General features: G+C 40.5%; 1 protein-coding gene and 1 long non-coding RNA gene across 4 annotated transcripts; both read left to right on the top strand.

Moving 5' to 3' along the window:
- The first annotated feature begins 36,161 nt into the window (after positions 1 to 36,161).
- Positions 36,162 to 38,287, top strand: LOC134497367 (uncharacterized). The gene is made up of 2 exons (XR_010067906.1): positions 36,162 to 36,225; positions 38,164 to 38,287. It is a non-coding gene; the product is annotated as an uncharacterized LOC134497367 (long non-coding RNA).
- Positions 38,288 to 43,101: 4,814 nt separating this feature from the next.
- LOC134495513 (uncharacterized) lies at positions 43,102 to 52,012 on the top strand. 3 transcript variants are annotated; one of them, XM_063301008.1, is made up of 9 exons: positions 43,104 to 43,287; positions 43,840 to 43,931; positions 44,433 to 44,507; positions 46,476 to 46,766; positions 47,906 to 47,971; positions 48,232 to 48,315; positions 49,053 to 49,113; positions 51,395 to 51,426; positions 51,739 to 52,012. In XM_063301008.1, the coding sequence occupies exons 2-9, from the start codon at positions 43,910 to 43,912 to the stop codon at positions 51,792 to 51,794; spliced, it is 687 nt and encodes a 228-aa protein (XP_063157078.1). In that variant the 5' UTR covers positions 43,104 to 43,287; positions 43,840 to 43,909; the 3' UTR covers positions 51,795 to 52,012. The 3 variants fall into 3 exon arrangements, with proteins under 3 accessions (XP_063157079.1, XP_063157078.1, XP_063157080.1); XM_063301009.1 differs by lacking the exon at positions 49,053 to 49,113 and having other exon boundaries at positions 43,102 to 43,287; XM_063301010.1 differs by lacking the exon at positions 47,906 to 47,971 and having other exon boundaries at positions 43,105 to 43,287.
- Positions 52,013 to 72,089: the final 20,077 nt, after the last annotated feature.

Raw genomic sequence — 72,089 nt, 5'->3', positions numbered from 1 at the left:
GAAGAGGAGAGAGAACACCGCTATGTGAAGGGACAATGCGTCCAATGTGGGAAGGACGGTCATCGAGCAGCGGCGTGCCCAAAAGGAAAGACCGAAGAACGTCCGGGAAAGTCATCGGGGAAATCTCCCTCTTTACCCAGGAAAATGAAGGCGGCTTTAGCTGAGACTGAAGTGGAGGAAATTCCTTACTTTGGGGATGAGCGGGAGCCCGATATACTCCAGCCGGCAGGAAACGCCAGCCTCCTGCTTTAAAGGGCGCCTCTTGGCAGGTGGTAGAGAAAGGGTGCGACCATATTTCGGTGAGTGGCAACTATCCCACACTGACAGTGAAAGTGAAGCTAGGGTCCAGCACAAGAACTGTTGAAGTGTGGGTTTGATCGATTCAGGGTGTTCGCGCTGCTTGATGCACCCTGATGTGGTGACTGCTTTGGAGTTACCCAGTTTTCCACTAAAACGCCCAATGATTTTTACCCAGCTCGATGGTTCTACAGCAGGGGGGAAGCCAGTCATCCATTCCACGGGCATGGTGGCGTTGCAAATGGGCAGCCACCGTGAGGGGCTGCCGTTTGTAGTGCTGCCTGTGGGGGGTCCTTTAGTCATTCTGGGGATTCCTTGGTTGGTCCAGCAAAACCCATATATAAATTGGGTGCACAGGACTTTGACTTTTGGGGATGGTTTCTATCAAGCCCCTGGGGAGGACGACGCTCCGCAGGCAGCAGTGGGGAGGGCAGCGGCAGCAACCCCGCTTTTCACTGCCACCCCACTGGAAGGCTTGCCGGAGCAATACCAGAGTTTTGCAGATGTGTTTGGTGAGAATGAGGTGGACCAACGCCCACCTCATCGAAAAACTGACTGTGCAATAGAGTTGGTCCCTGATGCACAACTGCCCAAGACAAAAATCTATGCCATGACACAAAAGGAACTGGTGGCACTGCGAGAGTTTGTGGACAAAAACCTGGCCAGGGGCTTTATTGAACCAGCAAATTCACCAGTGGGTGCCCCCGTTTTGTTTCGAGTGAAGAAGGATGGGACATTGAGACTTTGTACAGATTACCGTGGATTAAATGCGGTTTCGATATTAAACAAATATCCTTTGCCAATAAGAAAAGACATGTTAGCACATCTGGCCAAGGGGAAGATCTTCTCTAAGCTGGATTTGAGGGAAGCATATTTCCGTATCCGTATACGGGAGGGGGATGAATGGAAGACTGCTTTCAATTGTCCTCTGGGCTCTTTTCAGTAGAAGGTTTTGCCTTTTGGATTGGCGGGGGCACCTGGGGTGTTTATGCAATTGATCAATGAAGTGTTACATGAGCATTTGTTCAAAGGGGTACTGGTTTATTTGGATGATGTTTTGATTTATACTGAAACAGTGGAGGAACATGAATGCTTGGTGAAGCAAGTACTTAGCAAACTGAGAAAGGCTGAGCTTTATGCTAAACTGTCTAAGTGTGAATTTCATAAGACTCAGCTTGACTATTTGGGGTTCAGGATTTCAGACAAGGGTATTGAAATGGGCCCTGCGAAGATTCAAGCTATTTTGGAGTGGGAGCGCCCAAGCACTCGCAGGCAGCTCCAGAGTTTTCTTGGCTTTTCCAACTATTATCGCCAGTTCATTCAGGGGTTCACAGAAATTGCATTGCCTCTCACTGATTTATTACGTATGAATGGGCTGGGGGACACACGGAAGGTGAAGAACTCGGGAGCATTGCTCAATTGGACACCTGAATGCCAGTTGGCTTTCGACAAACTCAAAAGCCTGTTCACTGCTGAACCTATCCTGCAACACCCTGATCCCACTAGACCCTTTGTGGTTCAAGTGGATGCTTCCGATTTCTCAATTGGAGCACTCTTGCTGCAGGTGGATGCTGCGGGCTGCCTGAAGCCCTGCATGTATTTGTCCTGCAAATTTTCTGAGACGGAAAGACGATGGCATGTTTGGGAAAAAGAGGCTTTTGCAGTCAAGGCTGCTTTGGACGCTTGGCACCACCTCTTAGAGGGGGCCAAATGTCCTTTTGAGGTTTTGACTGACCATAAGAATTTGGAAGCACTCAGCATGCCCTGTAAACTCAGTCCTAAGCAGATCCGCTGGGCTCAATTTTTCAGTCACTTTGATTTTAAATTGAAGTTCATTCCGGGCAAGAAAATCTTCGTGGCTGATGCGCTTTCCCTTCTGCCCCAGGATTCGGTCCAGGCACCTGACATTGTGGGTACACTGTGGACAGAACCCCAGTTGGAATTGCAAGCTGTCACTCGCAGTCAGACTCGTGTGCAGCTGCCCTCAGCTTCAGTTTCACCGGCTGGGGGAAGACCGGCGGTTCCTTCGCAATTGCAACAAAAGTTTCTCTCAGAACTGAAATCTGACACTTGGTTGCAAGTGAATAGAGACAGTGTTACATTTCACAGAGGCTTTGCTTGGAAGCAGAACCACCTCTATGTCCCTGACAATTTGCGAAGGGAGATTTTGAGTAGGTCTCATGATGATAAAGTGGCTGGTCATTTTGGCTTCGTGAAAACTTTACACCTGGTATGCTGCCAATTTTGGTGACCTACATTGAGATGTGATGTCAAAGAATATGTTGTTTTGTGTTCTGTCTGTGCCATGTCTAAACGGAAGGGGGGGAAACTGCAAGGGTTGCTGCAGCCTGTGGCCAGTCCCTCCTGCCCTTGGGAGGAGATCTCCATGGATTTTATTGTTGAACTGCCTCCTAGTCAGAGAAAGACTGTGATTTGGGTGGTGAAGGACTACTTTTCCAAACAAGCCCATTTCATTCCATGTGCCTCCATTCTGTCTGTTCAGCAATTAGCCTGTCTATTCCTAGTCCACATCTACAGGATTCACGGGAGCCACTCCCGTTTGGTCACAGATCCTGGAGCACAGTTTACTTCTCAGTTTTGGATGGCATTTTTAAAGCTGGTGGGCACTAAGCAAGCATTGTCCACTGCGTCGCATCTGGAGACAGACGGATCTACAGAGGCTCTTAATTCTACCCTTGAACAATTTTTGCGGGCATTTGTCAACTATCAGCAAGACAATTGGTTTGATCTCATGCCTTTTGCTGAAGTGGCTTACAACAATGCCGTCCATCAGAGCACAGGGCACACCCCTTTCCGTACTGTGTTTGGCAGGGATTTTGTTCCCATTCCTGATTTACCTCAACCCACAACACCGCGCTGTTCTGCTTCTGATTGGGCTGTGCACCTGGGTGATTCCTGGCCAGTTATTCAACAAGTGTTGGCAGATGCCCAGTCTGCTTACAAACTGCATGCTGATAAGAGACGAGCCCTTCAACCTTTTTTTTTGAAGTTGGTGATAAGGTCTACCTTTCTGCCAAGTTCATTAAGTCTCCTCAGCCCTTGAAAAAAATGGCTCCTAAATTTGTTGGTCCTTTTTCCATTGTGGGAGTTGTGAACCCTGTCATGTTTAAATTGGATTTGCCTCACAATCTTAGACGTTTACATCCTGTTTTTCATTGCAGCTTGCTCAAGCCTGTCAACCACTCCAATTGGTGGCATCTGCAACCTACACCTCTTGCACCAATTATGATCGACAGACAGCAACATTTTGAGGTGAAAGAGGTCCTTGATTCTTGCAGGCTTCATGGCACTCTGCAGTACCTCATTCAGTGGAAGCATTTCCCCCACCCTGAGTGGGTGGCTGCACGTGATGTTCAATCTCCTGTTTTAGTTAGATGCTTTCATCTAGCTTATCCTATGAAACCTGCTCCTTAGTATTTTTTTTTTTGGGGGGGGGCGGTATGTCATGTTCACCATTCCAATGTTATAGCACCTGGGGGGGGGGAGTTTGCAACGGCAGGGCAAGGGGAGGGATTACATTTGAGGCGAGGGTTTTTAGTTTGTATTTGGCGCACTTTTACTCATTCTCAGCTTTCTCTGTATTTGTATACTATTCTTCTAATAAATCAGATATCATTAGGTACCTGCTTGTGAGTCTGAGTCTATTAGGATAGGCAATCATTACAGATTGGAGCTTATTTGACAGTACTAGCTGTGAAACCATTTGGAAGAAAATTTGAGTCATAAATCAAGAATTCATTTGCTATAAGTTGGTCAAGGAAATATATAAAAAAAGGATGTAATAATGAACTGCTTATCTATTGAACATTTCCAGCTACATGGAAATGTATCTAGTAGTACATGGTGTGAATCCATTAAGAAGTTGAAATGATGTGCTGCAAGGTGCTTTATCAACTTCAAAGTCATGTGGGGGAAAAGCCCAGGAAAAGGAGCTTTTGGTCCCACTGAAGGCATTTTTAAAATAATTCATAAAAGCCAGTGGAAAAAGGGTTTACCACATAGGAGGAATGCCCTCCAGCCTTTCCTGTATTAATTACAAACTCACAATTTCTAGTCCTGAAGCCAACCTGACAATCAATGATGATAATAAAAGCCCAGCTATTATTGAATGCAGTTAATTGTTTAGCTCTTTCTATCATTAGAATAAAAATGCAAGTTTACAAGATCATATGCCTGCTTTGAGTATGTCTATTTATTAATCCTTCAGCAAAGGATTGTTACCTTGTCGTGGTGCTGGAGCTTGAGCACCTCAATGATGCCATGAGCTAAATTATGAAGGGCCACCCAAGACGGGAAGGTCATGACAGAGAGGTCAGACTAAATGCGATCCCTTGGGAAGGTAAAGGCAACCCACCCCAGTATTCTTGCCATGAAAACTAAATGGATCAGTACAACCAGAGATATGTCGGTATACCATCGGAAGATGAGACCCCCAGGTCAGAGGATGGTCAAAATGCTACTGGGGAGGAACAGAGGATGAGTTCAACTAGCCCCAGACATGATGACACAGCTAGCTCAAAGCCGAAAGGATGGCTAGCAGCTGACGGTGCTGGTGGTGAACAGCGAATCCGATGTTCTAAGGATCAACACACCATTGGAACCTGGAATGTAAGATCTATGAGCCAGGGCAAATTGGATGTGGTTATTGGTGAGATGTCAAGATTAAAGATAGACATTTTTGGCATCAGTGAACTGAAATGGACTGGAATGGGCCACTTCACATCAAATGACCACCAGTCTACTACTGTGGACAAGAGGACCACAGAAGAAATGGAGTAGCCTTCATAATTAATAGTAAAGTGGCTAAAGCAGTACTTGGATACAATCCAAAAAACGACAGAATGATCTCAATTCGAATTCAGGGCAAGCCATCTAACATCACAGTGATTCAAAAATACGCCCCAACCACAAATGCTGAAGAAGCTGAAGTAGAGCAGTTCTATGAGGATCTGCAGCACCTACTGGACAACAAACCTAAAAGAGATGTTATTTTCATCACGGGAGACTGGAATGCTAAGGTGGGCAGTCAAATGACACCTGGAATTACAGGTAAGTATGGCCTGGGAGAACAAAACAAAGCAGGACATAGGCTGATAGAATTTTGCCAAGACAATTCACTCTGCATAACAAACACTCTCTTCCAACAACCTAAGAGACGGCTTTATACATGGACTTCACCAGATGGACAACACCGAAATCAGATTGACTACATCCTTTGCAGCCAAAGGTGGCGGACATCTGTACAGTCGGTAAAAACAAGACCTGGAGCTGACTGTAGTTCGGATCACAAACTTCTTCTTGCACAATTTAGGATCAGACTAAAGAGATTAGGGAAGACCCACAGATCAGCTAGATATGAGCTCACTAATATTCCTAAGGAATATGCAGTGGAGGTGAAGAATAGATTTAAGGAATTGGACTTAGTAGATAGGGTCCCAGAAGAACTATGGACAGAAGTTCGCAGCATTGTTCAGGAGGCAGCAACAAAATACATCCCAAAGAAAGAGAAAACCAAGAAGGCAAAATGGCTGTCTGCTGAGACTCTAGAAGTAGCCCAAGAAAGAAGGAAAGCAAAAGGCAACAGTGATAGGGGGAGATATGCCCAATTAAATGCAAAATTCCAGAGGTTAGCCAGAAGAGATAAGGAATTATTTTTAAACAAGCAATGCACGGAAGTGGAAGGAGACAATAGAATAGGAAGGACAAGAGACCTCTTCCATAAAATTAGAAACATTGGAGGTAAATTCCAGGCCAAAATGGGTATGATCAAAAACAAAGATGGCAAGGATCTAACAGAAGAAGAAGAGATCAAGAAAAGGTGGCAAGAATATACAGAAGACCTGTATAGGAAGGATAACAATATCGGGGATAGCTTTGACGGTGTGGTCAGTGAGCTAGAGCCAGACATCCTGAAGAGTGAGGTTGAGTGGGCCTTAAGAAGCATTGCTAATAAGAAGGCAGCAGGAGATGATGGCATCCCAGCTGAACTGTTCAAAATCTTACAAGATGATGCTGTCAAGGTAATGCATGCTATATGCCAGCAAATTTGGAAAACACAAGAATGGCCATCAGATTGGAAAAAATCAACTTATATCCCCATACCAAAAAAGGGAAACACTAAAGAATGTTCAAACTATTGAACATTGGCAGTCATTTCACATGCCAGTAAGGTAATGCTCAAGTTCCTGCAAGGTAGACTTCAGCAATTCATGGAGTGAGAATTGCCAGATTTACAAGCTGGGTTTAGAAAAGGCAGAGGAACTAGAGACCAAATTGCCAATAACCGCTGGATAATGGAAAAAGCCAGGGAGTTTCAGAAAAGATCTATTTCTCTTTTTATTGAGTATTCTAAAGCCTTTGACTGTGTGGACCATAACAAATTGTGGCAAGTTCTTAGTGCTATGGGGATACCAAGTCATCTTGTATGCCTCCTGAAGAATCTGTATAACGACCAAGTAGCAACAGTAAGAACAGACCATGGAACAACGGACTGGTTTAAGATTGGGAAAGGGGTATGGCAGGGCTGTATACTCTCACCCTACCTATTCAACTTGTATGCAGAACACATCATACGACAAGCTGGGCTTGAGGAATCAAAGGCTGGAGTTAAAATCTCTGGAAGAAACATTAACAATCTCAGATATGCAGATGATACCACTTTGATGGCTGAAAGTGAAGAGGAACTGAGGAGCCTTATGATGAAGGTGAAAGAAGAAAGTTCAAAAGCTGGCTTGCAGCTAAACCTCAAAAAAACCAAGATTATGGCAACCAGCTTGATTGATCACTGGCAAATAGAGGGAGAAAATGTAGAAGCAGTGAAAGACTTTGTATTCCTAGGTGCGAAGATTACTGCAGATGCTGACTGCAGTCAGGAAATCATTAGACGCTTAATCCTTGGGAGAAGAGCAATGACAAGTCTCGATAAAATAGTTAAGAGCAGAGACATCACACTGACAACAAAAGTCCGCATAGTTGAAGCAATGGTTTTCCCCGTAGTAACATATGGCTGCGAGAGCTGGACCATAAGGAAGGCTGAGCGAAGGAAGATTGATGCTTTTGAACTGTGGTGTTGGAGGAAAATTCTGAGAGTGCCTTGGACTGCAAGAAGATCAAACCAGTCCATCCTCCAGGAAATAAAGCCAGACTGCTCCCTTGAGGGAATGATATTCAAAACAAAACTGAAATACTTTGGCCACACAATGAGAAGACAGGACACCCTGGAGAAGATGCTGATGCTAGGAAGAGTGGAGGGCAAAAGGAAGAGGGGCCGACCAAGGGCAAGGTGGATGGATGATATTCTAGAGGTGACGGACTTGTCCCTGGGGGAGCTGGGGGTGTCGACGACTGACAGAAAGCTCTGGCGTGGGCTGGTCCATGAAGTCACGAAGAGTCGGAAGCGACTAAATGAATAAACAACAAATTTATTAATCAATCAATTAATTAACACTTCATTTTAATATGATCAGTGTATTAATTTTCATTGAACTTGCAGATTCTCTTATTGAAGCAATATTCAAGGCTAGTCTGAACTATGGGGGACTTCAAGTCTCAAAGAGGTCAAGTTAAGGACATTAGGCGTCCTTACATCTTTGATCTTTCTCATAATTTTAATTCTCCTTCATAAGCTCTGCTTCAACAGTAGAAATTATTTTCTAAAAACCCATTGGAATAACACAACATTGGCCCAATCATTTACTATTAAGCCCTTAACTTGAACCTTGAAAGATACTTGTTAAAGTATAATAAATAGGTATTTTAACAAATAGCATTGTCTCCCTTGTCTTTTGATTAAGAATTTGCTCAGTTTCTAGTTATATAAAAATCTAGGTAATTTACACTTCCCAAACTAAAATGCTGGTATCTTTTATTTTTTTACATTTTGTAATGCAGTTTGATGAAGAAGACAGAGAAGGAGAAAGAGAACAAATAAGAAAAAAATATATTAAATATATAGAAAATGGCTATTAGAAAAATATTCTGAAGAAACTATATGCACAGAAATATGTATTACTGAAAAATAAACTATAGAATAGCATATTAAGGAAAACTGCTTCCTAAAAATTGTATATCAGACAAACCTGCCTACAGAATATGAATATTATAAAAATGAGCTAAAATTCATACAATTTCTACAACTTAAAAAAATCAGACTGATGTGGATTAAGATGTGGGAAAGATAAGAAACTAAAATTGAAGATTCATTTCGCTCTACATGATAATTACCTGTAGAGTTATAGAGTCCCATTTCTCTGGTATCAATGCTTTTACAAAGACTGCAGTGAGTTGCAAATACAACACCTTTAATGACATCAGTGTAATGAAATTCAAATACTTAAACAAATAAATGTAAGGGCATCAGAATTATCACAATGATATATTCATAAATTCTTTAACTCAGTGTTATTTTCCCAGATTGGAGAAGGCTGATCTAGACCTTTGCTTTTATTAAAATGTCTTCAAGTGCCTTGCAATAGTATACGTAATATTGCAGACAATGTCATAAATTGTAACAAAATGCATGTAATGTTCAAGAGCAGCATTCATAAATGCTATCTATAGAACCAGCTAGAGAAAGGAACAGGTAAATTCCTTCTTTAAATAATCAATAGACATAAAATGCAATATTAAGTTAAACAGTTACAATATTACACTTTTGAATTTTACTTACAGTATATAATTACATGAATGAAGCACTGTCCACTATAAATACGAACAACTAAATCATTCTGAGAAAAACACTGCATTCAAAACCTAAAAAACTCTATCAAATCAAACTGAAAAAAATGTTGTTCTTGTTATAATTATTTGCTTTATTAAAACATTATGTTTCTTTTTATTGGAAAGGTTTTTACTGGAAAGGTAAGTAGACTTTAGATAGATGGTTAATTAATGACAGGATTTATTACTTTACCTTACTTCTGATCAAGGTTCATTGTGTTTTCTAATTTAGTTTCATTTTTCCAGTAGCTAGCAGTGGTTTTTAATATATCAACATCAATTATATTTTAAAATACCATTCTTATTTTATTTAGGTAAAAGGGATGTAAATATTGCACAGGTCTAGTAATTTAGTATATATTGGTTTTTTAAAAAGGAAGGAATAAATAGGGAAGCTATTCACATGTATAGCTCAGAGAATTTTTCTGGTCACTATGGCAAAAGCCTGATCTGAGTTCAGTTAAGAAGCAATGGGAAGAAATGCACTGACCCAGTTTGTTATGGATATTCAGGGCCGCAACTGGGGGGGGGGGGCAACCGGGGCACGTGCCCTGGGCGCCATGCTGGGGGGGGTGCCAAAATGAGTGCTGGGGGGTGCCAAAATAGGCATGGAATCCATGTTTGCCTGGGGTGACAGAGACCCTAGTTGCAGCCCTGTGGATATTGGGATATCTACTGGGCTCACTTCCATCCTAGCCCAATGCCGAAGAGCCAGGTCTTCACAACAACAACAGTAAATCTTTATTACTGTCAAAGACCAGCATAATGTTTTCTTGTTCCAACCACTCCTGGAATTCCCATTGTAGATGTCTTGCATAGAGTTTGCTGATTGTGTAGAGGAGGCTGATCAGTCTGTAATTTGAAGGGATATACATATGGACAACGATCGCAAGCCCCCAATCCTTGGGGACTCGGCCATAAGTGTCAATGCAGGTAAAAAGTGAGGCCAAATTGGAGATCCAAACATCCACATTGTTTTTGATGGCCTCTGAAGGGATTAGGTCTTCTCCTGAGGCCTTCCCTAGTTTTACTTGAGCAACAAGATTCTTGACTTCTGTCACTCTCACTGGTGCCCACATTGGCAGATTTTCTATAGTTTGGCTAGGGTGTCCCCTTCCAACAGAGGTGTCCATGTAGAGTTCCTGAAAGTGTGCCTCCCAGGTCCCTGGGGGGATGTGACAGTGCACCATGGATGGACCATTGCTTTGGGAGCTTTGGATTTGACTGCTTGAATAAGCCGTGTCCAGTTGTTTTTCATGGCTTCCTTTTTCTTGCATGCCAGCAGTCACTTCTAGTATCTCTTCTGCTAGAGGTGGTCCTGTGAAGCTGTTGGTATAGTGTTGGATATATAAGCCTGGTAAGTGGTAGCAAGTGGTTTTTTGGCATTAACGCAGTCCTTGTCATACCATAGCTTGGAGTGGTGCTGTTGTTGCTTCAAGGATGCAGTGTTGCTATGGGTTAAATGCTGATGGAGCTCTTCGGTAAGGGTGTTATAGTTCTCCAGGAGTGCATCAGGAGACTCAGCTGATGTCAGGGCAGACCGAAGGCTCGGTTGGTGATCTGAGGCCAGTAGCTCAGTTATCATTTGATTTAGATGGGAGGTCCACTTGGCTGGGCAGTAAGTTCTTCCTGCTGGTATTAGAAAGGGTTGGTAACAGTCCTCAGTGTGTGTTTCTTGAGTGAAGGCATTTAATTGGAGCAGGATTGGGAAATGATCGCTGTCAAATTCAGGCATGACTTTTAAGGTTTTGGCATAAGGAAGAAGGTCCTTATAGTCAATAGCACTCATTCTGGAGCAGATAGGTAAGTGAATTCAGTTGGATGGTCACCTTCAAGGGCACCATTTAAGATATGAAGGTTTAGCCTGAAGGCTAATCTGGAAGTGTAGCCTCATCTGCTTCCAAATCTGAGGGTCTTCTCCTGACTCTGTGGAAGCCTGGCTTACAGAAGAAACAGCTTCTCTTTCTTCTGGACAAGTGAAAGGAAGCTCCCCTACCAAAGAGTTGGGATCCTTGCATGCCGGTGATCCACATTTTGCTGCCCATGCAGCATTGATTCTCCTGGTCTCTCTGCCAGAACCACAAGCCCCCCACCCCCTCACAAGAACAGAGGCTTGATGGACAAACAGGTGGCAGAGAAGGGAGAGCAGGAACTTGATAGTACTCCACTCCCCCACCCGCCCCAAGCCACAGAGGGAGCCACAATTACACCCATCTCAATAAGCAGGTCTTCACAGTCCTCCAGAAGGCTACTGGGAGGGAAGCCCTCCCAATTTCAGTAGAGAGGCTGTTCCAAAGGTTGGGGCAGCCACAGAGAAGGCACCTCCCCAAGGCGCCAGCAAATGCCAACATTTACAGGAAGGGACCTGGAGCATGACCATCCTATCTGACTTGGTGGGATGGGCAGATACACTCAGGGAGAGGCAGTCCTGTAAATATAGAATATAGTATGCTGATAAATAAACCAGAATTGAATATGGTTCACCATATTAAGGTATTCCTAAACCAATTAATAATGGAATTCAATATAACAATTACACACCTTGGTTTGACAGAGTCCCAGGAGTTTGGCATCTGAGAACAAGTCACAATTAACCTCATTTTATAGCAAATCTTCACATGTAAGTGTAGATAAATGTTATCATGATAAACCTTCCAGAAGTGGATCATGACTGGTCACTATCCCCCTTGGAAGATTTCCTGGGTCTCAAAGATGCCAAATGTTCATGAATGGTGTAAATATGCCTCTAACAATCCTAACGCTATTAACAGTTGAAGGGGTGCTGCAAACGATCTTTAAACTAGGCTTTGAGGAAAATATAAGCTTAGAAACCTCAATTTAAAAGGAAAGGAGTTCTGCAAACTGAACTTTTTTTAAAATTTAATTTTTATCCCGCCTTTATTATTTTTACAAATAACTCAGGCGGGGAACATACTTAATACTCCTTCCTCCTCCTATTTTCCCCACAACAACAACCCTGTGAGGTGAGTTGGCTGAGAGAGAGAGACTGGCCCGAGGTCACCCAGCCAGCTTTCATGCCTAAGGCGGGACTAGAACTCACAGACTCCTGGTCTCTAGCCCAGCATCTATTTAAATCAGATCCAAGTTACTTCATGGAAGAGTAGTGACAGCGGGTGGCAAGGTTAAAGTGGAGGCATATTATTTTCCTCACCATCACTGGCCCTCCGTTATCCAGAAAAATGGAACTGGAACTATGACAGTTATTTCAAGGTGACTTCATAATTGGAGAAACTATTGGGAAAAGTACAGTTCCCATCACTGGATGCATTCTGTTGTCCTCACTGAAAAAAATGGTTGAAGGGTACAGATATAGTAGAAATGCTTATTCTTTTCTCTCCCTCTCCCTCTCTTTTGTTGCTAATGAAAGCCTCATTCCTCTCTTTCATTCCTTAAGATGTAATTTCTTATGTTTCAGTTAACAAATTAAATGCATATATATTGATCTGATTTTTTAAACATTTGCTATGGACTGAGTTGTGTGCCCTTTTTAAAGGCAGTTAGAGGTGCAGCATCTATACATTAAGCAATCTTGTAAATGCACTTGGCTGGCAAACCAGAGAGAAAGGAAATGCTGTACTAAATGAAGGCATGTGAAAATAGTTCTGTACAACTTAAGATCTCTTTAGCTTTCTGGTGTAGGTTAAGCAGAAAAGGGTCTTGCTAAAACACCGCAGCTGTGTTTTGCCCAAGTCTGTATATCGAATATGTTATGTGACTGAAAAATCAAATGCGTAAGGTAAGAATAATCCACAAAGGCTATAAATAAACCTATTTCATGTAAACAAGGTTTGTGGTATTTGAAGGTAAACATTAAACCGAATCTTTACTGACTTAGAAGCAATTGCAGAAAAGGCAAGCTGAGAATATTCCACTTAGATTATTTAAAGATTCTAAAATAGTAAAGTAAAATAATAATAATAATAATAATAATAATAATAATAATAATAATAATAATAATTCAAATTTTGCTACCACCCATCTCCCCCAAAAGAGGGACTCCGGGCGGTTTACAATAAAATTAAAACTATGATAATATACATATGGCAAAGCAAAATGCTAACTTCCAGTATTATCCACTTGACAGGATCACATCTGAGTACCCAAAGGTCCCATTGGAATGGGATGAACATCCTGGCAATTGAGTTATTTTTCTGATTAATGGATGTTTTGTATCTAGATTTGCTCATGGCACTAGCCATTTTGTGACTTTAATCAACACACACTGTTAAATTTCTAAAAATGCTTCCAGCCCAAAACATTACTTACTTCTCTTAAACTAATGGGAGGCTGCATCTTTTTGAAGAGACTGATTATCTTGTCCCTTAAAATTGTCTGCAAGATGTTATTCCCTCTGATGCAAAGTGCTTCGTAGACCTTATTCTGAAGAAGAGAAGAAAATAAATTCTTACCCTGAACTTCTTCAAATTCTTGCTGTTGTTACTGCTGTGAGAGACTCCTCTAAAAAACTCCATGAGACAGCACATGTGTGATGTTGCATACAGGTAGTCCTCATTTAGTGACTGCCTCATTTAGTGACTGTTTGCAGTTATGACAGTGATGAAAAAGTAACTTTTTGACCAATCCTTGCCTTTACAATCTTCATAGGTCCATAAAGCAAAGGAAAGCTGAAGTAAGATCATAAGCACAGCACAGTCACGGTTTCACTTAGTGACCACTTTGCTTAATGACTGGCTTGCCAGTCCCAATTGTGGTTGCTAAACGAGGACTACCTATATTTCCTTTTGTCTGTAAGTGAAAAGTGCAAGAACCACATTACATTGCTTTCTAGAGCAAGTGTAATGCCAGGCTGAGGGGCCCTTGACCTGAAGGGAAGCCCACAGACATTCTAGGCAATGAGGATCCTAGGCAGAACTCTGTTCTTTGTCATCTCTGAATTCTTTTACAAGTTAAAGGAATGCTAGGGAGAAAAGACACAGTGTTGTGTGGCGCAGAGTGGTAGGCGGCAGTATTGCGGCTGAAACTCTCCCCACGAACTGAGTTCAATCCCTGGAGAAGCTGGATTCTCTCTCGGGTAGCCGGCTCAGGTTGACTCAGCCTTTCATCCTTCCGAGGTCGGTAAAATGAGGACCCGGCTTGCTGGGGGAAAGTTAATGACGACTGGGGAAGGCAATGGCAAACCACCCCACTATAGTCTGCCAAGAAAACATCACGAAAGCGGCATCCCCCCAAAGGACCAGACATGACTCGGTGCTTGCACAAGGGGCCTTTCACCTTTCACACAGGGAGAAAAGAAGGCAGTGCCTGTTGCAGCTGCAGAGAGAATAAGGGAAGGGAGACTGAAAGGTTTCAGAAGTTTAACTTGTAAAATGGTGTTGCATTCAATATGGGGACCATATTTTTTTTCTTACTTTGAAGTAGTTACAGAAAACTTTCAGATTTGGACAACAAAAAGTTCTTTCTTAGATCTGTTTTTGTATTAGACATTGCATCATCTCCTTGATTCTGTGAGTTGCTTTGATTGATTGAGTGATTTATCTAATTTATCCCCGCCCATCTCCTCCCGTCGGAGGCCTCTGGGTGGTTTACAACAAGCAATTAAAACCATCACAATAATACAAAAAGTAAAATACAGTAAAAATTCCTAGGCAAATGGCAAGAGGCAGGAAAGGAGAAGATTTTTCACAAATTATTCCTGCATCTGTTTCTTGCCTGGCCTATTGTTAATGGAATGACTTGCTGTGTGTAAGGGACAAAGGAAACTTTCTATTTCTCCCTCTCATTCTTCCTATCACTGAAGTTATAGTTACACAGAAATGAGGCTTTTGTGGTTTGTATTTCTCAATGCGCTCGTTTTTTACTTCAGATATAATGAATATCCACTAGCATTCCCTGATAGCTGGTTAAGCCAGTCCTCTGCATCCAAGACAATTATACAGTATTATGAGCTTTTCACCTTTTGAATAGTGTGTTCTGCAACTTAATTGCTCAGTATTCTTTCAGCACCCTGCTTATGTTTAGCAACACATCTTTTAATAAGGGCTCCTGCTGATTTAATACAGTAGCTCCAACATCTACATGTAAGTTTCCATATTTTTCTATCTTTTCATTCACAACAATCCAATTCTATCTTTTAAAAAGGTTCACACTAAAGTCACATGTTTTTTTTTATCTGCTGCCTTTTGTGCTGACATACTTTTTCTTAGCAATTTGGTTAACATAATTCTGCAAACATTTTCGTTAATAAAATGAGTTTTGAATATTCTTTTCCTGAATATATTATTTCTAGACATTTCTCTGATGTCGGTCTTCTTGCTTTATAAATTTGTGAACTGCACTGGAAAGTTTGGAGAGATTTCAGTTTCAGAGAACAGTGCAAATTGAATGAAATGGAATGCCAGTCTGGATGCTTGTGAGTAACACTGTGGGTTAATGAATAAATGTAGGAAGGAAAATGGGTTGAGAAGTGTTTCTGCCTGGCTGCAGCTACCTTTCCCAACTTCACTCCCTCACAGGGTAATCAATTAATCAGATTGTATTAATGGTCATAGATTAGAATTCTGTATGAAACATCAAACAACTCATTGTATAATACATTTAAAATATTAAAAGAAGAAATGTATAGTTAATTGCCTTCTAATACAAAAACAAGCATTCAGTACTTAATTATACCCCATAGTTTCCTTAGAGTGATCATCACTGAACAGTATTTTGCTACTTTTTTATCTCTCTAAAGATCTATTGGCTAGTAGGAAAAATGTATTCTCTTCCATAGAGGAGCTGGAAGGATTTATAAGAAGGGGTAATATGATTGGTACAATGGACAATTCAGTAGAACATGTGATGTAGATTCAACAACACCCTCCATGAAGAGACAGATTTTGCCCTGGAAGGAAAGGTTGTTATAGCTTCATTCCAAAATCCTGGATGGTAAGGCTGATCAGAGTAAGTGCTCTTCTGTGAGTAAGCTATATAAATACATAGGGCTAGAAAAAAGGCTCATTTGTTCCAAATGTTTGTTATAGTGATTAGAAATTCTGCTCCTGTCCTTCTGTAAGCCTAGATCTAGGATAGATTATTTAACCTCTTGTAATACCCTCTCAGACTCTAGTATTATCAAAGATTGAGCTGGGAATTCCCAATGGGTCAAGCTGGAAGCTATTTTTTTTTTCCAAGTAGAATCAAACTTGTTGACAGGGATCCACTGGGTTAAATATCTCTTCCCAAAAAATAATTTTAGCCAGTATGTCATGCAAGTCTCTGTCAAAAAATGAGCCAGCTCCAACTTCAAATTTGCATTGGAAACCTGGAAGTGCTGGAGATAAATATAGTGATTTGGAGATACCTTCCTGAAAAAACCCTGATCTGTTGAACTGTAGTGATTATTGTATACTGATTGCCTGAATCTTTTCTGCATTTCAAGTAGACGATCATGATGGGATGGGGAAAATTCTCAGGGACATTTGGAAACTATTCAAATTCTTAATTTCTATCAGTAGACCACTGTTTCTGCAGAGATGTAAGAAAATACACAGTCCAAACTTACTCAGAAATATATACAGTCCAAATCTCATCAGGACCTGGATCAGTGACCAGGACTAAAAAGTGTACCACAGATTACTATCTGCTACTCCTATATAGAAATCTGATCCATTCTATACACTTGTATCTGCATTGACCCAAAAGAATTTGAGGTAGGATGGTTAGGCTTTTACCACAGTGAAATCCCAACCTGCTCCAGATAATTGTAGTACCTTTGATTCGAACCTCCAATGCCCTTTCTCTCATTTTGAGCATGGGAACAGAAAGCAGGGTAAGTCAGTGCTAACAGAATCTCAGTTCTGTCTTCTGTCTATTCTGAACTTAGCAGTTTAAGTACTTTCTCTTTTGGATACTGCCTGTTTGTTTTTGTTTTTTTAGCTACCTTTCTTTCCAGTTGGATGTTATGGCTGCAACTATGCCTTTCTGGGGAAAGGAGAGAAAAAGCTTTTGGGGTGTTAGGGGAAAAAAATGGTCAGCAAAGAAAAGTACACAGCCTGCCCAAGCTAGGGTATAACTGTACTTGGCTGAACACAACACAAATGTCTGCATAGGTCAGATATCAGTGAGCAGTTCTGCAGGGGAGTGAAGAAACTGTAACCCTTCCCACTCCTCTATTTGATTGGGAGGGATTCTGATACAGGGGAAGGCCAGGAGCAAAGTATTAAAATAAAACAAAGTACTAAAGTCCTAAATTAAGTAGAGTGATCTACTTTGATTTTCAGAAACTAACCTACTCAGCTATCATACGAATGAATAGGCTTAGCATCAGCATTAGGTTGAAGGTAGGGTGATCTCATCCACCCTGGAGCCTCAGTTGCTTTCCGAGGATGTCAAGCTCTGATGCTAATGTACTGTAGATCTTGGGTCTAAGAATTAGCTACAGCAAACAACTCTTCCTCCTCTGAGTGAGCCTGAGTGAAATTTTATTCCTGTTTCACTTTTTCTTCCCTCAGTCCTCCTGCCCCGCCATTTTGTGCTCAAAAGTGTTCTGTTATTATTGGACCTCAAGAGTGATTGTGAATAGCATCTTATCTCAAGCTGATACTTCTTGTTATGAGAGACAGGGTCCTGCTAGTTTCAAAATGTGCAGCTTGGGCTAACATATGCATAATAAAATTCAGGGAAATCTGATGTATAAATGCATTTCATCAGTTTGTGAAGCATGGATCAGATTGGATAGTTTCAAAATGCTGACCAAATTAAATCTGCATTCATCACTCTGTACAGAATTAATAACATCAATATAACTTAATGAGCCCTTACTTAATAAACATTGAAGCTGATGGATAATTCCATGTAAGTTTTCGTGTTTCTTATGCTATCCCAAAGTTAAAAGAAGAGAGCACCTGAGATGTCGATGTGGCCACAAAGTGGCAGACTCTGTGACTACTGAAAATAATGTTGTTGTTGTTGTTGATTTCCTTTGTTGCATTCCTTCAAGAGCCCAAGGGAAACACAGTGACTCTGGGTGGCTTACAGAATGAAAACCAGTAAAACAAGAAAAAACTAATAAACCTCCGCACCCAATGCTTAAGATCCAAAAAGAACAATTAAGGTTAATTAATGAAGTTATAGGCTCAGATAAGAAACATCTTGTCATGGTAAAGGGAGAGGAAATTATTTGTTCTCCTAGAGAAAACAGGCTGACCCAATGAGAGTATCTGTTGTTTCGTCTCTTGCTTGCTGTTTCCACTCCTAAAGTCCATAGTGCTCAGGAAGCTAAAAGGTGGAAAGAATCAATGTTGACTATAGGGGAGGCTTACTTTCTTTGTTAGGACAGCAAAAGCAGAAGGAGAAAATGTAAATAATCAGGACTATAACCCTAAATCCTAAAATTGTGTGTGTGTTGTGGGGGGTTATAAAAACTGTAATTTTCTTCCTAGGATAATAGAAAATTATCAGTGTGAGACAGGACTTCTCTATCCAAGCCAGCCATTCTTCTGGTCAAAGACTTGCTGAGAATTCATTGGAATCTGCATATCCATGAACCCTGGACCACTTTCCCACCACTATCATGTGACTCAAATGATGAAATGCACACCTCAATGTTGTTATATACTTTATATGACTTAAGTAACTCAGCATGCAGTGCTAAAGCCTGGGTTTGTGTTGTACTGCCACAATGCATGTTTTGTCATTTTTGCCTCATCACAGTTTGTACTAGACACCTGTGATATATTCCATGACTGAAAAAGGCACACTGTGGCTTCCACTTGAGAATGGAATAAAACGAGCAGAGAGAAGTAGGACTTTCCAAATGCATACTGTTTGATGGTTTTGATGGAGGATCATTTGCTTAGACACAAAATGAAGCGTGCTGGCATGTCAACATTACTGGTGACCATAGAAATCAATAGTGCTTTTCAGAGAAACATTAGCAGGGGCCAAGAGATCATTCTTATGTGCTTCCCAATGTCTTGGTCATAGTCAATTGTGTGGAACGTCTACCCTGATCTCTCTAAGAGATTCACCAGGAGTATTTGGCAATTTGAATGGCTATAAGTGTGTTGCTGAACATGGACAAGTTGACAGCAACTTGCTGACCATATTTAAGAGAAATGTTAATCTCACAAAGCAGATACAATATAACTACTTATTAAAATATTACACTTTACATGGGTTCCAAGTGCAAGTCTTGTGAACAATTTACATGTAAATCTGCTATACCATCTTGTTTTTTTTTCTTGACACTCAAAAGTTTTGTATCAAGAGCCATGGATTTGCATCTCCTTGGCTACTGATTTTTATTGATCTGTGTTTCTGAAACTGTTTACACAGAGTGTTTTTTATCTTCTGCCTCCAAACATTTCTTCTTCAAGAAACACTGTGTCTGGAGAGGGCCGGCTGGGCTTTTCTTCACTGTGATTGGCCAAAGACTCTCATACCATGGCGATTGGCTCTTAGGCTGAGAAGCAGTGATTGGCCCAGGGTCACCCAGCTGGCTTTCGTGCCTAAAGTGGGACTAGAACTCACAGTCTCCTGGTTTCTAGCCCAGCAGTTTAACCACCAAACTGGCTCTATTTACAATTGCAAACTGCAAGATAACAAACTTCCCAGTCTAACTCCAGTTAGATCATTATTTCCCACTTTTGCCCAATACCTGCTAGACACTTCATCCTCCCTAATATGTACAGTGACCATATTTTCTTGAGAACAATAAAGGACAACCCTGAAAAAGGGGCAAATCTGAAAGAGGTTCATAAGGGTGCCAAATTTAAGTGTTTATGTTTATAACTTTGCTTGAGTGTACTCAATTGCCTGTTTCCTTCTTTGACCCATTGTTTCTGATTTACCTCTCCACTGCCCGAGGAACCAATAACAATATTTTCAGTTGTTTGAAATCTCAATTGTAAGAAAATATCAGGACCGAAAGTCAGTTAAGTAGGCTATGAAGTTATAAGAAGCAAATACGAAGAAGGATTTCTGCAATCAGACTGTGCATTAAGTGGTGCTATTTTTACGGTAAAAGTCAAACTACCAAAATAAAGGACAAGAGTGAATTTTTGAAAAATAAAACAATAATAAAGGACGTTTGGTCCCAGTACTAATATGTAACCTCATCTTGCTGATGCCTAAACTAAGCAACTCCAGCAGTGGGGTGTGGAGAGAAAGGTTGACGGGTTCTAGAATTTGTCCAGTGAAAGCAACCCTTTTGTGAGTCAATTCCATGGAATTTCCTCCCCCCTACTAAAGTACTTTGGCTCACTGTGGCTGGTCCAGGAGGAATCTTTCTGATGCTGTAAATATTTGGATTTCATTAATAATCTTTTATAAACTATAAATAACAATATTTTATTAACTGCAATTACCTATGTGGTTGCTGGAAGTGAAAAAGGACTTGAGGGCACGTAATCAGACAATCAGTTATCCTGGTGTATCCCCCTGTGTACACCTTCTTCAACAGCTGATTCGAAAATGTCAAAGCAGGCAATAACTTTGCTATGCTATACTTTCCAGATTTTCGTGCTGCATTTGGTAACTAAAAAACCTGCACACAAAAATACGTGTTTTAAGGAAAGACATAACGAACAATATTCAAATTATAGAAAAGAAGGAACACAAGTGTCTTCTTTAAAAAAAAGAAATCCTTCTAGGCATAGCTACCAAAAAATGTACTTTGAAATAAATTTGAATAAGACAGCAAACACATTTCTGTGAGGACTCTTAATGGAGCTAAGCTTTCTGAAACATATCTATACCATGAACATTATCAGCTGAATCCTATCAGTTCTTTAAATGGACATTGCAATCACCCATCAATGATATCGTACAAAATTATTTCAATCGCGATATTTATTTCTGAACTAAAACCAAATAAACTGATGAGGCTTTATCCGATAGACTGACAAACAAGAAAGCAGAAACACTCAGGAAACTGACAGTACAGTGCAGTAACGATCAGTTTGTGTATCTGAAAAGTGGCCAAATCAATCATTAATCATTGAAAAATCAAAGATTAAGAACATGTGTTAACTAAAACTGCAGAAAAAAGAATATTTAGTAAACTAAGGCTTTATGATCCTTGTTCCATGACTGCCAATAATATTGTATAATTCCATGCATAATTTATAACTCCCCCCAACAGACACACACACACACACACACAAATGGCATGTTTTCCTTGCAAATTATCTGAGCATTTTGTATGAAAATACACAAAACAAAGTTTCATCATGCTCCAAATGGATTAAGGCAGGGATCAACAATATACACACATTTTATTACACACATGAAATTTCAAAAGAGTATTGTGGGCATTCTTACAAAATGGCAGCCCTAGAGGTACAGTCTGGAGCAAATAGTCATTTCACAAATAATCCACAAGAAAAGTATCTTACCATGAATGTGAAGCCCAGTGAGTGAAGTGGAGGATACCAAACACGCAACCAGCCTTGACTTTCAGATTGGCTTCAGGCTTGGAGATTGCGGGTCTGTAATAAATGAGGGAAAAGCTGGGTCCATGCACATAGGTATTAAACCTGTTGTTCCTTTGGCTTTTAGCAATTATTTTAAAAAGACTTCAAGTAGGAGACTAACAGCTCCTTGTCCTGAGCTTCCTCCCCCTTGATTCATAGTCTGACAGCAGGTTGATCATACATATTGTGGAACATGGGAACAAGAAACTTGTGCTTCAAGTTATATTTTTTCCTTATGCCTCAAGTTAAATTTTCTTCCTAAAGGTTTTGCACCTGGTGTGATGAAAGAAGTGTCCATCTAGCTGAAAATACTAGCTGGAAAAAAAGTTGTTCACTATATCACCTCCTCAGCTTTGCTTTTTTGATGGAATATACAAAAGTCAATTCAGTGATTAAGCAATGCCTTTGTGATACTGCAAATAGACTAGCATTTTTCCATACTATAGTAAGTATTTTGCTAGTATAGTGTGTATATCTGATGACTAGGTTATTTTTTCCCTTTTAAGAATGGGAGAAGTATACTTTGCAAGAAAAAAAACCCTCCATATTATAATCAACAGTAATTATGTTGTTTCAATATACTAGAAACTGTAGGTGTGCCTCACACAGTTAATAATTTACATCTTTATCGCTTTCATTTCATTTCTGGTCAAAGTTCTTTCATCAATATATTTTTTAGATTTATTTTTCCTTGTAGCACAGTTTCAAATTTCCCTGGATTCTTGAAGAAATGCAACAAAAGGAACAACAACAACAACAACTGCTTTCTTTTCAGTAGTCACAGAGCGAGCATCTTTGTGGCCACATCAAAATCTCAGGTATTTTCTTCTTTTAAGTTTTGAATGATAGAAGCAATGAGAAAATTTGTATGGAATTATCCATCAAGTTCAACCTAGCATTTTGTAGCTACTGTCTTCATCTGCCTTTATGATTGCAGAAAGCCCAATGTATCTGTCCTAGGGAAAAAAAACTGTGAAACAAAATCCCATAGAAGACCACCCTCATTCAGAAAGAGAGGTACTAGTTACCCATTAAAACAGCCCCCTTTCCTTCTGTGTTCACCAACTCAGAAAATGCAAGCTATATTTATGATATGCATCTGTTTTGCAGCTCAAAAGGAAAGTCAGATAAAATGGGCTGTGGCTGTTGTAAGGAAGGACCTAAGACCTTAGGTAAGTAATCTTTTTTTTTTTAGAAATATACCCTTTAATGTAACACAAATATGGATGCAAATTATACTCAGCTGGGAAAGAAGATAATTTTTTAAATCACAGGGAAAAGTCTTTTTTGATTCAGGAAATACACTAAACCAAAAAAATTAAGTATGCATACATTCAGCTATACTTAAGTATCTAGAATAGGGTTTCTCAACCATGCTTCTGTGGAACCCTAGGGTTCCATGAGAGGTCACTAGGGGTTCCCTGGGAGTTCAAGATTTATTTAAAGAATTATTTCAAATTTGGGCAACTTCGCATTAAAGAGGTAAGTTTCATTCTTTAGTTTAATTTAAGAACACTGTTCATGCATATATACAGGCCTACAAAAGAAAAAAATAAAATAATTTTGCAACTTCTAGCCTATATTTGAGCCTGAATGTGCAGGGGTCCCCAAGGCCTGAAAAATATTTCAAGGGTTCCTTCAGGGTAAAAAGGTTGAGAAAGGCTGATCTAAAAAGTTCATCTCGATTTTGAAGAAATAGGATGAATGTTCTTCCCGGGAAGTACATAAGAGCTATCTATTTTCTGAAATGATGATAAAGAAATAATATTACATATATGACTTGAAATATACTTTGCTTGCTTGCTTATAATTAATCTGTTTGTCATAAAACTTAGGATAACTAATAAATGCATGAATCAGTAGTTTCTAAAAACAAAGACTAACGTGTGTCCTAATTAAATCTAGAGCAAACTAAAATATTAGCAAGTACTTAAAATTTCACTTACACAATTCTTAGCCTCTATCATCAATAAAACAGATCTAATTTGGTAGTAAATTGTTAAAATATGCAAGCTTGCCTTTGTTGTTTATTCGTTTAGTCGCTTCCAACTCTTGGTGACTTCATGGACCAGCCCACGCCAGAGCTTCCTGTTGGTCGTCAACACCCCCAGCTCCCCCAGGGACGAGTCCGTCACCTCTAGAATATCATCCATCCATCTTGCCCTTGGTCAGCCCCACTTCCTTTTGCCCTCCACTCTCCCTAGCACCAGCATCTTCTCCAGGGTGTCCTGTCTTCTCATTGTGTGGCCAAAGTATTTCAGTTTGGCCTTGAATATCATTCCCTCAAGTGAGCAGTCTGGCTTGATTTCCTGGAGGATGGACTGGTTTGATCTTCTGGCAGTCCAAGGCACTCTCAGAATTTTCCTCCAACACCACAGTTCAAAAGCATCGATCTTCCTTCTCTCAGCCTTCCTTATGGTCCAGCTCTCGCAGCCATATGTTACTACAGGGAACACCATTGCTTTAACTATGCGGACCTTTGTTGTCAGTGTGATGTCTCTGCTCTTAACTATTTTATCGAGACTTGTCATTGCTCTTCTCCCAAGGATTAAGCGTCTAATGATTTCCTGACTGCAGTCAGCATCTGCAGTAATCTTCGCACCTAGAAATACAAAGTCTTTCACTGCTTCTACATGTTCTCCCTCTATTTGCCAGTTATCAATCAAGCTGGTTGCCATAATCTTCGGTTTTTTTGAGGTTTAGCTGCAAGCCAGCTTTTGCCCTTTCTTCTTTCACCTTCATCATAATGCTCCTCAGTTCCTCTTCGCTTTCAGCCATCAAAGTAGTATCATCTGCATGTCTGAGATTGTTAATGTTTCTTCCAGCGATTATAACAGCCTTGGATTCCTAAGCCCAGCATGTCGCATGATGTGTTCTGCGTACAAGTTGAATAGGTAGGGTGAGAGTATACAGCCCTGCCGTACTCCTTTCCCAATCTTATTCCAGTCCGTTGTTCCGTGGTCTGTTCTTACTGTTGCTACTTGGTCACTATACAGATTCTTCAGGAGGCATACAAGATGACTTGGTATCCCCATTCCGCTAAGAACTTGCCACAATTTGTTATGGTCCACACAGTCGAAAGCTTTAGAATAGTCACTAAAACAGAAATACATGTTTTTCTGAATCTCCCTGGCTTTTTCCATTATCCAGAAGATATTGGCAATTTGGTCCCAAGTTTGTCTGCTTTTTCTAAACCCAGCTTGTACATCTGGCAATTCTCGCTCCATGAATTGCTGAAGTCTACCTTGCAGGATCTTGAGCATTACCTTACTGGCATGTGAAATGAGTGCCACTGTTCGATAGTTTGAACATTCTTGAGTGTTTCCCTTTTTTGGTATGAGGATATAAGTTGATTTTTTCCAGTCTGATGTCCATTCTTGTGTTTTCCAAATTTGCTGGCATATTGCATGCATTACCCTGACAGCATCATCTTGCAAGATTTTGAACAGTTCAGCCGGGATGCCGTCATCTCCTGCTACCTTGTTGTTAGCAATGCTTCTTAAGGCCCATTCAACCTGACTCTTCAGGATGTCTGGCTCTAGCTCACTGACCACACCGGCAAAGCTATCCCCGATATTGTTATCCTTCCTATACAGGTCTTCTGTATATTCTTGCCACCTTTTCTTGTTCTCTTCTTCTTCTGTTAGGTCCTTGCCATCTTTGTTTTTGATCATACCCATTTTGGCCTTGAATTTACCTCCCATGTTTCTAATTTTCTGGAAGACGTCTCTTGTCCTTCCTATTCTATTGTCTTCTTCCACTTCCGTCATTGCTTGTTTAAAAATAATTCCTTATCTCTTCTGGCTAACCTCTGGAATTTTGCATTTAATTGGGCATATCTCCCCCTATCACTGTTGCCTTTTGCTTTCCTTCTTTCTTGGGCTACTTCTAGTGTCCAAGCAGACAGCCATTTTGCCTTCTTGGTTTTCTCTTTCTTTGGGATGTATTTTGTTGCCACCTCCTGAACAATGTTGTGAACTTCTGTCCATAGTTCTTCCGGGAACCTATCTACTAAGTCCAGTCCCTTAAATCTATTCTTCACCTCCACTGCATATTCCTTAGGAATATTAGTGAGCTCATATCTAGCTGATCTGTGGGTCTTCCCTAATCTCTTTAGTCTGATCCTAAATAGTGCAATAAGAAGTTCATGATCTGAACTACAGTCAGCTCCTGGTCTTGTTTTTACAGACTGTAGAGAGGTCCGCCAGCTTTGGCTGCAAAGGATGTAGTCAATCTGATTTCGGTGTTGTCCACCTGGTGAAGTCCATGTATAAAGCCGTCTCTTAGGTTGTTGGAAGAGAGTGTTTGTTATGCAGAGTGAGTTGTCTTGGCAAAATTCTATCAGCCTATGTCCTGCTTCATTTTGTTCCCCCAGGCCATGCTTACCTGTAATTCCAGGTGTCAACTGACTGCCCACCTTAGCATTCCAGTCTCCCGTGATGAAAATAACATCTCTTCTAGGCGTGTTGTCCAGTAGGTGCTGCAGATCCTCATAGAACTGCTCTACTTCAGCTTCTTTAGCATTTGTGGTTGGGGCGTATATTTGGATCACTGTGATGTTAGATGGCTTGCCCTGAATTTGAATTGAGATCATTCTATCGTTTTTTGGATTGTATCCAAGCACTGCTTTAGCCACTTTACGATTAATTATGAAGGCTACTCCATTTCTTCTGTGGTCCTCTTGTCCACAGTAGTAGATCTGGTGGTCATTTGATGTGAAGTGGCCCATTCCAGTCCATTTCAGTTCACTGACGCCAAAAATGTCTGTCTTTAATCCTAACATCTCGCCAATAACCACATCCAATTTGCCCTAGCTCATAGATCTTACATTCCAGGTTCCAATGGTGTGTTGATCGTTAGAACATCAGATTCGCCGTTTACCACCAGCATCATCGGCCACTAGCCGTCCTTTCAGCTTTGAGCTAGCTGCGTCATCACATCTGGGGCTAGTTGAACTCATCCTCTGTTCCTCCCCAGTAGCATTTTGACCATCTTCCGACCTGGGGGTCTCATCTTCCGATGGTATACCGACATATCTCTGGTTGTACTGATCCATTTAGTTTTCATGGCAAGAATACTGGGGTGGGTTGCCATTACCTTCCCCAGGGATCGCATTTAGTCTGACCTCTCTGTCATGACCTTGCTGTCTTGGATGGCCCTTCGCAGTTTAGCTCATGGCATCATTGAGGTGCTCAAGCTCCAGCACCACGACATTGTAACGATCCTTTGCTGAAGTCAGGCTTGCCTACTTGTAATAATACTGAAGCTAAGCTGTAACTGAACTCAGAGTCCCTCTTTGGGGGGAGATGGGCGGTAGTATAAATTTGAGTAATAAATAAATAAGCTGCCTTTTTCATTCTCCACATGGAAAGTGAAAGAATGCTGGCTTGATACTAGAATGTTCAAAGCAAGAGGACACTGTAGATCACAGGGAATTCTGAGCACCTATTTTTGATGGAGTCCATATCTGGAATGTGTCCTTGTAGTTGAACACAGCATGTGCACAGTCAATAATGGAAAATAAATTCCTCAATACACTCTAGTAGTTCCAAACTATTGGCATTTATTTATTTATTATTATTTTTAAAAAAATGTTTAGTCCTTTCAATGGGTAAATGTATGTATCTTATCTGTATATAATTTTAATTTGTCTTCTTGGTTGGATAGTTTAATTCATGAATTTTTATTTTGTTGTTGTATCTTCTTGGCCAATGTTCTAATGCCAACTTAAATAAAGATGGAGACAGGGAACAAAGTTATTCTGACCCCTTTATTACACTACAGTTTTGTGAGAAAAATCCATTTACAATTATTTTATCTGCATGTTCTTTATAAATACTCCCATTTACGAAAATTCGGACCACAATTTATCTTTTTTAAAGTCATAAATAGGAAAGGTCATTTCAAATTATCAGTTTGATAGCCAGTTTCTTATTTGTTTCTTAATTATATTATCAATGATTTATATTATCAATAGCATTCAAAATATATCAGATATTATCCGTCATGTACTGTATCTCTTTGGAACAAATCTGATCTGGTCAGAATGTATTGATGGATGGTTAGAAGATCATTCACTCTCTCTGCAAGTATAGCATATAGTTTTACATCCAATAATAAAATTAGTCTATAGAATTCCTGTAGAGCTGGATCACTTCCTTAAAGCATCCTGTCGTGAAGAAGAAAGTGCCTGATATGGTTCAATCTCATTCATTACCCAAGCTAATGGTTTGATCAAAATTAAAACTAATAATACGTTTTGAGGTTGTATCCATTTTTAATGATCATTGTAGATATCTGTAAATTAATACTGATTTGTAGAATATTTTAAAATCAATTTACTCCCTCATGTGTTCATTCTGAGACTACTTAGTGAAGGTTTGTTAGGGCTGGTCAGTGGAAGAATTCTCTTTTGTCACTGAAAATAGTAGCACAAGAAACTTTGGATGACAGGGACCTTACTGGAACTGGAAAGAAGGGTTCATGGAAGCCATGTGCATTTGCACAGGGCTTTTAATGTCACTTTGGGTAGAAATTTGTTAATTCCCAAAACTTGATTCATTAGTCATTAATGCAGGATCATTAGGATGTTTGGAGGTTTTTAGTGTATATTTCTATCCACCAAATAACCAATATTCTCCTAAAGGATTATAAAATTATTCCAATTCCTAAATAAATAAATAAATGTTTTATAAAAAATAAAGCAAAGTGCAATTGATAAATAATACAGACAACATATCATATCTGGTGTTCCAGATAATGTGCACTTAAAATCAAGATTAATATAAAATTATAGAAAACCACATAGAAGAAATAAATCATACCAAGAAGTCCCTATTCAAATCGATTTTGGACCTGTACATAAGTTATGTTCAGAAACAAGAAACCCCCAAATCATTTAGCTTATGTGTCCTCAGTTTCTTCCATTTCTGTCTTCTAGGTAGTAGTTCCCCAGCGTATCCTTTCTGGATTGGCTTCTTTGTTGTCCTAACAGTCAGGAAACACGCTGAGATGAGGATAAGGTCTCTATGTTTATTGCTACTAATAAGACAGATAATCCTAACAAACTGAAGAAGCGTGGGAAAAACCCAGACAGATAAACCCCAAAAGCTAAGGCAGGTCTGATCCATGTCTCTTTGAATGGCTGCTTAATTCCTCAGTACTACGCATGCGTTTTGCCACCTGGATAGGGGCCCCCTCCTGCTCTCCATCAGTACTCACGACATTTGTGTTGGCTTTCCTGTTTGGAATTGGATGCATCAATTGTAAAAAGAAAGATAAAGGTACAGTACATCCATGAAATTACAGATTATCTTTTGCTCAAGGAGAACCAGGACTCTGTTTTCTTCCATGTTATGAATGGTAAAAGCCTTGCTGCTTACCTGAAGGCTTCAAGGCATGTTTGTGGGGAACATAAAAATCAGGAAAGGGCACATTGCAGATGGTGAGATTGCTGTGCTACATGGAACTTTATGTGCAAAGAACATTAGATGAACTCTAGGAAACTGCTAAAACCAGTTTAGATCTACTAGTGTAAACTAATGGTGACCAATTAGGAAAGAAAACAATTCAAGCAAAGGCATTAAGTTCATTGTTTCAGGAAGGAACCGCAAACAATAAAGTCTAAAATGATGCATAGGAAACCTCTCAGGTTTCACCCCATTAAAGAAATCAACTTTGCTTTTCAATTTCATCTACTCCTGACAAGGAAATGTTGGCAGTCTCCTTTTTTAAAAAAAGAATCAAAATATGAATATGCTCCACCAAAAATATTGATCTGGGATTTTCTTTTATGAAAATGTAAACTATATGGCATCTTCACATGTGTTATTACTACCTCTGAAAAGTTGGTTGAATTTTGCCACACTGAAAATCGAAAACAATCTGTTCCTTTTGAGCAATAATCAATGGGATATAAGAAAATTTAAAACTGCAAATTTAGGTCTACACATGGGGCTCCAGTGGAATTGAGAAGCCTCTGAATCAATCAAACAGGAAGCAAGCTGTGTTTGGAGGTGCATCACTCCTCTGAACTACTTCTGCCATCCTTTCTAGCTGTAGAGCACAGAGGATCTTACTCTCACATTTCATATGTAATTGCTGCATGCAATTAAGTATAAACAACAATATACAGTATGTCTTCTAAATAAATAGGAATGAACCTTGGAGAATGTTCATCAAAACACAAGCCCAGTGGAGTCTATATTTATCTTGATGTATTCCTAAGTGCTTTCCAAGCTTTCATTCCTGATGGGAAGCAGAGGAACTGCGGGTTAAACCACTGAGCTGCTGAGCTTGCTGATCGGAAGGTCAGCAGTTTGAATCTGCGTGGTGGGGTGAGCTCGCATTGCTAGTACCTATTAATCTAATCATATTGGCATGTTTTTGAACTGCTAGGTTTCGAACCGCTTTGGCGGGAAGGTAATGGCATCACGTGTAGTCATGCCAGCCACATGGCCATGGAAGTGTCTACGGACAAACGCCAGCTCATCGGCTTTGAAACGGAGATGAACACAGCCCCCTAGAGTCTTAATTCTTAAGGTTAATGCTTAATTCTTAAGGTTGTTGTACTATAAAAGTTACATTTATTACTTAATAACCAGAACTGTTTTTGTGTTTATATTGTAGAGTCTTTACAGAGAGAACATCGTAAGTCTTTTAATGATTTGTGTTTTTAATCTAGTAGTTTAAAGTGACAATGATGGAAGCAGGAATCAGTCTGAAAGAGCCTGAATGAACAAAGACCTTGACGAGAGTGAAGAGTTTTATCAACTCTCCTCTGATCCCTGCAGTTCCCAGTTAGAATAGGCCATTCTGATCCTATTTGTTGAAAAAAATGATTCTGTTTGATTCTTTCTTGGTATGGAAATACCAAGCTCGATTCAAAGAAAAGAACATGCAAGATGGCTGATGGAATATGATTCTCATGTCTCCTCCATCTCCTGGCAGCCCCTCATTGTCATTAATGTCCCTAAACTCAACGGAAGATTAGGATGATACAAGATTTGAAGCGTAGCAAGCAGGGACAGGTAACCGTTTACAAGGGGAAAACTGATCCTCATATTTGGGGGAGCTGCTCTTTATATTTTGGGTCTAAGGGAACCAAGGGTTGAAGCAGAAAGGTAATGAATCTCGATAAGCAAAGCCTTTTTACATGTCTGGGTGGGACTAAGTGATTCTTATTTTCTGGGTTTTTTTGGAGAATGAGTTGGGGTTCCTCTTTGGTAATTGTGTTCTGCCTGTATACATTCTCTGTGTTTTCTTCCTCAAAATGGTGCAAAACTGACAGTTATAGTTTTCAGGTATGTTCTTGGGGCACATGACAGGAGACCACGGGTAGGGTTACCAGACTTCTGGCAAAAGAAGGACATGTCCTCCTTTTTGTCCTCATGCCCTCCATCTGGCAGGCACAGGCTTAAAATCAAAAATTATCTGGCTTTTTGAGTATCCAACCAGCTGCCTTCTCCCCAGTGCAGTGCTTCTCTAATAAGTGCTAAACACAGGTTAACAAGCTCAGCTCTCCGACCTTAATTAGTTCATTGGTATCCTCTGGCCAGCTTGCCCTGTTGACTGAAATTCACAATTCCTTAATCATTTGCACACTGAAGGCATTTGACTCCTAACCAGCTCTAGCGCATTCGTGAAATTAAAAACCAGTCTTTTTGAGGTCGGAAAAGTAATTTCATATATATGTAGGCCTTCGTACATTTTTTGGGTTTTTTCAGATTTTCACTGTGATTTTGGTTGCAGATGCCAAGAGAGTTAGTGTGTCCTCCTTTTCCCCTTATTTTTCTTCCTTTCCAATTGTCCGTGTCCTCCTTTGCCTGTTCATATATCTGGTAACCCGAACCATGGGCACAAAGCCACAGATCACTCACTCCTGACTCAGGGTGTTCTAATTAACAATATAATATAAATAACTTTCAAGAATTGAGAATTTGTTTCCAGTGGAGGAGGCAGGAGACGTGTGGTCATTGGAGGAGGCATCGGATTTAACCAGCACTCAGTTCTGCTTAGTCTGACATGATAGTTGGTGTCAGGACTGGGTTAAGTGCTCCAAATGCATAAAAGTGTGAGAGCCTTGGCAACAACACAGCCATGACTTTAAGTCCAGGTATTCTGCCAACTTTGGTAATAATCGGAACAGCCCACCCCATCCTTACTTCATTTTAATTGTAAAATCAGATGTATGGCAAAATGGGAAGGTCGCTTATCTGGAAATGCCCCAATTTATTTAAGACTGGCCACAATGTTCAAGTATTAATTTATTCTTCTCTCCATTGAAAAATACATTTTCCTTCAATTTCAGAGAAACTAAAAGAAGAAAAAGGTGAGTAATAAAACGTGTTTTATCAAGCACTGTAAATAATGCAAACCACCTCAGGTTCTACATCCAATATGCACTCCTCTTTTTTTTTTTTTTTAAGAGCCAGTTTGATGTAGCTCTTACAGCATTTGATTAGCAGTTGGGAGACTTTGAGTTTTAGCTTGACTTAGGCACAAAAGCTGGCTGGGTGGTACTTGGCCATTGTCCATCTGTCAGCCATTGGTGACTGCCTTCTTTTCCCTATCTGTGATATTAAAATAGGTCACAGTAGCAGTGAAAGTGAAGGATTAGAACAGTGATGGGCTGTTCATTGGTAAAGTACCATGCCACCTGAAGATGGAATTGGTAAGGATCTTAGCATTTCCCACTAGGTGAAGTAGAGAAATTTCACCAATGCTTTTCTTAAGTCTTTAAATAGAAATGGAGGGTTTCTTATTTATTTGATTTCTATAGCCACCCATCTCAGCAAGTGACTCTGGGAGGCTTGTAAATTGCCCCAATATGTCTATTCTAAGAATGGCCACAATTTTCAAACATTAGTTTATTCGTCTCTCCATTGAAAAATATGTTCTGCTTCAATTTCAGAAAAGCTGAAAAATGAAAAAGGTGAGTCTGATAAATGTATTTTGTTTTGTTTTTTAAATATTCACTATTGGCAAAAAATGTCAGACACTGTAAATAGTTTCAGCCAACCCAGCTTGTCCATTCCATACATATTTCTAATTTTGAAAAAAGAGCTAGTTTGATGTAGCACTTAAAGGATTTGATTAGCACTAAAGCTAGCTGGATGGTACTGGGCCATCTTCCATCTCTCAGCCCAGGAAAAATTTCCAGACAAGCCAGTTTAAAAATGCTGTCAAAAAAACTGATTAAAAATAAATAGATAAATTAAGAAAACCTATTTGGACTTGTTCTTATAATAAAACAGAGTTGGGTACAAAAATGGTCAAAATGCCATCCTTGCTGCATCAGAGGAATGTCTTCTCTGAAGCAGTCAGACATTTTTGCAAAAACAAATGCACATAAATATGTGCTGAAAACACAAATAAAGAAAAGCTGCTGCCTGTGGGTTCAACAGAGAGAGCACTGATTAACTGGCAGAGATAAATGTATTTTGTTTTGCTTTGTAATTATTCACTAATGGCTAAAAATGTCAGGCTCTGTAAATAGTTTAAACTAAGGGTGGTTCTGCATTCCATATTTAAGCAGAGGACCTTAAATGCAAAGGCACTGGATTAGAATCAGAGAGACTCTGAGTTGTAGTCTTGCCTTAATTGTAGTCTTGCCTTAGATGTGAAAGTGGTTGAAATATGTTCTGCTTCAATTTCAGAAAAGCTGAAAAATGAAAAAGGTGAGTCTGATAAATGTATTTTGTTTTGTTTTTTAAATATTCACTATTGGCAAAAAATGTCAGACACTGTAAATAGTTTCAGCCAACCCAGCTTGTCCATTCCATACATATTTCTAATTTTGAAAAAAGAGCTAGTTTGATGTAGCACTTAAAAGATTTGATTAGCACTAAAGCTAGCTGGATGGTACTGGGCCATCTTCCATCTCTCAGCCCCAGGAAAAATTTCCAGACAAGCCACTTTAAAAATGTTGTCAAGAAAACTGATTAAAAATAAATAGATAAATTAAAAAAACCTATTTGGACTTGTTCTTATAATAAAACAGAGTTGGGTACAAAAATGGTCAAAATGCCATCCTTGCTGCATCAGAGGAATGTCTTCTCTGAAGCAGTCAGACATTTTTGCAAAGACAAATGCACATAAATATGTGCTGAAAACACAAATAAAGAAAAGCTGCTGCCTGTGGGTTCAACAGAGAGAGCACCGATTACCTGGCAGAGATAAATGTATTTTGTTTTGCTTTTTAATTATTCACTAATGGCTAATAATGTCAGGCTCTGTAAATAGTTTAAACCAAGGGTGGTTCTGCATTCCATATTTAAGCAGAGGACCTTAAATGCAAAGGCACTGGATTAGAATCAGAGAGACTCTGAGTTGTAGTCTTGCCTTAATTGTAGTCTTGCCTTAGATCTGAAAGTGGTTGAAATATGTTCTGCTTCAATTTCAGAAAAGCTGAAAAAAGAAAAAGGTGAGTCTGATAAATGTATTTTGTTTTGTTTTTTAAATATTCACTATTGGCAAAAAATGTCAGACACTGTAAATAGTTTCAGCCAACCCAGCTTGTCCATTCCATACATATTTCTAATTTTGAAAAAAGAGCTAGTTCGATGTAGCACTTAAAGGATTTGATTAGCACTAAAGCTAGCTGGATGGTACTGGGCCATCTTCCATCTCTCAGCCCAGGAAAAATTTCCAGACAAGCCAGTTTAAAAATGCTGTCAAAAAAACTGATTAAAAATAAATAGATAAATTAAGAAAACCTATTTGGACTTGTTCTTATAATAAAACAGAGTTGGGTACAAAAATGGTCAAAATGCCATCCTTGCTGCATCAGAGGAATGTCTTCTCTGAAGCAGTCAGACATTTTTGCAAAAACAAATGCACATAAATATGTGCTGAAAACACAAATAAAGAAATGCTGCTGCCTGTGGGTTCAACAGAGAGAGCACTGATTAACTGGCAGAGATAAATGTATTTTGTTTTGCTTTGTAATTATTCACTAATGGCTAAAAATGTCAGGCTCTGTAAATAGTTTAAACCAAGGGAGGTTCTGCATTCCATATTTAAGCAGAGGACCTTAAATGCAAAGGCACTGGATTAGAATCAGAGAGACTCTGAGTTGTAGTCTTGCCTTAATTGTAGTCTTGCCTTAGATCTGAAAGTGGTTGATATTGGGCCATTACTTCTCTCTCAGAACTACGAAAACATACAGGCCAGTTTGAAAACATTGCCACAAAACCAGCATGGACCTTTGCTTTTAGTCACCAGGAGTCAGGGTTGACCTGATGGAGCATTACAAAAACAGTTTAAATGGGTGCCAAATTTTCATGTGGCTTTAGAAAACTCTCAGGTTTTCCCTCCACCCCACCCTCCACTCCCCAGGTTAACAAACCAGTCCTGACCAGTCGAGCCATCTTTTTGCTCATCTATTGATCAGGAAGGGCAGGTTCAGATTTGTTACAACTTTGAAACTGCCATGTAGTCAAGTTTTCTGCTACAACTGACCGAAGAATTTGATCATTCTAGTAAACATTTGCTTGATTTTGTTTTTCAAAGAATTAAGTATTTGTGTCTGAAAATGTCAGGTACTAAGAATAATTTAAACCAGTGATGCTCTGCATAGAGCTTTACATTTCAAATTATAAATGAAGGAATGGATTATTGGTAGCATTCACACAGATTTTTTGGCAAAAACAAATGCACACAAATATGTGCTGAAAACATGAATAGAGAGGAGTGCCTCCCCACAGAGATACTTTTTTTTTTTTGTGGCAAGGGAATATTTCTTATTCCAGGAGTGACTGAACCTTAGATGTGATATGAATTGAATGCCACTTTGGCACTCTCCTGGGTGGGTTCAATGGAGGGAACACTAACTGTCCACAGTGGAGAGAGCACTAATTGTCCCATGATATTCCCTGCTGGTTCTCAGCATTTCAAGGTTGGTAGAAGTGAAGACAATGGTGGTTCGGCTTCAATGTGTTTTGAGGGATTGGGGACCAAAATGGTGGAGGTCTGGAAGTCCTGTCCATAAAACAAAAACCTATATAAAAAGTTGTGAATATGGAATAATCATAGGTTCCTCCTAACAGTATCCAATTAATGGTGAGGGGAAATATGGATTGCTGGGACTGCATTAATTACTAGATGGCAAATGTTCAAGATGGTGCTGCAAAATATTATTCTTCGGGCTAGAGATTATCTTAAAAACCTCACCCAAATATTGTTTAAAATTCACTGATGTGATTGCAAAGTTTGATCTTCCACTCTCAATTAACTCTATTTATAGATTTTTCTGTTTTATAATTTGGCCTTTTGTCATTTTCATTTCAGAGATGAAATGAATAAAGATTGGTAAGATTTTACTAGGCCATAGCCAAACAAGGGCATAACCACATAGAAATTGTGGAGGTGGATAAAAAATTTGCAAGAACTCCAAATTCTGTTTTATTTACAGTATGTATGTATGTATGTATGTATGTGTGTGTGTGTGTATGTATGTGTATGTATGTATGTATGTATGTATGTGTGTTTATGTATGTGTGTGTGTGTATGTATGTGTATGTATATGTATGTGTGTGTATGTATGTGTGTGTGTGTGTGTGTATGTGACAAATGTAAAACTCACCTTTTCATAAAACTAATGCATTCATCTCTACTTCATGTGTGTTGGTGCAAAAGAAAAGTGATGATTTCATGAAAGGTATTATCCCTTATATATTACATATTAAACTTACATATTAAACTTTTTCCATTCTTTTTCTCACAGAATTCTTAGATGTCCGTTTCTACAGAGGTGAGAATAATTGAAAAATAACATCAAAGAAGGGCAAGTTAAGATGGTGAACATTTAAGGAAAAGTGAGGAAGGAGAGAAAGTGTGCATATAAGGGAGTGTCAGCCTTACCAGGTAGACCAGACAGGAAACATGACCAGATGAGCTGATTTTACTTTATTGTAAGGTTGTATTAACGGAATCTTGCAAGTCTGAAAGTACTTCTCTCCCCCATCCCCTTTTAACCCAAAAACTAGGGAGGGTCTGTTGTGAGCCTCTTGCCCATCCACATTCCTGCTGTGGGCTAAGCTGCCTTTTATCTGAGTGTTCTCTTGGTTGCATCTCACATACCATTATAGAGAGAGATAAATCAAGTGGGAAAAAGAAGTGGAAAACATGACAGTCCAATACAGAGAAAGAGAGAGGAAATTATGAAGGGAAATTATGTGTCCTAACAGTCAGGAATCACACTGAGACGAGGAGTAAGTCTCTAGTGTTTATTACTGCCACATAAGACAGAAAATCCTTACAAACTGAAGAAGGGTGGGAAAACCCAGACAGATAAACCCCAAAAGTTAAGGTGGGTCTGATCTGCATCTCTTTGAATGGCTGCTTAATTCCTCAGTACTACGCATACGTTTTCCCCCCTGGATAGAGGCCCCCTCCTGCTCACCATCAGTACTCATGACATTATGAGGGGAAAAGACAGAAAACAAGGCTGAGAGAAATTTTAGTTATACCTTGATTCAATTTACATCTACTTTTCTGTTCAAGATGGGGGTGTCCATGGGGGGTGGGGGGACAGTGTCAAAAAAATTCAAGATGATAGCTTTGATAGTTCAGTTACAGCTGCCCATGGACACCCCTGCACTCAAGATGTCTAACAAATTTTATATAGTACAAACAAAAATGCAGGTCAAAACCAAATATTAAATGGTATGTTTTAATACCATTTAATGCCCTAAGGAACTGAATCTTTTAAGGCTCAGAGAATAAGTGTCAAATGCTGCTGAAGGAATGCATTCAGTTAACTACCACCAAATGGCCTGGTAGTCAAAACTTGTCATCTCATCCTTCATGAAATTGTTCAGTCCTCATGTTCGTACTTTATGATCTAGTATTATAGAGGCATTATTTTATCTATGCTGAATTTTGCAAGATATCTGGATTCTGTTACTCACTAAATGAATGATCTTTTATTCTTCTAAAATATCCTTTGGGGTGAGGGTTATCTTCATATCTTTACCTTGATATCTTGCCTTCTATTTGCAAACAATATTTCTTCATAGAAGAAAATATCAGTTTAACTGCAAAAGACTAGAAAAAGTTGAATCCCTTCCCTACTGCCTGAAAGAACCTGCACCATTGAGGTACATCACTTGATGCCCAAGATACATAGACTCTGAACATTCATCACTGATTACAACACTGGGTAGAAGCCTAGTGCTGATAGGGATCACATAATCTCTACAACAACTTATGCTTTTGTAAGAAAATAAAATATAACCAATCAGAAATACTTAGAATAATTAAGAATGGATAAGATGGTTCTAAACACGCTACACTTTATGCATTATCCATCCTGTAGAAAGACTCAGGGATCTTTATCTCAAGTGAATTTTGAGTCATACCAACTAATTTATTAATGATGTGTTGTGATGTCCATTGATTGATTGATTGATTATGTGCCATCAAGTTGGTGTTGACTTTTAGTGATCACATAAATTTTCTACATGTTAATCTGTTCCTAATCTGATGCTTTAGAGTGCACAGGAGCATGAACATAGACCCTGCCTACAACTCCTTAAGCAGCTGCATGCCAAGACTAATTTTCTGAATTATTAGTGAAGCACTGCAGAGCCATATGTCCATTCATATACATCCATATCTCCAAAAGTAATGAAAAGACTTTATAAGGTTGTAAGTGACTCTGAGTTAAGACATTTTCTTTTCTTTGCAGTTGATCTTGCCTTGGACCCCAAAACAGCTCATCCAAGACTGGAAGTATCTGAAGACGGGAAGAGTGTGTTGGACACTGGAAATATTTGTGAAGTTTCTAAGAGTAAAGAGAGATTTGATTCCCATACATTTGTCTTGGCAAAACAAGGATTTTCTGAAGGCAGATATTACTGGGAAGTGGAGGTTGGCCAGAAAAAGATGTGGGATCTAGGTGTTGCATCTGAATCTGCTCCTAGAACAGGGAAGATCACACTGTCTCCTCAGAATGGCTACTGGGTCATAGGGCATGATAAGGGGAAAGATTACTGGGCTCGGACAAACCCCTGGACATCTCTGGATATGCCAAGAAAACCAACAAGAATAGGGATATTCCTAAATATGAAAAGCCATGAAATTTCTTTTTATGATGCTCAGAGGAAACATGAACTATATACCCTTCCCAATGTTGCTTCTGGAAAATTTTATCCCTTCTTCTCAACAGGCTCTGTAATAGGCAAAGAATTTGATAAGGGGACACTGATAATCCCACCATGGTTTGAAGAGGAGGAGGTAGTGGAAGAAAATGAAATAAATAATTAGGGAAGATTTTAGTTCAGATGGGTTTCTTACTGATTAAAGAATGAGATCCAAAAACTGAGACTGATGATAAAATCTCTCCAGTGTACACAGTTTGGAATTCATTTTCCCTGAAGTCGTTTACAATATTAACCCCATATTTCATGTGCTAAAAACAAGATGATACACTTAGGGTATTTTATAACATACAGTTATCCCACTCTTAGAGTCATATTACTACATCAGCTTTTTTTTTTGGAAATGCAAAAATATGTTCCTTCTTTACTTCAGTTAGCTGCTGTCATGTTCACCGTTCCAATGTTGCTGGTACATAATAACGTTTCGCATGTCATTTGGCTGATGCGTGTTTCGTCTGGGAGGGGAGGAGGATTCCATCTTGTGGGATTGTTATATGTTAGCAGCTGGATTGGAATGTGTTTGGGTTATCTTGTGTGTTCCCAGGTTCCTTTCCCAGGACATCAACAGAAACGGTTACCAGCACCTGGGGGGGGGGGGGAGTTTGCAACGGCAGGGCGAGGGGAGGGATTACGTTTGAGCCGAGGGTTTTTAGTTTGTATTTGGCGGGCTTTTGCTCATTCTCAGCTTTCTCTGTATTTGCATACTATTCTTTAATAAATCAGATATCATTAAGTTCCTGCTTGTGAGTTTGAGTCTATTAGAGTAGGCAATCATTACAGCTGCAGTTTCCACAGCCTTAAAGTTACCATAGATTTGATTATAGAATATTTGGTTACAATAGTCAAATAAAGCAATTCTTTTATTAATGCTCTGTAATACCTGCATAAATTTCCTGTGTTTTGTATCTTTTTCCTTCTCTGTAAAACTTTAATCTTGCAGCAGTGCTAACAATCATTGACTGCAGTGTTAAACACTGGTGCTGAAATAAATATGTTATATTAAGGTACTGGCTAAAGAAAGGAGCAAAGATGAGAGCTATTCAGATATATACTGTAGGTCAGAGTGTAATGAGACATTAATCACCACTTGGTCCCAACCACATGGCCACATACCACAAAATCTTTAACCAAGCAGGAGGGGCACTGGCCCAAACATAGGTGGCAGAGCTCACAGCCCAAGGACCCTGTCTTCTTCCATTGGAGTAATTGGCTCAAACTCTTCCTAGATCACTTGGTGAAGTTGACAGATTTTGCTGAAATGGATAAATTGACTTCTTTGCTTAGAGGAAAGACATTGTCTACATTTATTGATGACAGGAAGCCTCTTATGGACTTTTTGCATAAAAATGAAAAAAAATGAACGTGATTTATGGTTTTGATGATTAGATAGGATAGTTATAGAAAGAAGAGTAATATGGTGTAACTGTCATGTTCACTGTTTCAATGTGCGCTGTACATCGTAACGTTTCACATGCCATGATGCTAACACACTTGCTGTTGGGAGGGAGCTGCTGGGAACCTTCTGCCCAGCTTTGTATCTATGTTTATTTTAATGGAATGTGTTTGGGTTATGTGTGCTGCTCAAGGACTTTTCCACCGCACCAGCAGGAGCCGTTGGCACACCCTGGATTGCGAGCCTGGGAAGGTTCTACGGGGGGAGGGATCTCATTTGTACCGAGGACTTTTTAAGTTTATATTTGGCGCGCTTTTCCCATTGTCAGCTTTCTTTGTACTTGTGTACTATTCTTTAATAAACCAGATTTTATTCAAGCTCTTGCTTGTGAGTCTGAGAATATTTTAGACTAGGCAATCATTACAGTAACTTTAGAAAGAGAGGTTAAATATATATTTGTACTTATAACTGCTGTGAAGAATATTGGAAGCCACTTCTTTATATCTTTTTTTTTCTGTTTTTTCTGTTTTTCTTCAACTTCTTTTCTTTTCTTGCTTTTTTTCTTTTTCTTTGATTTCTTTTTCATTTTACCTTACTTTATATTAGTTTGTGTTAGTTTTTATCTTCTTGTTTTAAAGGTTCAATAAAAATTATATATATTTAAAAAAAACCTCTTCCCAAATCATTGAGTTCAGATGTGCCCCAGCCACTTCAAAGGACTTGCTCAGCTGTCATCCAACTTTGAGTAAAGTTGAATAACTTTATCCAACAAATGCCAAGAGTATTCCTGACAGCAGCCCTGCAAAGGGTATCCTGGTCCCTACTTGCCCAGAAGGGACCTGGTCACCCTAAACAGGCTGGTGGCTGGCTATCTGCAGATGCAGTAAGAGCAGAGAACTACATTCACTTTACTGCTCTTATCACCCCAAAGTAAGTCCTAATAAGGACTCTTACCTGTGTTTGGTTGGATTTACCCTTACACTAGTGGTGCTCCATGCATTTCTATTTTGTCATTTTTTCATCATCACATTTGTATTGGGCATGTATTTCTTAATTAAAAGAAAAGAAATGGATGGGGCTTTAATCTATAGACTGACATGCAAGAGAACAGATTCAGGAGACTCTCAATGCAATAATAAGTTTCCTTTTTTGAAAAATAGGAAAAATCGATGATTAAAAATAGAGGTAAACCTCAAGTTTGCTAAAACTCATTTCCCCCAAAAAATGAACTGTTCAGGCCAAAAGAAAAGTAACTTACTCATGAACCTAAATTCAGCTCCTTTCTGTTTGTTACATTTTCTCCACCACAGCTTAAACATCAGTTTCAATAACTAAAATAATGATTCAGATCTGGACCTCCACCCTTGTGCACAAGGCTTTTCATGCTCTTCTCAGCCTGATAACTGAACATGATAAAATGGCCATATTATCAACATATAAAAGTACCAAAATATGCTTCTAAGCTAGCTGAGGAAGATGCAACTCTTTTATTAAAATGAAGTTGTTTTTGTTTATACTATGTACCATATTTTCTATGCTTGTTCTAAATTCTGAGGCACCCAGAGGTGATTTAGAGTTGCGATGTGCCTAAATGAATGAATGAATGAATCAATCAATCAATCAATCAATCAATCAATACCACCTGCCCCTAGCCTGAAGTCTTCACAAGTGCTATGCCCTCCTACAAGTAATCTGTCCTCACCAGAAAGGATCTCTCATTGCTGTTGGAGGTGGCATATGGCTTTCAATAAATCTGCTCCTTTCTACATGACCATCTGAAAAGTTGGCTGCCATGTTTAGTGGGCCATTTCCTATAATTGCAAACTTCAGTTCTGTCACCTTTTCACCCACAGCTTCCACCAATACATCTATTCTTCCACCATTCCTTTAGTACTCAATCATATATGATTTATTGGAAGAGCTACCCAGAATCAGAAATCTTGGGAAACAGCAGATGACATCCATGTTCCCTGCTTCTTCCAGCTTTTCCATTTTAAGCGCCCCAACTCCTAAATTAAAACCTATATGCTGGTCCCACATTCTGAGCAGCACTTTAGGGGAAGATTTGGCTGACCACCAAAAGAGAAACAGACTGCCCCTCCCATGGCAGAAGGAAAGAGTTTGGACTGGAAACATCTCTTGTTATGAACATGGTAAAGACATGGCCCTGCCTACCATCAGAGATCAGAAAGAAGATAAAACTGACATTCCCATAAAAGGAGCCTTTTCTCCAACTGCAATTGGGTAGATTCCCACTCCTGATATCCCAGGGAACTTGACAGCAAATCATACTTTCTGGTTTATTTAGCACTTTTATTCATAATTATACCGATGCTTTTACTTCCTGCACATATTTATCAATTCCACCTTACAACATTAGACCTCCTTCATTCAAATCTATTACATCCTTCCTCTTTCTTGTTTCAGACACTTCTTCCATCTCATCCATTAATTTATTCCCTTACCACTTACTCCTCTTCCATTCCAAGTTGCAGTCTTCCATGAATATTGGTCAGTACAAAACAGCTGCACAGATATTGACATCGTCATTCATTGTGGCTTGATAAACAGGGTTTCACAGAACACTTTTTAGGAAGGCAGAAAAGGTGTGATGTAGATTACCAGCCTTAGGTGAATTTGTGCCATATATAGCTAATTCACTAAGGATAAGCAGTTGGTCAGTTTGGAATTATTTTGGCCCATGTGCCACAAGTGAAACCAAACCCCAATTTTACCCTAAGGATTCTCCCACTATCCTATGCTAGATCTCCTGGAAAGCTAACACGATGATGCTTGCATCCCAACAAGGAAGCATCTGCGATATAGTGACATTCATGCATAAACCTCCAAAGAGAAGAAACTAAACTCTTGGTTATGCCAAAAGATAAAACTACTGACACCAGCACACTCTTCGTTCAGCCTAAGAGTTATTTTGGGGCATATGCTACTCTGACCTTTCCTTCCTCTGAGGTTTCTATTAATACATTCAAAAATATTTTAGCATATTATGTATAGTTAGCTTTGTAGCTACATTTTCCTGGAATGCTTCTGTGTCTTATAAGTCACCACTTTAAAGAAGAGGGTGTTCAAAAATACCTAAATTCCTTATTAAAACAGTGAAAATAATATATTCCAAAAGTACTGATATTTCTTGGTGCTTCTGCTAAGGCATACAGTAGATAACATTGTAAAAGCTTTAGTCCCTTCTGTCCTGAACACTGAACCATGAAGAATGAAGACGTTATCATGATAGACAAAGGTAAACTTATGGCTGTGTTGAGTGCCATGCTGCCTTCTTTATGTTTCCACACCACCCAGCAAGCTGCTAGGGGCCATGCTGAGCTCCCCTCTCTATCACCTACTCGCTGTCATCATATCATTTCTTGATGAATCAGGGATATCTTCTGAAGCTTTGGAAATTGAATTTTTCTTTAACTTGCTCCAGTAATTTAAATGGATAGTGGCGAAAGAAGTAAATTGAACCACATCCTATATTTATGAATTCCCAGTACTAGAGTATATTGCTCCTTTTTGAAATACAGCACACTAATAGGATGATGATTGGGTTAAGCGGAGCTTTTAAAATCTTGCTGCATATTAACTTAGACATACCTAACATACGTAACAATAATAACTCAGAAAACTTGAGTATTTTACCATCAAGATAAAGTGCAGTCTAGAAAATGTATAAATGAGTATATTATAATCTCTTAGATGTAGTCACATGTGGGTGTACACCCTGGAGGAGGGAACGTAGTCAAGCATGCTACAAATGTTCTCATTTCTACTTCTTCCGTGAGGCAGGGAAAAGGACAGTAATGTGGAAGAGAAAAAGTTCATGCACCCCATCTGAAGACCGACAGTATAGCTAAATCATCCTGATGATCCTTCACTGGCTTCTCAGTAAGTTTCCTAAAATCATAATGGAAAGGGAGGGGGAGGTTTCAAGGTCGAGAAAACAGATTCTTTCATTTCTTCCAGTGACTGAACATACATGAGCATTGCCTTAAAATTTGATATTTTTAGAAAAAGTTTTATGTTTGTATTTCACCTAGGAATGTAGATGCTTTGCTATTATGTTTCTCTTTCTCAGCCCAGCATAAGCACGCATGCATAATTGGGGGGAAAACTCTGTACCACAAAGAAAGAACTGCACCAAGTAATAATGGATCCAGGCAGAGCACTGCTATATAAATAACTTTTGGAAATGCATTGTTTTAAACTGTTCCTCCATACCTTTATTTTTCTTACAAATGTAGAAGCAACTTCTGTTCAACATGAATCATTTAAGCAAGTAGATTTGGTGCTATTTATTAGGTTAAGGGACTTAGGAACATTCATTCTTCTTACTTTTTTTTCCTTTGCAAAACACTTATTGGGTTTTTTCCATTGCTGTCAATGCAGATATTGTGTTTGCAACCCACTGTTGTTTGAGTGAAAGTTTTAGTAGTCAAGATTTGGAACTCTGCAGCTCTACAGGTGAGTTTGGGTCTATTTAATCATACAGAGAAATCAAAGACATGTGTTAGGATTACATAACAAGAAAATAAATCTTTAACATATATCCAGACTGGGGTCATCTAGAACTCCTGTTAAAAATGAATAAACAAACAAGCATAAGCAACAATGGTAGGGAATATATGTCACTCAGGGATGAAGTGTTGGATTGTAGAAATAATTTGAGCTTGTTTTTATTTATTTATTTATTTGTCATATTCTTATTACCACCCATCTCCCCCACTCGGGGGACCCTGGACAGTTCACAATAAAACAGTATAAAATACAATAAAATCAGAATAATATCAAGCACTGGCAGATCTAATTCCACCCAAAGGGGACCGGAACCAGTTCTGGCAGGACTAGGGAACCAACCAGCCCCAAGAGTGGCTGTTCCTCTCCCAGCTCCAGGCATGGTGAAAAAAACCAGGTCTTCAGCCATTTCCTGAAGTCCAGAAGAGAGGAGACCAACCTCACTTCCGGGGGAAAGATGTTTATATGGTCCATACAATATACAGTAATTTTGATGCCAGTTCATACTGTTTAATATTTAATGGGCAGCTTCAAAGCAAGCCAAGATTGCTTTGGATTACTTTGCATTAGAAAAAAGTTAGATTTTACAGGAAAAAGCAAAGTAAAATATTCTGCTCTAAGATTGTCCATCAATATGAAAGGTTTCCTAGGCCAACTTGAAAGTCAGGAAAATGTGCAAGGTTTCAGCATCTCCAGATCTCCTTCTACAGGATGAGATGGAATGCAGGATAAGAAGAGAGACAGACAGACAGACAGACAGAGAAGATCTCAATGTGACATTGAGATGTCTGCAGGATAAGAATTTAGGTGGAATGTCACAAAAGACACAGAGATCCATTTTAGCCTCCACATAAGGTTGTGATATTTTTGGATGCAGTGAGGAGAGCCATTATCAAGATAAAGGGCAAAATGACAGTGGGTGATCTGAAAAAAAAAATCCTTATATATTGCATTCCATGTCCATCTTGGAACATGTTCACAAAATAGTAAGCTGTCTATTATGTCAAAAAGGAAATGGGGTGTTGACTGTAATGTTTTGTTGACCATAAGGATGCACTTTAGTCTCCAGGGTTTATTCCTGATGCTTGGACTGACCCAAGCACTGCCTTTTAAAGACTGGAACTGCCTCTTCAGCTGTGAACAATCACAATGACTGGCCCAAAATGAATAGAGAAAACGAATAACTCACATGCCATCAGAACTTTGTGTACATTCCCTAAAACAAATAACTGAAAGTAATATACAATCAAACATGTATATCTGAAAAATGATATAAATAGCTGAGGTGATAAAAAGATCAACCAAGAATGAGACAAAAATAACCAAAAAATCTGATTCCGTGGAGTCCAGCAACAGATTCTCTGCAGAATGGTCCATGGCCAGATCTAGGAATGGGAATGGGAGGGAAATCTGAATCTAATTTTGTATTTTAGAATGGCATTAAAAGCAAAAACCAATTATTCAAAATTCACACGTTTCTAGATTGGGCAATGCAATTCATCATAAGTTTATCAAAAATATTACAGATAAAAAGATGATGTGTGCATGTGTGTGTGAGAGAGAGAGGTGGATGATAGAGGAAAATCTATAAAAGGTAGATATGTAAAAATTCCTGACAGAAATTAATAATATAGAAAATAGTTGGTAAAAATGAAATGGTTGATAACACTTGTATGTAAGGGAAGGTATGTTTATTGAACTGTGCAGAGTGGTATCAAAATGAATGTAAATATATTTCTTAAAAAACTCTTTTAAAAAATGTGGGTATAAACCAATCCTGAACTTACATATTGAGAAAATGAGAGAAACTGAAATTGATAGATGTGTCCATTCTACCCAGAAGTCTTTGTAATCCTTCATGGTATATCAGTATTTAGTCTGGTGCTAGTTTCATTTCTGCCCTATTCCTTTGTTTAGGTGAACTGCCAGCTCCTGAGCTGTTTCACAATGCAGGATCTGTTCATCCTGGAGACACAGTCTCACTGTTGTGTGTGCTTCCTTCAAATAATAGCATAACAAGATTTTTTTTCTGCAAAGAGAAAGCCCTTGTTTCAGCCCAGAAACCAAAATCCAGCATGGCTGTGTATAAGTTCAATATTTCACAAACCTCTTCTGAACAATATTCCTGTGGGTACCAACATAAGGAGGGACTAAACCAACAGAAAAAGTCTGTTCTCAGTTTGTCCTGGAATCTGACGGCCCCTCCAGGTAGGAATGAACGTTCACTTCTTCGTGCAATATTCCAACTTTCCTTCAAAATATGCCCATAATCGCAACTTTGCTGCTGATTTTGCTACTGATTTCAACAGGCATCAGGATTAACAACAAAACGGATTTGAAGAGATGTGCTGCTTATCTCACCCTATGTATTAAGAGCAAGCTCTCTTTAGCCATACCAGAACTGTTAATGCACAGACTGAAAATATTCATAAGCATGTACAAAATGTAAAACTGGTTTTTGAGGGAGGGGAAATAAGTACCAAAGCTGTCTAATGTGACGTATGGTTTCAGTGAATACTGTCTGACTTTCGAGGGAGCAAACGAAAAACTGGGTGGCGACAAAGAATGGAATAGAGTCTCCAAATCAAGGGCATGGCATCACTGCTTTGCTAAAATCTTCTCCTAGAACACACAACATGGCAACAATTTCTCACAGAACTGTCTTCTGATTCTGGGAATATTGACTTTCTTTCCTAAAACAGTGCAGTAATTACTGAAATATTGTTTGCAGTTGCTATGAGATTTTGGATACTTAGTCATATGTGAAAGACAATGACTAAAAAAGCGGTAGGCAACAGGGCCACACACCGGATAGTATCTTTCCAGTGCTCCCATTTCTGTGTCCACTGCCTATTTAACTTATTTACAAAGCAGTGCTATGTCTGAGTTAGTGACGATGTATAGGAGGTATCCGTGCTGCTTTGCTTACATGACCCTGAATGTTCAGATACTGATATTGGGATGAATGCGCTGTGTTGCCGGCCTTACTTTATACATTTTTCAGAACATGACTAGCCTTTGAATTGCTATAGAAATATATGATAGGAACACCTGGTATTTTCCTAGACTCTTTACTGTACTTTGCAGTGTAGAACCCATTCCTATTTTTTTCGGCAATTGTAATAAATAAATGGGACTTTAACCAAGGGATCATAATTTAGGTTTTCTTTGTCCCTTCATGGACCTTTCAGCTGTGGAGAGCCATCCCTCCATAAAGATTTCTTTAGAAGAGTTGCAAATTCAGAATATGTCACAGGAGCCTAAACACAGATGTAATGTTATGGAGATCTTCATTTCTGTGCTATTCTTAGCCTCTTTGTAATCTTACTCTTTTTTTTTTTGAGTAGAGGATAATTTCCATTCCTGTCCACCATGTGAACATGATGAGATCAATGGGATTGCAAGTTTCATTGGTGAGTTACAACAGTCATTGGATGATGGCTTTAACACTGAAGGCATTGATTATGTATATGTTTGCATTTCATTCTTCTATCCTAAATAATATAATGGATTCCACTGAATATTTACCTAAATAGCTTGACTATTTTAAAGACAAACTAATGGAGAAGTGCCTGCCTGGATTACAAAGTGCTGATTCTACCTCTGTGGTGAGAATCAAGGAGTGATACTTTTTCTTCTTTGATCTAATTGGGATTAATCTTCCTTTCTGTAGGTGAGAAAAGTTGGATAACATTGGGAGCTCTAAGCTTTGTCATTCTGATTCTGGCTGCCTTGACTTATCACTTGGTAAGGAAAGGTGAGTGATGGTGGCAGAAAAGGAAGAGAGATAAGAGGTTGGAGGAAAGTGAGGTGTGTGCTACCAAATCTATTCTGTGGTCTTATAATTGTGGTCCAATTATCAGTGCTGATCCATAATCTCAGTATGTGAGAAAAACTGGGAGTGAAAAATGAAGTTGTCCTTCATGTTCAGAGATTGACTGGGGATGGGATACTGCTCTTTCAATAATCTCCTAAAGAATTAAATGATGTATTTATTCATTCATTAGTGAAATACAAACCCACAGCACAAGTGTGTGTGTGAGAGAGAGAGAGAAACAGAGAGAGAGAATACAGTGAAAAAGAAAATCTAAATATATTAGGAATTAGGAAAGTAATTTTTGTTACAATTACATAAACTGAATTGAAAAATCATCTCTTCATGAGGTGACATATACCATATTTTAAGAATATAATTCAGCATCATATTAAGAACTTTAACAACAATATTTATTCCACAAATTGCTGAAAAATGGTGAAGAGCTTCCTGCCATTTTGGGTGGGAAATACATGAAACTTTTAGAGGAAGTCTTAACAGTGGGTTTTTTCTTGCTTAATTAAATGGATAAAGGAAAACAAGCAAACAAAGTAACAGGCTGCACACTTTCCCCATCTCAGAAAAAGCAAAAAATCCCGGGCCACCTACATGACTGACTGTGGCTCCTACCATGCCCAAGAGAAAACTGATTCCTGCTCCTTTTTCTCTTCTTGTTTTAGCTCTGTTATGTCAGTTAAAGGAGGAAGAATCAAATCCTCAGACCACTCCTTCTTATGATAGGTAATATTTTATCATAAACTCTGTAATTGATTCTCTTCTTTAAGGGCTAATCTAGAAACATGAAGGTATCAGAAGCTGTGGGTGTAGAAGTGACATCCAACCTCCCCACTACCCCCCATTAGTTTAAGGCAATGTTCCTCAGCCTTGGGTGGCTGGCTGGAGAATTTTGGGAGTTGAAGTCCACACAGCTTAAAGTTCCCAAGGTTGAGAAACACTGGTATAAGGGAAACAGGTAAGATTTTACAGCTGCAAGCATCTTTGGTATTTAAACAGCATGTGGTTACCGCATTCACAAAATGGCTACCATGGTGAGTAAGGTTCCTCACAAAACTCCTACTAACCAGAACAGAAACTAGACTTCAGGCTGTTCCCTATTCACTCAGTGGGCCCTTTGAGGGTCTCAGAAGTGCTCCTTTAAATCACATAATCCTGGGAGCTAGTTTTTTGCTTGTGGCAGCTTTCTTGCTTCTTTATTTCTTTATTTCCTTATTTGCTTCTTTATTTATCACAATAATTTTAAAAATCAGATGGAACCCTGGTGGGCATGAAGGAATATATCTGGGTCTGCCTTGCTGCCCAGAGCTCTTGGATGGGCTCTCCTAAAATACCATGTAAAATTATTGGTTCTTCAATTGACATGTGTGGTGTTGCCTTTAATGGATTGGCAGAAATGAGTAAGGAATGGTCTTTATTTCCACAGAAAGCTTCAGTCATTGATTTAATTATTTTTCATTTTCTACTGGTGGTAAAGATACAAGAAGAGGCTCGTTTGATTTTTTAAAAGGCTGAGGCAATCCTCTTAGCAGCAGCTGTGATATGACTGTATTATATGAGAACAAACATGCAGCTTCAGCACTTATGAATTTAATAGATGATGATGATGATGATGATGATGAACTTAAAAACAAATGATGATGATGATGATGATGAACTTAAATACACATGCATTAAATATTTTCAGTAGAAGACAGATTTTTCTGTGGTTATTTCTAATTCATTAAACCTTCCATTTCATGCATTTCTTCAAATACCACAAAACTTGGTTTTGATGAAATGGGATTATATATAGGACTTGTTGGTTATTCCCACTTTACCCACTGTAGTTCGTAAATCACACAGCCAATTCGGTGTAGCTTTGAGCAACACATAGCTACAGTGTTTTTGCAAGATTGTTCTGTACAGCCTACACAGGAAGGCTAAGATTAGAGTGGTCTAAAGATTAGAGTGGTCTAAATTACTGCAGAGGTATTTTTACATGCTTGTATTATATATAGCATTTGCTTTTTCATTGATCTGCCAGCTAACTGCACTTTCAAGACTGCTTGACATACAGGCTGTCTGTCTTAATGTATAGGCTGTATATGCCTCTTAAGAGCCTTTAAACATGGCACACAATTCAGTTGTGTTTAGACTATGATTACATATTTCAATAAACTTAACTAAACACATTTCAGTTCATAGCAATTTTTTTTAATTAAGCATGTTTACATTAATTTAATTCATTAAATGAAACTTTACAAATGACATTGTAAAGAATACAGGAAAACAGGCTTTCATTAACACAAATAAAGAAAGAAAGCATTTTCCTATACCTGCATCTTTCAACCATTTAATTCAATGAAGGCAATAGAACACACTGAATCATGGGAACTGTATTTTCAGTGAAGGCAATAGAACACACTGAATCATGGAAACTGTATTTTCCCAGCAGTTTCATTAACTGGTGGAAACGTTGAAAAAAAAAATTGCAATAGTTACCATTTTCATTTTGTTTTTCTTTTCTGGATAATGGAGGGTAGTAAGGGTGAGGAAGAAGAAATGGCTCCTCTTTAGTCTCGCCGCTCACTGCTAATTAAATGGAAGAAAAGAGAAAGGAACAGGAAATATGTTTGGGTTCTTGGATGGCCGAAATGGCCTTGAAGCTTAGTATAAGAAGATACTAAATTTATCTTGAAAAAAGTTGGTTTTGATATAAGTAGCATAGGAAGTTCATTTTGCAAAATTCACCCCTCCTTTTAAAGGGGGTTTCCAAAGTAACATCTTTCTCAGAACCTACTTGAAAAGGGTTATCCAGCACCTCTGTGATTCTTATTAGGAATAGGACTATAAGACAGACTGACAATATCCATAAACCTTTGTCATCTTTGAGATCCAGAAAGTCTTTCAGAGTGTTAGTGACTGGTTATGGTTCATTTGGGGAAGGTTTATCCTAACAATGAGTGTGTGTGTGTATGTTTGTGTGTGTAGACATACATACACATATACATACTTTTTTTCTCAGATGGCAACCTTGTGGGACTCCATCAAACCGAGGTGAGTAATTATAACAGTTAATTCTATTATTAATTGGCCTAAGGATACTTAGCATAGTAAGCCTAATACAATCTTCATTTATATAATGTAATATATTCTGTTTTTAGAATATTCTGTTAGTCATTTATCTTTCCTCTGGCTCCACATATGCCCCAAATTTACTTGAAAAATACCATGAACCTGATGGAATTCATGAAAAATGTGTATTTTAGATTATTTCTAGTTAGAAATTGTGAAGACATGCAATCCCTTTCTTCTGTAACAATTGGACTGTAATGACTCTACTAATTTCCTGTTGTTTTAATTTCAAAGGACCATCACTCCAGAACACAGAACTTTCAGTTTATGCAACCATTGCTAGAGTGTAAGAAAATATTTATCTTAGGATTTCAAAAACGTCATATGTAGATGCCATATCCTTGAAATGGACAGATTTTTAGGGAATTAAATATCTGGAAGTGCTGGAGAAAACTGCACAGTTTGGAAACCATATAGTTCTGGAAAGATCTGGATCAAATGAGCCATCTCTGTCTTCCATGGCCTTATTCATTCTTTTCCTGCCCATAAAGTTGTCAATATATCTGAATACTCTGTGTGTATTCCCTTTTTTATCTAACTCTTGCCTTTCACAGCACATCCTATGGATGTTATACACACATACCCATATATTTCATACGCACAAAGTAAAAGCAAAAGCATAAAAATGGGCTTATATATTTATATATTCAAAGTTAAAGCATCAAAGTGAAAATATATTGGAGATAAAACCAACGTTAAAATTAAAAAAACTTGTAGCCCCGTTATTCTCTAACTTTGCTTCCTAAACAAACAAACCAGCAGGCCAGCTACCCAGCCTAGAGTGTATTGCTGTATCTTAAAACTGTTTTACCTAAAGTGACTGGGGAAATGATGAAACAGTGCACTCCTGAAGTTATTTAAGAAAAGAAAGACAGGGGGAAATGGGCAGTCCAGAGAATGAAAAATAATAATAAAGTAATAATAACCATTCTTGCCGTGTGCTTTTTTTTATTATCCCTTTTATTTAAAACAAAGATGCATTTTATATTTTCAAAAAATATATTATCTATGAATGGGCAGATAATTACTGAAATTATACAATTAATTAGTAAATTCACTGCTTGGTAAAAGATACCAAACAGAATATAGAGTACACAGAGTTGCTTTTACAATATACAAAAGAAGTATAACTTTTTGAACTTTATCTTTTTTCCTGTCTTCTTCTTTTTTTCACCTATTTGCTGTGTTTTGAACCAATAAACTTTTGCCTGCGAAGCAAAAAATTATCACTGCTATGCCTCTGGAAGACCTTTCTTAAGAAATTAACTTCCTAGAAGGAGAAAATCAACAAACATACAACACTATTTCTTTCTCACATTCATACATTTCTTGATGAGAATGAGACAATGAGATAATGAGATGCATCTTACTTTTTTGCTCAAAACTAAGATATCACTACCCGGGCATAGACAGCCAGTTTGATATAGGGATTAATGGCACTTGGCTAGAAACAGAGACTGTGAGTTCTAGTCCTGCCTTAAGTACAAAGCCAGCTGTATGACTCTGGGCCAGTCATTCTATCTCATCTCAGGACAAAGACAATAGCAAATCACTTCTGAAAAATGTTGCCAGACAAACTGCATGGATGTGGCCGCCAGGAATCAAGACTCAAAGCCATGCACATGTGTGCATGAGTCATACATACACAAAAACCAGGACATAGCAATAAAACACAAACATTTTGTCCTGAATACCCAGAAAGCTACTCACTTCCTGTTTTTCACATGCTTGTTATTATCCTAATCCACCATTCTGCAGAAGGAGTTGTCTACACAGCAGCATTATCAATTTAAATTTACACAATGTTCATAGCTGATTTCCTGTTTCTTTTAAAAAGTGCTGAATGCTGCAGAGATCCTAGTTTTTGCCCAATATTTGGCAGTAACAAGGATATGAAAAGCACATCAGAATTGCAGATTCATCATGATCTACTGTTAAAGGAAATATTATTGCATGCATGGACATGATCAGCAAATTAAACAGCATGGGAAAAGGTCAGCTCTAGATCAACGGGTACATCTCTAGATGATTTAAAGTGAATCAAGTGAAGTGAACTAAGGAATTTCAATTGACAAATATTTAATCCATGCAGCAATAAAATCATTCCCCCCTATCTAAAATAGTACAGAAATGAAGAAAAGGTTTGGGAAACCAGGGGTAGATTTTGTATGGAATGAACTGATACATTTTATTGGCTAGCTGGTGCTCCTCCTTTTATGTGTCCTATGATGTACTAAAGTTCCATGTAATTCTACTTCTCAAAAGCAAATTATTGGACTCAGCATTCTTTAAGTTCAATGAGTCTGCTTTTGCAACAAGTTCTATGTCATGGATATAGTAAAGGTAAAGGTTTCCCTTGACATTAAGTCCAGTTGTGTCCAACTCTAGGGGGTGGTGCTCATCTCTGTTTCAAAGCCGAAGAGCCGGCGTTTGTCCATAGACACTTCCGTGATCATGTGGCCAGCATGACTACACGGAACGCCGTTACCTGCCCGCCAAAGCGGTACCTATTCATCTACTCACATTTGCATGTTTTCAAACTGCTAGGTTGGCAGAAGCTGGGACTAGCAACGGGAGTTCACCCCGTCAGGTGGATTTGAACCGCCAACCTTCTGATTGGCAAGCTCAGCAGCTCAGCTGTTTAACCTGCAGTGCCACTGCGTCTCTATGTCATGGATATGCTGACCTTAATTATTTAGTTAGGTGTCACCAAGTGTCATGTTCACCATTTCAATGTTCTGTTAACATCGTAACATTTCCCATGTCAAACCTTTTATCCGTGTATACTCAGCTTGCACGTTTGCTGGTATTTTCCATTCATGCTCTGGGTTTTGTTTTGTTACTTTGGAATGTATGTTTGGGTTTGCGATCCTGTTCAAGGTTACTTTCCCAGGCACATGTAATGGTTGCTAGCACCTGGGAGGGGGTGGTTGCTAACGAGCGCTCGGGGCGGGACTGGGTTGGAAGCAAGGCTTTTAAGTTTGTATTTGGCGTGCTTTTGCTCATTCTCAGCTTTCTCTGTATTTGCATACTATTCCTTTAATAAATCAGTTATCTTTAAGCCCGGGCTTGTGAGACTGAGTATTTGGGATTAGGCAACCATTACATAAAGCTGAGAATCATTTATATCATCTTCCGCTAGCCCCATCCATGTTTTGGGTAAAGGGGAGTGCTAGCGATGACAGAACCTCAACTATGCGAGAGTGAGGGGAGCGATGAAGAGCCGGATTCGACAAAGACCCTGGTAGCTCCGAGTTCATGAGCCCAAAGGGCAGCACGTCGAGAGAAGCGGGATGCCCAATTGGATGATCTATTGTTGGCGGTGCAGGGTGCCACAGGGGGTAAACTCCAACCTGAGGTGGAAGCAAGAATGGTGAGGGAATCACCACAACCATCCTGGGAACCTGAACTCCCCTTATCACCGAGGGTGGTAATGACCACTAGACCCTTAGAAGAGCCTGTCACCCCTGCCCGCATAAAGGCAATAGAGGATAAAATGGGCATGATAGTGGCCCTCCTGAAGGATATCCCCAGAGGGTCGGGGTCCCTACAGGAAGATTGGGAAGAAGATCCCAGTCAGCTGGCTTACCCGAGAGAGAGGTCCCTGTCACTCAGGGGAAGAAGTAGGACTCGGGCTTCCCGACAATCGAGGGGAAGGGAGTCGAGAGCAACCAGGGATCGGCCACCACTGGGGGCTCGACGTGCATTGATGTTTGCGGAGCCACCACAGCCAGTGGAGCTGGTAAGAACCTTTACACCGTTCGGGGTAAAGTTTGATGGTGACCCTACCACGCTCTCTTTTTTCATTACCAATGCTAGACATTATATGAATGATTGGGGGCGATCTTTTCATTCGGAACAAGGCAAAATTAATTTTATTGCCAACAAGCTGAAGGGGAGGGCAGCGGATTGGTATGCGCAGTTATGCCAAACAGAAGCCACAGAGTTAGAGGACTTTTGATGAGTTTCTGTGGTCACTAAAACAGCACTTTGAAGACCCCTTGGCTCAAGATAGAGCGAAAAGCGCCCTGAGAAAACTTTATCAAGGAACCCTTTCTGTTGCAGACTACGCTTTGGAGTTTAAAGCCCTGGCGGGTAAGGTGGAGGATTGGTCCCAGTCAACTTTAGTGGAAATGTTTAAACAAGGACTGGAGACGGAAGTCCTCCAGTGGGCGTTGTGTTGCGACGATCCCAAAACGTTGTATGGGTGGATTCAGTTGGTGGGCAGCGCAGAAAACGCTTTACAAACCTTCGCCTATAGCAAGGAACTGAGACAAACCAGAGTCATTAAGGGGGCTCGGACCATGGGATTTCCAAGCCGCCCAAAACCGAAAAGTTGGGAGGAAGAAAAAGAACGACGATTTGCGAAAGGTCAGTGCCTGAAATGCGGGAAGGAAGAGCATCGTGCCACTTTGTGCCCAAGATGCCGACCGGAGGAACGGCCAGGGAAAGCGTCGGGGAAATCGCCATCATTACCGCGTAAGATGAGGGCTGCCTGCGCAGAAGTCGACCCCTCAGACCCCCGATTCGGAGAAGAGGAGGAGGAATTACGGTTCGACCAGCCGGCGGGAAAAGGCTACCACCTGCTCTGAAGGGCGCTGTTGGGCAGGTGGAAGAAACCGGGCGCGACCACGATTCGGTGAGTGGGAATTTTCCTACACTGACTGTCAAAGTGAAATTGGGATCTAGAACCAAAACTGGAAGTCTGGGCCATGCTAGATTCGGGTTGTTCACGTTCGCTAATGCATCCCGATGTTGTAGCTGCCTTAGAACTGCCCACGTTCCCTTTGCAACGGCCAATGGTCTTCACACAATTGGATGGAACTATGGCTGGGGGAAAAGTGGTCACCCACTCCACAGGGCTCGTGGCTTTGCAAATGGGTACCCATTGGGAGAAATTGCCTTTTGTCATAGCTCCAGTGGGGGGTCCTTTAGTCATTTTGGGAATGCCTTGGTTCGTACAGCAAAATCCTTTTATCAACTGGCTGCATAGAACTGTAACGTTTGCTGATGGATTTTATAAAGCACCAGAAAAGGACTTGTTGGAGGACATTGAGGGGGGACGGGTGGCTACCACTACTGTACAAACACTTCAACCCCTAGAAGGACTGCCTGAGCAATACCAGGATTTGGCAGATGTGTTTGGAGAGAAGGAAGCAGATCGCTTACCACCTCACCGAAAAACAGACTGTGCCATTGAATTTCTGCCCAATGTGAAATTACCTCACCCAAAAATCTATCCCATGTCTCCTAAGGAGCTGGCTACGTTGAGGGAATTGATTGACAAAAACCTAGCTAGGGATTTCATTGAGCCAGCAAACTCCCCGGTGCGGGCACCTGTTCTCTTTAGGCCAAAAAAGGATGGTTCTTTGAGATTATGTACCGATTTCCGTGGGCTCAATGCAGTATCAATATTAAATAAATATCCTTTACCCCTCATCAAAGATATGTTATCACATCTGGCCAGAGGAAAAATCTTCTCAAAACTAGATTTAAGGGAAGCCTATTTTCGCATTCGTATAAGGGAAGGGGATGAGTGGAAAACAGCCTTTAACTGTCCTCTTGGGGCTTTCCAATACAAAGTGTTGCCTTTTTGTCTGTCTGGGGCACCTGGGGTTTTTATGCAACTTATCAATGAGGTCTTTCATGACCACCTGTTTAAAGGGGTATTGGTATATTTGGATGATGTATTGATTTATACTGAAACCATGGCAGAACATATTCACTTGGTGTGTCAGGTGCTTGCTAAACTGAGAAAAGCAGAATTGTATGCTAAACTGTCTAAGTGTGCCTTCCATCAATCACAAATAGATTACCTGGGATATAGAATCTCGGCAAAGGGCATTGAAATGGACCCTGCCAAGGTTGAAGCCATTTTGGCATGGGAGCCTCCCCGTACCAGGAGGCAATTACAAAGTTTTCTTGGATTCGCCAATTTCTATAGGGCATTTGCCCAAAGTTTTGCTGAAACTGCCCTTCTTCTTACTGAACTATTAAAAACTAAAGCTCAGGGGGATACAAGACGTTCAAAGAACCCAGGCGTGCTCCTAAACTGGACCCCGGCTTGTCAACAAGCATTCGATGTGCTCAAACAAATTTTCACCACCGAACCTATTTTGCAGCATCCTGACCCAACTAAACCATTCGTAGTGTAGGTTGATGCCTCTGATTTCTCCGTCGGAACACTCCTGCTCCAGTCAGACCAATCTGACACTTTAAAACCCTGTGCCTACCTTTCTCGCAAGTTCACAGAAACAGAGAGAAGGTGGCATGTTTGGGAGAAAGAGGCATTTGCTGTCAAAACCACCCTGGAAACCTGGCGTCAACTACTAGAAGGGGCTGCCCACCCATTCGAAGTGTGGACTGATCATAAAAACCTGGAGGCATTAAGCACCAGTCGAAAACTCAGCCCCAAACAACTTTGCTGGGCTGAATTTTTCAGTCGCTTTGATTTCACACTCAAATTTATACCAGGCAAGAAAAACTTTCTAGCAGATGCTTTATCACGCGACCCCAAGACGCTGGCCCTGGGCTGACGGTACAGGGTACTGTATGGACAGAAAAGCAATTGAGTTTGGCAGCTGTCACACGCAGTCAGATGCGAGCGCAACAGACTCAACGCCAGACCGCTCTGCCTCCCTCTCGTCCGGCGCGGTTGCCAATTCCCTCAGACTTGAAACAACAGTTGCTTTTCCACCTTAAAACTGACACTTGGTTACAGGCGAACTTACACACTGTAACTTTCACTGACGACTTTGCCTGGTGAAACGATCGTCTGTATGTTCCAGACACTTTACAAAAAACGATTCTCCAGCGCTGCCACGATGATAAGTTGGCCAGACACTTTGGATACCTTAAAACCCTGCACCTCGTCAAACGTCAATTCTGGTGGCCAACTCTACTAAAGGACCTTAAAGCTTATGTGGCTGCTTGCCCTGTATGCGCAACAACCAAGCGCAAAACTGGCAAGCCCCAGGGCTTTCTACAACCTGTGGCAACCCCGTCCTACCCATGGCAGGACATATCCATGGATTTTATTGTTGACCTCCCACCCAGTCAATGTAAAACAGTCATTTGGGTGGTAAAGGATTTTTTTTCAAAACAGGCGCACTTCATCCCCTGCGCTTCTATCCCCACTGCGCAACAGCTGGCACGCCTATTTCTCATACACGTGTACCGCCTTCACAGAATCCCCACCCGTTTGGTGAGTGACAGAGGCTCACAATTTACGTCACACTTTTGGCGGGCATTTTTAAAACTGCTTGGCACCAAACAGGCCCTCTCCACTGCCTGGCATCCGGAAACAGGTGGATCTACTGAGGCGGTTAATTCTACACTGGAACAATACTTGCGGGCATTCGTCAATTATCAAAAGGACAACTGGGTGGACCTACTCCCATTTGCTGAAATTGCCTACAACAACGCCATTCATCAAAGCACTGGTCAAGTTCCTTTTAAAGCTGTCTTCAGCCGTGATTTCGTCCCGATACCCGAACTCCCACATCCGCAATCACTGCCAGCCTCTCTTACTGACTGGGCTCAGACGCTAAAAGACTCATGGCAAAACATTCAGCAAGCCCTTAGCCATGCCCAAACCACCTATAAAAAACATGCTGATGCCAGACGCTCCCCTGAACCTACGTTTGCTGTGGGGGATAAAGTCTACTTGTCCACAAAATTCATCAAATCACCACAGCCCTCGAAAAAACCTGGTCCTAAATTTATTGGTCCCTTCCCTATTATTGCACAAATTAACCCTGTTACTTTTAAACTTGATTTACCCCATAATCTTAAACGTTTACATCCTGTTTTTCATTGTAGCCTCCTCAAACCGTACCTGCAGTCGGACCGCTGGCATCCCCACCCTACTCCACCACCTCCCATCATGATCGATAACCAACAACACTTTGAAGTCAAAGAGATCCTTGACTCACACCGCCAGCGCTCCATTTTACATTATCTCATCCATTGGAAACACTTTCCTCATCCTGAATGGGTTTCTGCTCATGATGTTCGCTCTCCCCACCTTGTTGCTCGTTTTCACTCTGCCTACCCGGACAAGCCAGCTCCTTAGCATACTGTGGGGGGGGGCGATATGTCATGTTCACCATTTCAATGTTCTGTTAAGATCGTAACATTTCCCATGTCAAACCTTTTATCCGTGTATACTCAGCTTGCACGTTTGCTGGTATTTTCCATTCATGCTCTGGGTTTTGTTTTGTTACTTTGGAATGTATGTTTGGGTTTGCGATCCTGTTCAAGGTTACTTTCCCAGGCACATGTAACGGTTGCTAGCACCTGGGAGGGGGTGGTTGCTAACGAGCGCTCGGGGCAGGACTGGGTTGGAAGAAAGGCTTTTAAGTTTGTATTTGGTGCGCTTTTGCTCATTCTCAGCTTTCTCTGTATTTGCATACTATTCCTTCAATAAATCAGTTATCTTTAAGCCCGGGCTTGTGAGACTGAGTATTTGGGATTAGGCAACCATTACACCAAGTTAGGCCTGACATCTGGTGACTGTGCAGACAAATGCCCACTACTGCAACCTGTCCCCAACAATAGTTCATAGCTTTTCCAAGATTATTCCAATGATCCCCTTGTTCTGAACCATAAATTTTATCTACTATCTTTCCTTTCTTCTTTCTCCATCAGCCTAGCCAAGCACAGTGATTTTTAATAATAATTGTTTGCTTGCAACACATGCCACATGCTCGTGAGTTTCTGCTTGTGGATCATCGTCTGTATTTATTTGGCCCAGGACTGATTGATTGGTTCTTCTTGTAGTCCATGATACTCTCAATAACCATCTCCAACTCCACTGTTCAAAGACATCTATCTTTTTTCTCTCGTACTTTCTCAGTGTTAAGTATCACTAGGCCTGGGAGTGGGGAGGGGGATGCATGGGTTCTCAGAATCAATCCAGACAAAATTCAGTATGCAAAACCTTCTGGTACCCCCTTTTTTTAATACAATCAGGATAAAGAGTGTTACATTTCATTTAGGAATGTAAGGCTCATTAAGTTGAACAGCATTTAGCTAAGGCAGCTAATGATCAACTTCATTGATTCTCCCACTCTCCTGCCTTTCTACAATTTCAACTATAAGCATGCAGCAAAAAACAGTAGCCTGATTACTTGTTTTATGGTATTCCTGTTCAAGCCTTTCTCAGTTAGCTATTCTTGGATCTGCAAAGTAAAGCTTTTTCTAAAGTCATAAGGCCTCATGAGTTCTAAAACCTTTCTGTTTGTTAGAATTAAGCAAAGGTAGTAATTATGCTTGGCTGGTGGTCTCTTGGAATGGCAGGATGTAGTCTTCTTCAGTTATTTAATCTTCCTCAGACCATCTGTGCACATCACTCAATGCATTTCTCTTTTGGTGAACTCTGAAACATTTCCACAGTATTCTGTCAGCTTGTTCTGGAACAGACAAATCTTTAACACCCAAAGTTGCCAAATCCATCACTAGTCGTCTTCTTCTCTTCCCAAATTCATACATCAAGTCTAACTCCTTTTTCTGCTAGTTCATCAGCCTTTTTTCACTTCCTCACCCTTCCTCCAAGAAAGGTTCTGTGTATATTTTCTTAGTTCAATGTTTTTCTTTCTAAGATAATTTCCCAGCAAGTGCTCTGGGGTGTCGGCTCCAATTTTGAATTTTAGACTTCACCCCGGCCCACTTCTCCGCCTGTTGAGGTTGGGGTGCTCATAACCACTTACCTTGTGGGCTGGTGTGGGACTGGGGGAGCCCCCGGATGGAGCGACAGTGGAGGCTGGTGGGTCCTGGTGGGGTGTGGAGCGTGGAGCTGGGACAACCCAGGACCGGAATGGGAGCTGGAGCAGAGCGGAGAGTTGTGGAGGCTGGAGTGGCTGGAGCTGTTTGTGGCTGGAGCTGCTGCTGGGGCTGCTGCTGCTGGGGCCCCCCCAAGAGAGGGGGGAGTGCCTTGCTGGGCTGTGCTGGGCCTTGGCGGCGCCAGGACCTGGCAGATGTGGACGCCAGCAGTGCGGTGGACCCAGCAGCAACTGGACCCAGGGGATATCCGCGGCTCAACGGGCCTCATGTGGGCGTTGGATGTGAGGCCAGAGCTATGGTTGGGAAGCATGCTGAAGCCCCCCGAACAAGTTGGGGGGGGCGGCCATTGTGGAGAGCAGTGGATGCCGCAAACACCAGCAGTGCTGCAGGCCTTGGGTGAGTCGCTGATAGAAGGAACCACCTGGCCACGAAAAACTGCTCCCGGGGCCTTGGCCAGGGCTCTCCAGATAACATGGAGGGCATTGTCCCAACTCAACTGGTGTGAACATTGATGGTGCAGCAGGCAGGATGAGCAGCAACATCGGGGCAGCCCCTAGATAAATTGATTGAGTGGGGTTCAGCGACCCATAGAAGAACTAGACTCCCCAGTAGAAGAACTGGTCTGCGGGTGTTGATTTTTGTTTTAAGAGCTGAGACCTCAGGACTTATTGTGGATTACCCACCATTCTTTTAGTTATCAACAGCCTGTGAGTTCTGTTGAGATTCCTCCAAGTTGAATGGGGTACTCCCTCCCACCTGTGGGAGATGGGAAAGGGAGTACAGGTTATTGACTGGGAAGGACTATATGGGAATACTCGCCTCCTGAGTGAGAGACAGGGGTGAGGAGTAGTGGTTGTGTGCCCCCCCAACTGGTGAGAGAAGCCAAGGGGGGCACAGTGAATGAGTGGGTAGGTGATGGTGAGGCCCTGACAATGCTGAGAGCCTGGGCTGGTACGTTTGAAGGGCCCACCATCGCCTTGTGATTGAGCGAGTGTATGAGGGGGTGAGTGATTGTATGCTTGGATGGAGGAATCTCTATTTTTAACCAGGGGTCTCTGGAGTCCAGGATTGGGGGTGAATGGATTACAAGCCTCGGGGGATTGTAGGGCAGGACAGAGGATCGAGGTGGTGACAGGCCAGGGACGTTATGACAGGAGCCAGAGGGCGGGCCATCTATGAGGAAGACGCCCCCAATGCTTACTACCAGTGGCATGTTCCGGCCCTCCGTGCTCAAACCCAGACCCTGGTCAGCAGACCCATGGAGGCCCTGATCTATGGCTGCTGCTTTGTAATGCCAGGTCTGTTAACAACAAGGCCCCCCTCATTTGCAACTTGATTGCAGACAAGGGGGCAGATCTGGCATGTATTACTGAAACCTGGCTGGGCCCGGAGGGAGGCATCCCTCTTTCAGAGATGTGCCCAGCTGGGTTTCGAGTATGGCACCAGCCGAAATCTCAGGGCAGGGGAGGTGGGGTGGCTGTCATCATCCGGGAATCTCTTGTGGCCTTCAGGGGCCATGCTCCACAAGTGATTGGGTGTGAGACCCTGTTTTTCAGGTTGGGTTCTTGGGAACAGTTGGGGGTGTTGCTAGTGTACCAGCCTCCCTGCTGCATAGCAACCTCCCGCCTGAGCTGCTGGAGGCCATCTCAGGGTTGGCGGTAGAGTTCCCCAAGCTTATGGTTCTGAGGGACTTCAACCTGCCATCCCTGGGACAGACCTCAGAGGCGGCTCAGGAGTTCATGACCACCATGGTGGCCATGGACCTGATTCAGATCATTTGAGACCCAACTCAGGACAGTGGCCTCACCCCGGATTTAGTTTTCTTGTTGGAGCAGTGGCAACGTGATCTGAGGGGAGAGTTACAGCTATCCCCACTGTCATGGTCAGATCATGCCCTGGTGAGCCTGAGATTCTCCTATGCTGCCCCCATCCACAGGGAGGCAGGACCTATTCGATTGGTCCGCCCCCGGTGACTAATGGACCCAGCAGGGTTTCAGAGGGAGCTGGGGGTTATACCCGGGGATCTGCTGCACAGTTCAGCAGAGGCCCTGGCTGCCACCTGGAATAGGGAGGCAGCCAGGGCCTTGGACAGAATTGCGCCTGTGTGGCCTCTCTTATCCCATTGAACCTGACACTCCCTGTGGTTCATGGAGGAGCTGAGGGTTCTGAAGAGGATTAAGAGATGCCTAGAGCACCGCTGAAGGAAGACAAAGACCGAATCTGACTGAACACAAGCTAGAGCGGCTATTAAGGCCTACCTTGTGGTGGTAAGAGTGGAGAAATGCCAGTATTTCTCCGCTCTTATTACATCTGCAGAATGCTGCCCAGCGTCCCTGTTCAAGATTACCCAATCCCTTCTGGGGAAAGGGGACCTAGAGATCCATCTTCAGGGCTGAGCTGAGGAGTTTTCCAGGCATCTGCAGGATAAAATCACTCAGATCCGCTCCAAGTTGGACTCTGAGCATGAAGCAGTATCTGGGAAGATACCTGGGGAACATTCTTGCCTTGTTATCTGGGAACAGTTTGATCCTGTTGGGCCTGAGGAAGTGGACAGGATCCTCTGGATTGTAAACACCACCACTTGCCAATTAGATCCATGCCACTCCTGGCTGGTGAAGGCAGCTCGGGAGGGGACATGTGGTTGGGTCCAGGTGATGATAAATGCATCCTTGAGAGAGGGGGTATTTCCGGTAGCCTTCAAGGAGGTGCTGGTGTGCCCACTCCTCAAGAAACCATTGCTGGACCCCAGCATACTGGATATTTTTCGCCCAGTCTCCCACCTCCCCTTTTTGAGGAAAGTGGTTGAGAAAATGGTGGTGTTGCAGCTCCAGAGGATCCTGGATGAAACGGTTTCAGACCCAGTTATGGGATGGAAACAGTATTGGTCACACTTATGGATGACCTCAGGCAGGAGCAGGATGGAGGCAGTGCATCCATCCTGGCTCTTCTTGACCTCTCAGCAGCTTTCAATACCATCAACCATGGTATCTTTTGGGATCGGCTCAGGGAGTTGGGGGTGGGCAGTGTAGTGCTGGTTCGCCTCCTTCCTCCAGGGCCGGTCCCAGTCAGTGTTGATAGGGGAGGAGAGAGCAGCCCCACGGCCCCTTCTTTGTGGGGTGCCACAGGGATCAGTACTCTCCCCTCTCCTTTTTAACATCTACATGAAACCACTGGGTGAGATCATTCGTCACCATGGGATGAGGTATCATCAGTATGCTGATGATACTCAATTGTACATCTCCATCCCAGGTGAAGTAAGTGACGCCGTGACCACCCTTTCCGAGTGTCTGGGGGCTATAGGGGCCTGGATGGGGAACAACAGGCTTCGACTGAACCCTAGTAAGAAGGAGTGGCTGTGGATTAATGGCACCTTGTGTCCCAGGAACTTGTCAACTTTAGTGCTGGATGGGGTTGCACTGCCCCAGACAGATCCGGTGCGTAACTTGTGGGTCCTCTTGGACTCACGACTCCTGCTCAAAGAGCAGGTGGCAGTTGTGGCCAGGAAAGCCTTTGTGCAACTTCGTGTTGTGCGCCAGTTACACACTTTCCTGGACCGAGAGGCCCTCCGAACAGTCACTCATGCCCTGGTTATCTCCCATATAGATTACTCTAATGTGCTCTACCTGGGGCTACCCTTGAAAAATATCCGGAAGCTACAGCTGGTGTCATGAGTAAGAATGGCGAGCAGTGGGCTCCCATCCAGGGTGGAAAGCGCATGCATAGTACTGAGGAATTAAGCAGCCATTCAAAGAGACACAGATCAGGCCCGCCTTAGCCTTTGGGGTTTATATGTCTGGGTTTTTCCCACGCTTATTCAGTTTGTTAGGATCCTGTAATGTAGCAGTAATAAACACTAGAGAACTACTCCTCGTCTCAGTGTGTGTCTCATTGTTAGGACAGCTGGTCCAGAATGCGGCCGCGAGGACAATCTTGGGTGCTCCAAGATTTGCACACATAACACCTTTGTTGTGTCAGCTCCACTGGGTCCCAGTTTGCTTCTGGGTCCAATTCAAGGTGTTGGTTATCACCTTTAAAGCCCTATATGGCATGGGACCAGGATATCTGAGGGACCGTCTCATCCCTATTACATTGACCTGCCCCATCTGGTCATGCAGGGAGGGCATGTTACAGGCCCCATCTATAAAAGAATTCCATCTAGCGGGGTCTCAGAAGCATGCCTTCTCTGCTGTAGCTCCCACCCTTTGGAACATCCTTCCCCCAGAGGTGAGACAAGCCCCCTCACTCCTGGATTTCCACAAAAGATTAGTTTTGTAGGCAGGCTTGGAATGGGATGGCAAATAATTATACCTGGGGATGGCTAGTGCCATGAAGTGATCCGGAGGGACCTACCACACTGAAGGTCTGATTAAGATCTCTTCGCTATGTAGATTTTATTATATTTATATTTTTATTGTATTTTTAATTGTAATGGTTTTATATTTTAATCTTGTTTTATTGTAAGCCACCCAGAGTCCCCCCGTTGGCTGCGAGAGCTGGACCATAAGGAAGGCTGAGAGAAGGAAGATCGATGCTTTTGAACTGTGGTGCTGGAGGAAAATTCTGAGAGTGCCTTGGACTGCAAGAAGATCCAACCAGTCCATCCTCCAGGAAATTAAGCCAGACTGCTCACTTGAGGGAATGATATTAAAGGCAAAACTGAAATACTTTGGCCACATAATGAGAAGACAGGACACCCTGGAGAAGATGCTGATGCTAGGGAGAGTGGAAGGCAAAAGGAAGAGGGGCCGACCAAGGGCAAGGTGGATGGATGATATTCTAGAGGTGACGGACTCGTCCCTGGGGGAGCTGGGGGTGTTGACGACCGACAGGAAGCTCTGGCGTGGGCTGGTCCATGAAGTCACGAAGAGTCGGAAGCGACTAAACGAATAAACAACAACAACCCAGAGTCCCCCCGTTGGGGAGAGATGGGTGGTGAATAAATTTATAAATAAATAAATAAAATAAATAATGCAGAATAGTCTGTATGTCTAGGTATCCGTGTGACAAGACGGCCGGCAGTGTTCTACTTTCTCCATTCTGTCACATCCAACTTCCACAGAAAACACCCCTGAAAAAAGCTGTTTAAAAACTGTTTTAAATTATCTTGGTTCTCTTAGAACTATCCTTCCTCCTTCATGATCTTGTTTAAATTTATCTTTCTGTTCTCCCTGGGATTAATCTTCTCTTTACTTCTCCAGCATAGTCCATCTTTATTCTTGAACAAAATAAAAGAAAAATCCTACCGCTCTACCTACTTTAGGATTACTTGTGAGTTCACTAAGCATGCTGGTTGATAATCACCTTTTCTTCTTATATTTAACATTAACCCAGATACTTCATTTTATACTCAGAATGAATTCTTCTAAGGCTTCTCCACTTTAAGTAGAATAGCACATAATGTCTGCATATCAATTTATCTCTAATTCTGATTCCAACTGTACTTCCAATCATGCCATGTGTATTTTTGATATACAAGTTCAATAAATATGGGGACCTACTCATTCCTGACTCACTTCCTTCTATATTGTAAAAACAATCTGTTTATCTAAATTCAGTTTTCACAGTAACTTCTTGCTCATTGTAAAAGTTCCTGAATATAATAATCATTTTTCTGGCATTCTTATACACTTTAATTCCATTTTCTGGTATGATCTACATAATCAAGAGCCTGCTGTAGTAAAAACAACCTCCCCTTTGCCAAAAGAAAATCCTTAAATTTTCTTGTTCTCTCCAGCTTATATTAGATATTTGATCTCATGTTACTCTGTCTTTTCTGAATCCAGCCTATTTGTTTGGTATTTTTCTCTCCATATTTAGCTCTATTATTCGTTGTAAGATCTTCAGCAAAACTTTGCTTCTGTGAGGAACCAGTAGAATAGCTTGATAATTTCCCATGGTCTTGCATCTGCCTTCTTGCCATGGATATATGCACCAATCATTTCCAGTCTCTGGCCCAGAGAGTCTTGCTTCATATTTGTTGATGTAATTAGCATGTTATCCACCTCTTCTCCCACAATTTTAAGCAGTTCAGTGGATATTCCATCTCTGCCCATTGCTTTCCTAATTCCCAGCAGCTCTGTCGTTTCTCATTTCTCACATTCTACTGGGATTGGTTCCTGAATTACATTCTCTCTCCAGATATTTTGTCATTTTATAATCCCATTTGAAAAATCTTTCATTTCATGTTTTCTTCTACAAAACTTCATCCATGATTATTCTTGAGTAATCCGATTGCTTTGTTGTTTAGTTGTTGTTTATTCATTTAGTCGCTTCCGACTCTTCGTGACTTCATGGACCAGCCCACGCCAGAGCTTCCTGTCAGTCGTCAACACCCCCAGCTCCCCCAGGGACGAGTCCGTCACCTCTAGAATATCATCCATCCATCTTGCCCTTGGTCGGCCCCTCTTCCTTTTGCCTTCCACTCTCCCTAGCATCAGCATCTTCTCCAGGGTGTCCTGTCTTCTCATTATGTGGCCAAAGTATTTCAGTTTTGCCTTTAATATCATTCCCTCAAGTGAGCAGTCTGGCTTTATTTCCTGGAGGATGGACTGGTTTGATCTTCTTGCAGTCCAAGGCACTCTCAGAATTTTCCTCCAACACCACAGTTCGAAAGCATCGATCTTCCTTCGCTCAGCCTTCCTTATGGTCCAGCTCTCGCAGCCATATGTTACTATGGGGAACACCATTGCTTTAACTATGCGGGCCTTTGTTGTCAGTGTGATGTCTCTGCTCTTAACTATTTTATCAAGATTTGTCATTGCTCTAATCCTATTGCTAATCCTCTTAAAAACATTTCTCATTTTCTTGTCTTGTTAGTTTTGATAGTTTCCCCTATTTTTCTATGTTTAATTTAGATCTCTTTCATTGTCTTTCCTTCCATGATGCTGAGAGTTTGTGTTCAGTCATCATACTTTCCTCTTGTTGCCCAAGACTTTTATCCTTCATCTTTCCCTAGGCATCTAGATGGCATTTTCTGAAGCCCACTTAGATATTTTCTGCTTGGGAATATTGTTTTCCTCTTTGGTTTCCACAATATCTCTTACTTCTTCCCATAGCAACACAAGCTCACTCTCACATAAGCTTAGTCTAGTTAATCTTAATCTGTTCCTTATGTTGAACTTATACTGTGACTATTTTCCAGGTCAAATTTGGTGGCATATCTACTCTCTTTAATTACAAATTTAACCTGTTTGCTCTGTTCCACAATTGATCTATTTCCTGCTTTACAACACAAGTCACGTCCTAATCAGCTGCAAACGCAGCACCTGATTTACAGGGAGGTGGATGCTGCCTTGTAAAGGAGGGAAGTTCCCCATCCCACAGAGTAGTTGTCTTGGTCCTAGATTTTGACAGACGGTTAAATCCATGGATCTAGCTGTCTGTCAAAACCACTCAGCAATTGTAACAATGTTGTGATTGGTGGGTGGATTCCTACCAGATTGTGTTGTTGAGAAAGAGGAAGGGCTGCAAAGACATGGGGTCAAACCAGTGGCTTCAGTTGATTTGTCTTGCCCATCCTAAAATGGGATACTACTATCTGGCAGCCATGGGATATAGAGGATATAGAGACAGGATAGGGATCAGCAGTAGGGAAAGCAAATGTTACACTGGTTTATTTGTTTGCTAGTTCAAGGACAGATGGAGAGCACTAATTGAGTTGCTGAGAAAAGCTCCTAGGCCCTTTTTGTATATATTTGATACTCCATTCTTTCTGATACTCTGAATAGTATAGTCATAATTTCATGTGGCCCATTCTTGTCAATTAAGTTTAATATTCTTAAATCATTCAGTTTAGCATGTTTTATTTCTACTGCACATTTTCCTTGGTTCATCATCTTGTTTTCTTCCTGCGTAGAAGTAGATGAGAACTGCTAGCTTTTTCATTGGGCATTATTCATAGTTTTGCTATTCGTAAAAGCCCATTTATTGGTATATAAAGTACTATAGAGTTGGAACTATTAATGTTTTCATCCTATTCATAGAAGAGAATATTGGTGATCAAAGATTTTTCTTCTTCTTTTCTTATGTTACAGTATACAGTACATACTTTGTGCTAGAACTCCAGAAGCTGCTTAAGCTTTAAAGAGGAACAATGTGTTCCAAAGAAATGACTAGGCATATGCAAGCTGCCCAGTTCATGGCTGTTTAGCCAACATTGGCACATAAGCAGATTTTCTGCAAATGGAACTGAAAAGGTCACATCCAGTCGGTGAATCTCAGAATGGGGTCTCTCTTGCATTAAAATATATGCAGTGCTGTGATTTCATTGGAAAAGAATCAGGTCTTATCTTGTAAATGCCAAGTACAGTTGATATACCAACCAAAGCTAGTAAAATGTGTTATAATTTATAGAAGGACTTTAATCCACAGAGTTAGATCTAATAACATACCCAATCTATACACCTGATCCTTCAGTAGGAGTGCAATCCCATCCAGAATAAGCCAAATTCTAAATTCATTTTCAGCTACATTTCCACCAGTAGCACCTTTACTGTATCTAAGCTGTGATCCAATCCACACAGTGAATATATGAGAGAAAGTTGTTAACAAAAGCCAGGTTGGGCTCAAGCATTTGCACACATGCCTTTCATGTGATGATCTGGAGAACGAGATTCCGCATGTTGGGCAATTCTTTCTGTCATGTTTGTGTACGGTTGAAAGTTAGCTTCAGCAAACAGATATCTTAGTGTCCAAGGGAATTTTCTGTTTGATCATACCGCTTCAAAAATGTCAACACATCCAGGTCGAAGGCAATTCGGTTAGCAATGCATTTCTTCAATAAGTGATAGGGTCTGTATGAAATTTTGCTGATAGGCAGATCTATGGATGATAGAATTAGCGATTTTGTGTACCCGTGTGCTATTTCCCCAAAATGGAAGCAATAAAGCAGGAAATATGATCTCTCTCTTTTCCCTCCTTTCTTTGTGAAACCATCTCTTAAAAATTTCCTATTTTTAATTAGATGGTTAAGATGTAAACATAAACTATCATAAAGGCAATTTGTTTATTTCTGCCTCAGAATGGATACTTTTCATTATACTTTTGCTAAATTATCCTTCTTCCAACATTTGCAATAGAAGTCATTATGGTATATAAGGAAGAGTCTTCTATCAGTAAACAATGGGTGGGTGAGGAATGTACAAGTTTTCAAGTTAGGCATAAGCTCTTAACATTTATAGTGGATTGAACAAGTTTTTATGCTGACCAGTTGAGCCCAAAGCCAACTGGCAGTATCTAATTGTCAGCTGATCTTAAAAAAATAAGAACTGGTTAATATTTGAATGGGAGACCAACAAGAAATCTGAAAGGTATATCCTAGTATGGGAAGTAAAAAAAAAAAAAAATTGGAAGAAGGCAGTAGCAAGTGAGTTGTGTTTGTTGTAAAACAAAAACAAAAACTACAAGTTTCTCCAGGAAGACTAGGGGACAAGGTTGACTCAAAGGAGAGCTTACTTAGATCCACTAAAATCAATGAAACAACTTGATGAAAACAAAATTTAGATCCAACCCCATGTGAACCGGTACAGTCCCCCCCCCCACAAGTAATCACAAGATGAACAAGCATAAAGGTGCTCCTTAGCCTCTGGCATATGAACAGGAAACTAGTTACAAGAATATTCCACCTATATTTTAGAAATCCTTATTGGGCCCTAAATGGATAGTTTTTGTTATGAACAGGGATCAAAAACAAAAAGTAAAATAATGAAAATATATTCCAATCATAAAAATGTGTGTGCATGTGTATATCTGAGCCTGTTTTATAAAATTTGATTTCATCTATGAAAGTCCTTTTCCATATCTAGCTAGAGGGCTAAACAATGTGCAGAGTTTCTACTCCATCATCAAGCTGCAGGCTCAAAATACAGCAACCTTACATAAATAAGGATTATTCTGATCCTCATCTATCTGTATACGCATTTACCAAAGTTACATGCCACCATTCAAAGTAGACTTCCTAAGATGGCATACAATCAAATGTCCTAAAAACTATTATTAAAATGTTTAAAAACCTACATTAAAAATAGTAGCATAAAACAAACTACACAATAAAAACAGTTCAGACTTTTTACAAAAACTTTAAAAAGTGCATTAAACCAGTCTGTTACTCTGAAACATTAAGCAGGATTGGAAAACAGCAAAAATCCACTCTCTTCAAAGACCACTTTGTAACACAAAATACAGACATTTGCATTAAAAGAATAAAAAAACTTTGCATGATGATGATGGTGATAACCCTAACCCGTTCTGGGACAGCAAATAAAGATAAATAAACTACCAAGCTGGGATGACATTTAGAACAGGACCTGTGAAAATCAGCATCATCGAACCCAGGGAGAAAATACTGTTGGTCCAACCAATAGCACCATTTTGAACTGGACCTGTCAATGGACTAGAACTCATAAAGATGCCACAAGAGGGGCATAATATGATCATAATGTTCAGTTCCAGTCAGCGATCTAGTTGACCTATAGTTTGAACTAACCATTTAGAAAGATTTTCCTCTTTACATTGTTACCATTTGGTATTAATTCAGTGGTTTACTTGGAGAGAAGGAGAGGAAGAGGGAAACATAGGCTGCTTAAAAAATAAACTCTACTTAGGAACTGCAAACCTATATCAAGTGTTTGGGTGTATGTACGTATCATTCACTAATAAGGAAAAGGCACACTTCATGTGCTCAGAGGCACATTTGTTGTTGTTGTTGTTGTTGTTGTTTTGGCATATTCTAAAGCTTATCTATGACAGCAAAAATTAATCCTGGGACTGGAACATGATGCACATTAAACCATAGCTGTATGCAC

This window comes from Candoia aspera, chromosome 4, assembly GCF_035149785.1.
Source record: "Candoia aspera isolate rCanAsp1 chromosome 4, rCanAsp1.hap2, whole genome shotgun sequence".
Taxonomy (NCBI): Eukaryota; Metazoa; Chordata; class Lepidosauria; order Squamata; family Boidae; genus Candoia; species Candoia aspera.
This window is presented reverse-complemented; position numbering and strand designations above follow the sequence as displayed.

Coding starts and splice junctions, on each gene's coding strand:
- LOC134495513 (XM_063301008.1), top strand. CDS start 43,910: ATGATCCTTCACTGGCTTCTCA. Junction 43,932..44,432: donor GATCCTTCACTGGCTTCTCA/GTAAGTTTCCTA, acceptor CTGTCAATGCAG/ATATTGTGTTTGCAACCCAC. Junction 51,427..51,738: donor TGGGACTCCATCAAACCGAG/GTGAGTAATTAT, acceptor TTAATTTCAAAG/GACCATCACTCCAGAACACA.